This window comes from Peromyscus eremicus, chromosome 6 (genome assembly GCF_949786415.1).
Source record: "Peromyscus eremicus chromosome 6, PerEre_H2_v1, whole genome shotgun sequence".
Taxonomy (NCBI): domain Eukaryota; kingdom Metazoa; phylum Chordata; class Mammalia; order Rodentia; family Cricetidae; genus Peromyscus; species Peromyscus eremicus.
Window position 1 is genome coordinate 84,911,905 of NC_081421.1, and position 72,089 is coordinate 84,983,993.

Consider the following 72,089-nt stretch of genomic DNA (forward strand, 5'->3'; position numbering starts at 1 on the left):
GGTAAAGACACAAAAACATCTGAAGAAAAGCAAATAATGCAGTGTGTTTTGTTTAGACTTCTGACACAGAGAAACTGTAAAATGATAAGGACATGATTTCCTTTGTGGCCCTTTTGTTGTGCTGATGATCAGATATGAATCTCTGTACAATAAAAGCAAGAACTGCTGTGTGATCAGCGTTTCAGGGGTCATATCATGAAACAAAAATCTGACACTACTTCTCTAGAAGCTATCAAATGCTAATAGGTACTCACTACTGGTGGATTACATGCCCCTTTTTCTCATTGTATGCTGGGATTCTATTCAATTGGAACTTTCACAAGTTTTGTGCATGATGCCCCCATCCCGTTGTGTTAATATATGCGTCTGCTGTATTGTGTCTGCAAAACACAGTTCCTTGAAGTTATCTACCACCATTGGCTCTTACAATATTTCTGTCTGGCTTCAGCAAAGCTCTTGAAGCTTTGGGTTGAGATGTCACTGTCTAATAGTTTATTTTCTTCTTTATACATTTATTACATGTGTATGACTGTTTTACCTGCATGTATATCTATCTGTCCACCACATTATTGCAGACCCCACAGAGATCATAAGAGCCTTCCAGATTTCCTGTGACTGATGTTACAGATCATTATTAGCTGTAGATGAGCATTCTCAGGTGTAAATATACAGGAGCAGGAAGCTGTAATTGATAGTCTTTGTACGCACTGATCAAGAATCCATAAATACTTAAACTCAGAATCCCAAGAAACAATTTTGCATCTCTCTTGAGCCTGAGCCATGTGGTTAATGGTTTTGCTCCTGGGCCAGTTGATCTCTGAGTCTTCATGAAGTTGTGACTATGTCAAAAACCCATTCACTCAGGACTTCACTCACTCACTGCTTTCTCCACTCCCTACAAACCACTGTAAGGAAAGAGAGTTCAAGATGCTTCCTAAAGCTTAGCTTGCTTTATTCATGTTTTTATAGTCTAGGATCTTCTGCCAAGGGAATAGTTATACGGACAGTCAAGATGCATCTTCTACATAAATTAATAAGTAAATGATAATTCCCTATGCCAAGAGGCCCAACTTCCAAGTGTTAGATTCTTTCAAGTGGATAATTGACTATAACTGTTTTCTTTAAAATATTAAGGCAAAGTTTTCATTCACATCTTTTATGTGTGCGCATATTTTGACACTTGTCATTTCTAAAAAATAATAATCTTTATGTATTTTATTATTGTAATGAAACATTGTGTCATTTACTTCAGTCCAGTAAAAAATACATTATACAGTTTTATCTACAAGTTTATTAGCTTCACTAGTTATCAGTAACAGTTGCAAAATAAGAAATAATGACATGGAAATGTTTATATGAAATATAAGGACAATTCTGAGAACTAAGAAGAGGAAATGTAACTCAAAGACTAAATTATTTTAATATAATAGCCCTGTCTAAACACATAGTTTAACCATATATATTACTGAATGTGATTCTCAATCATTCAGACTCTGAAATGGTTTCTAGTAATATTAGCTTTATAAAAAGTAAAGAAGTTAGAAATTGAGTTATGCTAAAAATAAATCCCAAATGTCTCTAGATAACAGGTTTATACCCTTACAAAAATATGACATATTTTTCAATATTATTTCTGGTAATGGCTGGGGAATTGTTAGTTATTCTCTTTATAATAAATAATGTCATCTGAAGCTAATTTTCCTGTAGGAGTTAAATGGAATAACATTTGCATAAGGTATATTTTAATACCTACTATTACTTATATTTTAAGGAATAACACATTTGAAGAAAGAAATCCAAAATGTGTTTTCTCCTTAAGTTGGCTATGATGTTGCTTTTATTTTTTTATAAAGTGAAATTAGATTAAGAGACCTTTTATATTTCCATTAAAATGGTGAATGTGAAGATAGACTTGAAGTGTCTGGTTCATATTTTAATTTGTTTTACTTACTTCACTCTAACTGTAATTATGCTCTTAATAATGATGGTGAATCAAGTCCCTTATTTTTATTCATTGCCAATAAAGTTTTTACTTTAGAATTAAAGTGACTCTAAAACCTATTCCAGTCTTTTCCTCAGTGTTATTTCCTATCATTTGCATAATCCTGTAAGTTTCTACCCAGGAATCATCCTTTTGGACAAAGTTTACCATCATTATAATCTTGATTTCCATTACTAATTTAGCCCATGACACCTACAGGTTTCCAGTTGGTGTTATAAATAGGCTCATGTGGAGACTCTAAGCATGTGGTTAGGGATGCATTCTGACCAGGGCCAACTGATATATTCAAGTTTAAAGAAGAAAAGAATCAATTGTTCTCTGTTGATAAAGTTGAAAAAAAATATAAGCCTGAGGAAATCAATGTTCATGACTCCAGTTTACTTCAAAGTGAGGACACAAATAACACTATGTTTGAAAAGCATATAGGGAAATATGTTATTTTTTAAACTCATTTAAAATTGCTTATATAATACATTATATAGGTTCAAATGGAACTATGTGGCCCCAAGCACCATAGAATATCTAACTACAACCCGAGTGTCACATATGAGAAACCTTCCTTCAAATTTCTGATTAGGGGGTTTCAAGAGACTCCACAAACAATATAAGCTGTTGCAATCACCCTTGATTTTCTTTTGGAACTTGAAGATAAGATTCTATTGCTGAAGGTACTACATACTGCAGACATAGGACTTGGGGGGATACATCTGGAACTGACTAGGAAGCCTCTTCCCTGAGAATTAATTCTCTGGTACTGAAAAATATTATGAAAGCTTCCAAGAGAAAAAAATTAACCAACAGTCCTACCCAGATAGAATGTTTGGGAATCAAAACAATGGCCTGACTAAAAGATGCCCTGATGTTCCAGCAGCTGCACTTTAATTTAGAGTTAACCAACCATTGTCTAATTGGATTAAGATTTCTCAATAGAGGTTTTTGAAGTATGACCTGATGATTCTCTGGATTTCCTCAATGTCTGTTGTTATGTCCCCCTAGATGCCCTTCAACTGAAGAATGGATAAACAAAATGTGGTACATATACACAATGGAATACTACTCAGCAGAGAAAAACAATGACATCATGAGGTTTGCAGACAAATGGATGGATCTAGAAAAAATCATCCTGAGTGAGGTATCCCAGACTCAGAAAGACAAACATGGTATGTACTCACTCATAACAGGATACTAGATGTGGAACAAGGATGACTGGACTGCTACTCACATCACCAGGCAGGCTACCTGGAAAACAGGACCCCAAGAAAGACACAGGGATCGCCCAACGACAGAGAAATGGAATGAGATCTACATGAACAGCCTGGACAGGAGTGGGGGTAGTGAAGGGCGAGGGTCGAGGGAAAGAGAGCTTGGGTGAGTGGGAGATCCCAGCTGGATCAAAAACAGAGAGGGAGAACAAGGAATAGGAGACCATGGTAAATGAAGACCACATGAGAATAGGAAGAAACAAAGTGCTAGAGAGGCCCACAGAAATCCACAAAGATACCCCCACAACAGACTGCTGGCAATGGTCGAGAGACAATCCGAACTGACCTACTCTGGTGATGGGATGGCCAAACACCCTAATTGTCGTGCTAGAAACCTCATCCAACTACTGATGGATCTGGAGGCAGAGATCCATGACTAGGCCCCAGGTGGATCTCTGGGAGTCCAATTAGCGAGAATGAGGAGGGTTTATATGAGAGAGAATTGTTGAGACCAAGGTCGGATAAAGCACAGAGACAAATAGCCAAACAAACGGAAACACATGAAATATGAACCAATGGCTGAGGGGTCACCAACTGGATCAGGCCCTCTGAGTGGGTGAGACAGTTGATTGGCCTGATCTGTTTGGGAGGCATCCAGGCAGTGGGACCGGGTCCTGTGCTCATTGCATGAGTTGGCTGTTTGAAACCTGGGGCCTATGCAGGGTCCCTTGGCTCAGCATGGGAGGAGGGGACTGGACCTACCTGGACTGAGTCCACCAGGTTGATCTCAGTCTGTGGGGAAGGCTTTGCCCTGGAGGAGATTGGAATGGGGGGCGGGCTGGGGGGAAGGTGAGGGGGGCGGGAGGGGGGAGAACAAGGGAAGCTGTGGCTGATATGTAGAACTGAATTGTATTGCAAAATAAAAATTTAAAAAAAAAATAAAATAAAATAAATTTTAGGAAATAAAAAGAATGAAAAGAAAAAAAAAAAAAAGATTTCTCAATAAAAGGGAATTCATGCCTTGTTCTGTAAACCTAGCCAACTACCTGTAATTGGAGGTGAGATCACAGATTCTAGAGGAAAACCTAATATGGCCATGTTTCAAAACCAACATAATACCTACCTGTATTCAAAATACATTGCAATTACAGGAATGTGTGGTTTTTACAGCTCATCAAAGAATCTTTTAACCATAGTGTAGATATAACCAACCTTCTTATTAAATAAGAAACACAGAACCAATGCAAAGAAGAAAGCCAAGAGGTCATAGCTAAGAGCTAAAACCTTACCCTTCCTCCTGCAGTGGTCCTACCTCTCCGAACTAGCTACCCCTGTGTTAAAGTCTTTATATAGTGTTCCTGTTCTGCCTTCTCATTGGTTGTAAACCCAACCACATGACCGCCTCATCACAGCCTGTCTGTATAGGCCTCCAGGTTTTCCTTGCTTGGTATTGAGATTAAAGGCATGTGTGTCCAATAATGGCTGTATCCCTGAACACACAGAGACTTACCCAGCTCTGCCTACCAAGTGCTGGGATTACAAGTGTACACCACCACTGCCCTGCTTTCCTATGGCTTGCTAATAGCTCTGACCCCCAGGCAACTTTATTTATTAACATACAAATAACATTTTAATACAAATAAAATATCACCATACCATAGGGAAAAAATGACGGAAAATCCACAATTGACCAAAAAAAAAAAAAAAAAATACAAATACATTACTGTGGGGTGCCCATGCCAAGTTAATACATCTGCAGTGCAACTCCTACATTGAAGGTTCAGGGAAATTTTGGAAGTAGTACAAGAGTAAATATTGTAAGAGCCAGAGGATCTGAATACCTGCTGTGAGATAGTGTCTTCTAGATGCAACAGGGAATCCATGAAACCAATAATACGGTTGCCTAAACAAGACTCACTTAATGATAACTCTAGTTGTCATGTAGATGAGTGGAATCTCACAAGATCCTACTCCTAGGTGACAGAAGCAGGCCATCAATGGCTACTAAGAGAGGAATAAACAGTTTTCTTGAGGAATGTGCTCACTCATATGTTATCTAATCCCATGTATCCAGGCTTAAAGACATGTACATATGAGGAACAAAAAACTGCTCAGTAGGATATATATATATATATATATATATATATATATATATATTTACACATCTCTGTATATATGTAATGATAATAATTATATAATAAGGGATCATAAATTTGAGAGAGAGTGGGAAAATCTGGCAAGGTTTGGAGACTAGAGAGAAGATACAAATGCTATAAATATGGTGCTTACATATGAAATTATAAAATAAATGTATTTTAAAAAAGAAGTCAGCATGATTTAAGTTCAATTGTGAAAGAAAAAAATTAAATATAAATAAGAAAAAAAAAACAGAAATGATACCACCCTAACCTAATTGATTCACTTGAGTTATATATCCTTTCCCATGGATTCTTAAGTACTTAATTTACTCCATGATTTTTTTTTGTATTATTTTCTTTTGTTTGCATTTGTTTTAACAGGCTTAGCATCTAGGTTTTCTTGTTGGAGGTTCTGACTTCCAAATGCATACCACTTGTCTCCTAAGGTAAAGATTGGTCTCTTTTCTTTACTTGTAAATTAATCAAGTACATTGCATTGTAGGGTCCTTAAGATATAAAATGTCTAAAATAAAAGGACAATTCTGAGAACTAAGAAGAGGAAATGTAACTCAAAGACTAAATTATATTAAGATTTAACACAAATTGAATAAACAATTTGAAATCTTATTGGGTCACTAAAAATTCCAAATGTGTAGTGGCTTGGATAATAGTATACAGTGTGATAAATATAAAGCTGAGAAGATGCAGAAGGAAAGAATGCAACAATTTCATACTTTTGTGCTAAAATTGTTTATGTTGACTATAAGTCAATTGAGTTTGTATATTACATATTTTTAATCTTGCATTTCATTTTGGTGGAACTAATTCATGGCAAATATCTGTATACGTATACCAAATATTTATATATACTATATATATAATTACATATATATGTGTGTATCCTTTGACTTTGATATCAAAAAGGCACTTAAGAAACTAGAGCTAAATACATGTATGCTTAAGTCACTATTCAAATTGGGGAAATAATCTTGTTGAAAATATTAAATGTGTAATCATTATGTTCTTAATCATCAGATATATATATATATATATATATATATATATATATATATATAACTTTTACATACCAACTTGACATACAGACCATCCCACAGCAAACACCTTTTTGAATGATCTCTGTAACGTGCCGTTTACCTATGCTCCAGACTTCTCTGGATTTTAGTATTTTAGTATGTGTCTCTTGTTTGATGCTGTTCTTGTTGGTTGTAGTTCCATGTTGTCTAGGTCATCATCCCTTATTCCTCCTGGACAATATTTGATGATCATTCCTATTGTGTATAGTTTTGTATTAGGTTAGAACTTCCTTATTAAGACAAAAGGGGGAGATGTAGTAGGTAGCTGTTCTAGCTTTGACCTGGAAGTACTGCCCCTAGTGAGGCTTCTGGTAACTGCTGGGCCTACCTATGATGTGTCCCTGGGGCGGGGCCAAGACAGGAGCCCTTAAGCTCCAAGATCCAGATGTGTGATACTTCTTGTTTCCTGGTGATTCTGGATGCTGGATGGTTGACAAAGCAGAGTTTTCCAGATAACCCATCTGGACTGCACCTCACCTCTCCAGGATCATGTAAGCAATCTGTTTATGGGCTGTAAGTTACCTCAACATAAGCCTCCTTTTTAAATATGTGGAGTTGCCTTAATAAATTCCCCCAATACAGGGTAAGACCTTGTCCCATTGCCAGGGGACCTACAAACGCACCAAGACACATAACTTTCACCCACATTTAGAGGGCCTAGTTCTGTTCCATGCAGCTTCCCCAGCTGTCAGTCCAGATTTGCTCAACCATGTTCATAGCACCATTATTTGTAATAGCCAGAACCTGGAAACAACCTAGATGCCTTTCAACAGAAGAATAGATAAACAAAATGTGGTACATTTACAAAATGGATTATTATGCAGTGGTTAAAAAAATATCATCATGAAATTTTTAGGAAAATGGATTGAACCAAAAAAAAAAAATCATCTTGTTTGAGGTAACCCAGACTCAGAAAGACAAACACAGTATGTATTCACTCATAAGTAAATATTAGATGCAAAACAAAGGATAACTGGGCTACAATCCACAACCCCAGAGAAGCTAGGTAAAGAGGAGGATACTAAGGGAGACACACATGGATCATTCCAGGAAGGGGAGAGGGTTGAGATCTCCTGGGCAAACTGAAAGTGGGTAATAGGGGGGAAGGGATAGGAGCTTGGAACATAGGGAAGAGACAGGGAGGAAGAATAATGAAAGAGTTGTCTTGACAGAGTATACCATTAAGGGGATGGGGAGAAATCTGCAGCTGGGAAAACCCCAGGAACTCGCAACTTTATCGTGTTTTTACTTTACAAATGTATGGAAAATTAACTGAGAAGAGAGGCACCAATATTCTTAAAACGCTGATGAAGTTATCCTTTCTAAATTTGTCTGAAGGTTGAAAATTAATTAGAAAAATACTAGCTGATAATAATGTGCATAATGGCAGCCTTAAACAAATGAGGACAAAATGGGGGGGGATATACTATTATGTAATCCTACAAAATGGAGTATTATGATGGAAGTATTATGACTTACTCATAGATATTAAATGAGGTTAAAAAATGCAAGACATACTTACAAGAAAGAAAATATAAGTCAGCTTATATGGATACTACCTAGTACTGTCTGAAAGGGTGTTAAGTATGGAGGACCAGGAATAAGACAGTGATCATCATATTCAAAACTTCTAAACTTTTGCTCAATTTTTGAACTGAAATTCCTTTCAGAGTCATGATCCATTAACAAAGGTGTTGAGACCCTTTGAAAGGACTCTGGAATATGATTAAAAATATATCATGAATGATCATACAGCTCTTACAAAGAAATATCTGTTGCAATTACTCTAGTAACTGAAAAGGGAAGTACATTTGAACAAGATAGCTAGACCATTGATAAGACTTGTTATTGTTATGACAATTTTATCCCCAAAGTATAATTTACTGTAGATACACTAGGCCATAAAATCCACCTCATTTTTCTTATTCCTAACCATATAATTGCAATTGACTTTGTGAATGTTTGGCATAACTCCCATATTGATTGCTTTAACATAACTCCTACCTTTTGTCCTTTCTCATCATTCCCACATTGATTCCTTGAGATGAAGGATAAGGTTTCTCATAATGCAGAAAGAAATGTGGAAACACTAAAATCATCACATTATAAAGGCAATAAGTAGAAGACAATGCGTCCTAGGACATATGATATCAATTAGTAAGTACTTGCATAAGGCAGAGATGGTGGTCCCTACTGTATCTTAATATAATTTTCAAGTTAAACCCCTGAAGGAAATAAATGAATCATGAGGAATGAACAGAACTTTTACTAGTTAAAACATGAGGTAGCCCCAAGTATAGAAATAGATCTGTACTTTTTGCCAGAAGAGATTACACCCTCTTGAACGTGAGGCACAGATTCATTAAACACATTCTATGTGCCTTAAGAAACGGTTCCTATTTGCAAGGAACAGGTATCTATTATTTCTTATGTCTTTCATCATTTTATAACACTAAAATCTCTAGAATATTTTTGTATCCTATACAATGTCATATTGATCCACTACTAATAACAGACATACTATAGACACCAGTAGGACAAATGCACTGCAGGTGTTAGAAGATCAACCATATTAGAATAAGACCTGGTACACTGTAATTAGCAGAAAACATATCTATTCACAAACTTCATTATCACAATGATGAGGAAATCAGCATTCATTGATCTGAGTGTATGAAACGTAGAACGAAAAATTGGCTTCAAAAGTGAAATTTTATAAAGAAGCCAAATTAAATAACTTGAAATCACATTTGTATAACTTGTTGTTCCAAACAGAAATGTTGAGATTTCATCTCTTTGCTTTCTAAATTAGCTGCTATTAAATTAGACATTTTGATGATTTGAATCAGGTTCCTCCAGCGGTTGATTTTGATTGTTTATGATATAAATCAATGGGTACAAGCAGCTCCAAGTTGTATGTAAATTAGAACAGCTTGATGAAATTACATTGTTAGAATTTAAGATTTGCCAGCAGAAAATAAACTGTTAAAATCTTTGGGAAATTAGAATAGTGAATTATTCTAACATTGCTTGTGTTAAATAATTTGAAGGGAGCATTTATACACCACCGAAGAGACAAACTAGTATGTGCAGAATATCTACTTTTAAAATCTATAGTACTGACTAATCAGTTAGACTAATCTCCTCCTGATAAAAATAATGTCCACATTTTAAAGTGGAAACAATGATAAATAATTAATATTTCCAACATAATAACTTTAACCAACAACTCTAACTTGACAATTGTATTTTTCTACTCTTAAGGAAAATGTAACAAAAATTTACAAATGAGTTCAACATTATGTGTTCTTCCACATCTTTAATTAGAAATATCAAGTGCCAATTATGATACTATTGCTTACCTGTAAAAATGTTACATAATCCACATTTTAGCATATTTAGTAATATAAAACTGCCTAATACACTAAGACTTTCATAAGGACCTGATGATGTTTATGGGAGAATGTTCTATTTTCCTTTCCTAAACTATTTTTAAAGTTCATATTTTATGTAAAAATCAGGCAAAAATGTAATAGTAAATTGTTGAGATTAAATAACACACACAAATTAACTACACCACACTTGAGTTAATTTATTTAAACTGAATGCTGAGGGAAGCCTTAATATGTTAATGAAGTTTTGAGAAGATATTTATTCCAATATCTTACATAATTTAAAAATAATCACAAGTTTCTAAAGAACATGATTATCACTTATAATATTAATTGTTAATAATTGTAATTGTTCATTCTAATCAATATTATAATTTTTCTAAAATAGTCATTCCTCAGGCTGAAGTTGTTACAATTGTCAATGGTGAGTCATCCTTTATCTGTGATCTTTAAGTTCTAAGACATTTGTTTGGAATGAGAAGGAACAGACATAAATATAATAAATTGCTCTGGAAACACAGAACGATCTCTTTAAGAAGGTTATAACTATGTTAAACAATTTAGTTATAATAAGATATAATTTCTAACAACAATAAAGCCAAGTTCCATACTGAATAGTCATATATTTCCTTTCTTCCTTTTCCTTATTGTAGAGGGATAAAAAGTAATGAATCACATATTATTTTGAAGTCTGCAGTCAAAAATGTCCTAACTTTGTGAAATGTTATGTATCTCTCCATATATCAAATTATGTTTAATAGTTCTAAATGGATTGCTTCTGAACTTAAAGTCATTTTTGGAATATTTAGGCTTTATTGTATAGTTGTATATTATTTATAAATTTATTTATAAGATTAATAATTTATAAACATTATTTTACTTCCAATTATTGTCCTCTGACACTTTTAAGAAAAAAAAAACCCAGGAAGTTTTATCAGTGCTATGTTTTCTGTAGTATTTAATCAGAGTCTAAAGACTCTGCTACACATAGAGCAAGACTTTAAAGAAGTCAGGGTGTTGCAGCAATATAAATAATTGTTGAGTATTTCCAAATTGAATAATTCTTGTAAGCTGCCATGATTATAGGAAACACACACACACACACGCACACACACACACACACACACACACACACACACACATATATATATATCACATTAATATCAATACACTAACAATCAAGTTTTATAATCTAAGAGTTTGGAGAAAAACTGAAGAAGAAATACCTTCAGGATTTTTCTTGTAATATTTTACTATTTCTTTTTTTCTTTTTAATAAGCCCTGATAGAACAGTTGCCATTATGGAAAAGAAAAAGAATGATTTGAACAACTATCCACTAAAGGACTCAAAATCTTTTATCTACTCGAGCTTCCTACTGAGTAACATATTTCTAAGCAACCAGAAAAAGAGGAAAAAAACCCTGTAGTTATATTTACTTAATCAAATTTAAGTATAGGTATGGTAGATTGACTTTCTGGAATAAAATGTTTTCTAAAGGCAAATGTGATTATTTTTCTTAATAACACTGTTTATTCTTTTATTTTATATTCTTGAGCGAAGTATCTTAATTAATTTAATAGATTAGTTCATTTACATATCTAAAATAATTTTGAGCAAATTATATACACAGATTCTAAGATATATATTATTAAATTATATTCTTTTTAAAAGATATTTGTAAAATAGAAACATGTTTAACATATATTATTTTTCATACATTCGCTGCGTATTTGGAATGTATAGTTAAACCCTAATAGTCAATATAAGGTACATATAAATATTTAGGAATTAAACTAATAAAGTATACTGCAGTAGTAAACTAGCCTTTACTTTTCCAAAACAGACTCCAAATGAATGACTATAGAGATTCTGAGGATTTGGTTCACTGGTTGATTTTTTTCGTATAAAATTTGAAAACAGCTTGAAGTCAAATAAATAGGTCACTTGCTGTGTTACTTAGCTTCTGGCCCTTGGCTAGTAGGTCTTGCAGCAGCAGCATTCTGTCAAATGTTGCCTTTCTATTGACAAGTGCATTGATTTTCTGATTAATGTACAACTACTTTATTGGCATTTGCTACAGCAGACATCATTTTAATGTTTATATGATCAATAGTTCCGTCAAAACTAAGAAACCCTACTGATGGTCTGAATGGTTTTAACTGTAGGGAATTTTATATTTCTTGATAAGTTCATGAAAGATGTTGTAAATATTATCAAAGCAAAGAAAATGAATGTTCTATATTGTGTTCAATTATATTTTGCTCTTTAGTAAGAGAAAAATGTAAACACATCAAAACAAAAAATCTTGCAAGCAATTCCTTATAGTGGAAACAACTGAGTAAGGGCTATTTGAGATTGAGGGGAAGTGCAAACATCTTTGCTAAACCAAGGACAGATTTCTCATCCAAATATTATGTATAAAAATATGTGTGTGCTCACATATTTATACACATAATAACAGAATATAAAAACATCATATTCTTCAAAAATATTACCATTTCATTAGTTAACATTGCAAAATACCATAGCATATACATACCATCTAGCTATTATATAACATCGATTTCTTCATTACAATAATAACATCTTTCTCATAATTATCTTTATAGACAAAAACTAAAAATCTTCAGTGTAATTATACTCTAATGTATAGTTATTTTATCTTACTATTTTTTTTCATACATGGGTTAGTTAATAAGACTCAGGAAATTGAGAATGTACCAAGATCTTAAATGCTGTAAACAGTAAGCAGTAAACAGTTGCTGGCTAGTAGGGTAAGAAATTACTCTTATTTAGAACTGCCTGAAAATTGAGTAGGAAGTGCCAGGAATGCAATGTATCTGAGCTGTACCTCATGCAAGGATGGGCTTTTCAGAGATGCAGCTGCTTTTGAGGCAACTTAATAGGCACCCTGCCTAACAACATCTCACCCATGCTTCTACCAGTAGCCTTAATAACCTCATTGTTTCCCTCAAGGTGAACTTACACAGAATCTTTCCTTAAATCTCTCATCAGATCCCTACCCTCTATGAGTACACATCTGTTCACATCTTCCAGGAAAAGCCATGTCATACAATGACACTTGTAATGATTACCATTAATATGCAAGTGGACAAAATATAAAATCACTTGGGAGATGAATTTCTGTGAGAGTCTCTGAGACTTCTTTTGATTAGATTAACTGAGGTGGAAAGAATCATCAACTATAGGTGAAACCATTATCTAGGGAGGGGATCCTGGAATGTATGAATGATGGAGAAGGAACCAAGCACAAGCAGGCATGCATGCTTTAATTGCTCTCTTGCTGTGAGTATAAGTAGGATGTGACAATCTGCTTCAAGCCTCTGAATACCTGACTTCCTGACCCTAATGGACTATTACCTGGAACTGAATCAGAATGAATTCTTTACCACCTGAATTGCTTTTCTAGAAATAGCTATTATAGTGAAAAGAAAATGAAAACATAGTGTTGAACTCACAGGGACCATTGCTGTGGCTTGAGTTTTTGACCATGTGGTCCTTAGGTCTTTTGGAGCTGTTTTGTGGAGGTAGTTTTTAATAATTTGGAACTTTGATCTGGAAATGAAGTTGACTGCAATAAGCAGAGCCTGATGGGCTACTATGGTGGAGGTTAAGAATACAACAATTCTTGGTCAATGTGAACAGTAGAGACTCTACTCAAGAGGTCTCAGGGGAAAGAAAGGTCTCTGTCTAGAGCTGGGATGGTGGTCATTTAAGTGATATTTTATCCAAAACTGCTTTGTTCTGCCCATGTCCTGAGAGTCTGAATGAGGCTAAATTTACAGATCATTGACTAATTTGGTTGACAGAAAATAAAAATCTCCTAATCTTTATTTGGACAGCAGAGATAATATTTTTTTTTTTAGGATAAACACCTACCCATTAAAGGCCTCTGCTGGGGATGCCGTGAATGTATTGCTCTGATTGATTGATAAATAAAACACTGAATGGCCAGTAGTCAGGCAGTAAGTATAGTGTAGGCAGGATAAGGATAGAGGAGAATTCTGGGAAGTGGAAGACTGAGGGAGGAGATGTGCTAGCCCCCGCCATGAGGAACAGGATGTAAGGTACCAGTAAGCTACAAGCCATGTGGCAAAGTATAGATTTATAGAAATGAGTTAATTTAAGATATAAGAACTAGATAGCAAGAAGCCTGAGCCACACAGCCATACAGTTTATAAATAAGCATCTGTGTGTTTATTTAGGTCTGAGCAGCTGTGTGATTGGTGAGTGAGAGAGATTTGTCCTGACCATGGGCCAGGCAGGACCAGGAGATAACCCCAGCTACAGGCCTCATCTTATGAAGATTCAGCTTCACTTAGGAGAGAGTCTGCACTGAAACGGTTCACTGTTACTCAACTGCTAGGAAAAGTTTCCCCAAGTTCAGCACACAGATATTGGCAGAAAGTTTTGATTCAATGGGGCCAGGCGATGTCTCAGGTTAACAGTAGAAAGTGGCAAAATTGACCAAGTTGTACTGTTTTTACAGCCATGAAAAACTTAGAATTGAATAAGTCATGGAGAGAAATTGAACCTCTAGAGTGCATGTGTAGTGGGTAGGCTCTACCATTAGAAAGACCCTGAGAGGCTACTGAATGCCGTGAAGACGTGACCTCAGTTGCATTAGAAACTCTAAGGAACTCGAAATGCCAGGACCATAGAATGTCTACTGAGGGGAGCTGAAGGTATGAAGTTTAGCAGACATACAGAAAGAAGCAATGCACACTTCAGTTCGCAGAGCTGGAGAGGTGGAATTGCCCATGCCATTTGAAGCCGGAAAATTACATTAAATGTCCCAGAATTAAGACACAGAGCTGCAAGATTTGGAATTTACCCTGCTGGCTTTTGCTTCAGTTTCTTTCTAACACCCTGAATCATCCCTTTTGAAATAAAATAATTTAATTTGTATCATCATATGTTGAACATATCTAATTTATGTTTCATTTTATAGAAATTCAAGGAAAGATACTTTGGACTCATATACTATTGAAGTTGTTAAAGACCATGGAGACTTTTAAAATCTAAGTGAATATAATTTATATTACATCATGAACCTAAACCTGTGGCTCCAAGAGGTGAAATTTGATGCAACTGAGGGTTCAAGTTCACACAGAGTGAAAGTTGTATAATATTGAACTTAAAATCTAGAGTGACCTATGGAATGGGCCTCTGGACACTGTGGGGCTATCATTTTTGTTGTTGTTGTTTTAGATAGTGTCTGAGTATGTAGCCCAGGCTGGACTGTGTAGCAGGAATCTTAAATGGTCTTATTAATAAAAATAAACCTGAGGCCAGGTATTGGGGTGAATGCTGGAAGATCAGAGAAGTGGAACAAGCCACAGCTACCTCACCTTGCCAGTTCTTCAGCTGGTCCTGTTTCCTCAGACTGGAAGCCTCTGAGTCCTCATTCAGAATGGATCTCAGCTGAACTGCTGTTCAAAAGCCTAAAAGCTTAACCAGCCAAATGCTGCTAGTTTCTGGTCTTCACGCCTTATATATCTTTCTCTTTCTGCCATCACTCCCTGGGATTAAAGGCTCACTTTCTGGGATTAAAGGCATGAGTCACCATCCCTGGCTGTTTCCAATGTGGCCTTGAACTCACAGAGATCCAGAGGGATTTCTGCCTCTGGAATGCTAGGATTAAAGGCGTGAGTGCCACCATTTTCTAGCCTCTGTATCTAGTGGCTGTTCCGTTCTCTGACCCCAGATAAGTTTATTAGGGTGCACAATTATTTTGGGGAACACAATACCACCACAGGACTGTAAATAGCTTTGTTGATAGTGCTGCCTTGAACCCATGGATCTACTTACTTCTGCCTCTTGAGTGCTAGAATAGCAGGCACTCACACAACACCAGGTTTGGATTTCCTTCATATAATCAATGTGAGAAGAACAATATCAATTGTGTGTCAGACCTTTTCCTATGCAGAAATCTCGAAGGATATAAGAGTGGAGAAAGTGAATTGTGCAATAGCATGCATGAATTCTTTGCTCTCTTCTATTGACTGCAGATATAAAGCAATTAGCTGCCTCAAGTTCTTACTTGGCTTTCCCTCAGTGGTGGAAACTAAAACCCATAGGGTCTGGTAGAGTCACACGTGTATTGAGAGCCAGTGATAAAAGAAGTCCATGGGAATATATAGCAGTGACAGCTAGTGTTCAGAAGGTCAACCTATCAGAATCAAGGTTCTTCTAGTTGAAATCACCATGCAAGTCATTATGGAATTACTGCCTTTTGAATGAATTGGCTGTATCTTGTAAACTTTCTTGTGCAATAACAGCTATGATTTGCCCCATTTATTGTGCATTTCCATGTTATGTGCACATGTAATCTCATGATTGCATCTCAATCTTATGGTCACACATAATGTGGATAGTCTAGAAGATGGTTTCTTATTTAACTGTATATTTTTTATGCATAGAAACATACTAAAATAGGCTTCATACTAGATCTATTGTTCCATGTGGACTGTAGACACTTAGAGGTCTTGTTCTCCATCCTTAGTCACTGACAATGTAAATATTGACCAGACAAAGTATCCTCATAGAACTTTCACAGAGCAGAATTGCAGAAGCCTGACCTTGTGAGATCAAAACCCTTCAGAAGAATTATAGCAAATTAGAAGGGATAGTGCAGGTGTCTGGCCTTGGTATATCTTAGTCCTTCAAGAGATCAACAGCACCTGTGTTGTCCTAAGCTTCCTCCACCAACACCTCCCCATTCTGATTCAAATAACAATTAACACTTTGTATTTATTTCTATATCAGTTTTTAATGCAAGATTTCAGACTCGGTAGACTAATTATGTATAGGTCATGAGATTTAGGTGACTAACAGAAAAAGGCTGTTAACTAACTAACCATGTCTAGATATTATTAATCACATAAAGTAGTACACATATTCTTTGCCTCTTCCTTAAATCTCTCATTGGTTTAATTTCTTTCCTTGTAACCCTTGCAGCTATCCCTTGGGGAAAAGGTGAGGGGGGCGGGAGGGGGGAGAACAAGGGAATCTGTGGCTGATATGTAGAACTGAATTGTATTGCAAAATAAAAATTTTAAAAAAAAAGAGATAGCCAGAACTTTTTACAACCTACAGCTGTTGTCAGTCACCAATTAAGCTGAACAAGCCAACTGTGACTCTTATCAGAACACTTATCCCTGAGAGTTTACTTTGTAGTTTTTACTAACAAGTTGTTCATGTGTGTGTGTGTGTGTATATATATATATATATATATATATATATATATATATATATATATATATATATATATATATATATACGAGGGGGGGACAAAGAAGAGAGGAAGATGGAAAGAACTAGATAGACATAAGTGAACAGCAGAAGGGACTGACAGCAGAAGGAACAGCAGCAGGACTGAGAGGAGCTAAGTAGGAGAACAGAAAAAAACTGTGTAGACATAATTTTACTTAGAACAATAAAGGAATGGACTAAAGAACTTAGTGTGCTTCGATTCATTTGATATTCCACAGATTAGAATCCTCAGCTGGTTGTTAGACTCTTCCATGGACCCTGGGAGAAAACAATAAAGGCTGGACCTTTCACTGTTTTTTTTTTTTTTTTTTTTTTTTTTTTTTGTACAAGTGGGATGGGGAGACGATGATCCTTCCATCATCCCTGCTATCTGCAACAAAATATGTAGCTAAGACTAATATGTCTGAGTGTTGAGATTCCCCAGGGATAATACTGATGTAGATAACTTTACAGGAAGAATAAAGGAAAGTGTGCCTCTTTGTTACAGTTCCAGCTTTGTGTTTTCCAATGTGTGTGATAACAAGTGGGGCAGATACTGAGCAGCTTGGAGTGAGAACAACTATGGGGATGGGAGAGGTCAAGAATTGCTGTGGTCCTCCACATGGGATAGGTGACATACATCCTTGATGAGTGGGTTCTGCTATATGAGTAGGAGAATGTTCCTTAATTGAGTTAAGAACTGCAAAATATATACAATCCCTTAAAGTAGAACATATTGAATAAGGTCATAGGCAGGCTACAGTATCACTTGTCCAACCTTTGATGTGGATAATAAAACATGCAGCTGAGGTTCAAAGGTCTGCTAAGAAAGAATCTCCCCATATCAAGGACATATTATAATGGGAAAAAGAAACATCCATTGCATCTTCTGAACTAGCATTTGAATTGGCAAGAAAAGTGAAAATACCATTAAGAGGTAGAGGATGAAATAGAGATGTTGATTGACATTATTACAATGGATGGACATAACAAATGAGAATACAAATTAGTCCTTTGATAGAGAGCCATTCTTACAATCTATAAAGAAACTGGCACCCAATGGGAAGCATCAGTGAAATGGGATATAGTGAGGTAAAATTATAAAAAGGTACTATTCAGATTCAACCTAGAAAATGAAAATCTATGATTTAGCAAGCAAATGGAGGCTGTAATAAAAGCTCAGAATAGGAAATAATGATATTTGAGGAATATTCTACATATGATTTTCTTGAATTTAGAAATCAACTTTTAAATAAGAAATGAAAGTCATATAAAGACTGTCTCATAAGGCTGTAAGACATGAGGCAAATATGCAAAACTAGTCCCTCCCTTATTATCACAGTGGTGTTTCTTTCTTATTATTAGAATATAATTTTATGACAACACTGGCTGTCATTTACATCATTAATATATAACAAATACCTGGATTGCTGTGATGAGGGAAATCAGTACTTAATGGATTATCATATAGTTATATCTATATTTGATTACAGTGTATATTTAGTAATCATAAGTTAAATAAATACATTGGTATGAATTATTTTGTTATTTTTTGTATATAGAAAAATCTCCCAAAGTTGTAGTAACACACATTAAGTCATTCCTTTCCTAAATATTCCCATAACATATTCTACATTTTTTAAAGTTTTAGATCAAATTTAAACACAAAGAAGATAAATTCTTTACTTCAGATGAATTTAAATTTCTTTCATCACTGTTCACACTAATCGGAAAGAGAAACTTACTTTTTCATCTTCTTTCTTTTTTCTTTCTCTTTTATTTGATTTGAGTGAGGGAAAGATTTATTACATCTTACAAATCCCAGGTCTCAATCGTCATTAAAGAAAATCAGAGCAGGAAGTGTAAGTGGAGCCTGAAGGAAGAAACTGAAGCAGAGGGTACGGAGAAACACTATTTACTAGCTTGATCTCCATGACCTGCTTAGCCTGTTTTCTGTTTAAGAAATAGAATTGTTTTAACTGAGATAGAATTACACAACTTTCCTCCATCCAGTCCCTACAAGTTGCCTTCCCTTAAACACCTTCCATTGTCCTCCACCATCTCAAGTTACTAGCCTCTTTCCTTTGATTATTTTTGCTACTTTATATATACATATATATATATATGTATATATGTGTGTGTGTGTGTGTGTGTGTGTGTGTGCATCCTCAGCAGTCCTCATGCAACACACACACACACACACACACACACACACACACACACACACATAAACATATATATTTGGCTCAGTTCATTTTTTTTTTTTAATTTTTATTTTGCAATACAATTCAGTTCTACATATCAGCCACAGCTTCCCTTGTTCTCCCCCCTCCCGCCCCCCTCACCTTCCCCCCAGCCCGCCCCCCATTCCAATCTCCTCCAGGGCAAAGCCTTCCCCACAGACTGAGATCAACCTGGTGGACTCAGTCCAGGTAGGTCCAGTCCCCTCCTCCCATGCTGAGCCAAGGGACCCTGCATAGGCCCCAGGTTTCAAACAGCCAACTCATGCAATGAGCACAGGACCCGGTCCCACTGCCTGGATGCCTCCCAAACAGATCAGGCCAATCAACTGTCTCACCCACTCAGAGGGCCTGATCCAGTTGGTGACCCCTCAGTCATTGGTTCATATTTCATGTGTTTCCGTTTGTTTGGCTATTTCTTAGAAAATTGGGAATCCATCTCCCCCAAGATCCAGCTATACCACTCTTGGGCATATACCCAAGGAATGCTCAACCACACCACAAGAGCACTTGTTCAGCTATGTTCATATCAGCGTTGTTTGTAATAGCCAGAACATGGAAACAACCTAGATGCCCTTCAACTGAAGAATGGATAAACAAAATGTGGTACATATACACAATGGAATACTACTCAGCAGAGAAAAACAATGACATCATGAGGTTTGCAGACAAATGGATGGATCTAGAAAAAATCATCCTGAGTGAGGTATCCCAGACTCAGAAAGACAAACATGGTATGTACTCACTCATAACAGGATACTAGATGTGGAACAAGGATGACTGGACTGCTACTCACATCACCAGGCAGGCTACCTGGAAAACAGGACCCCAAGAAAGACACAGGGATCGCCCAACGACAGAGAAATGGAATGAGATCTACATGAACAGCCTGGACAGGAGTGGGGGTAGTGAAGGGCGAGGGTCGAGGGAAAGAGAGCTTGGGTGAGTGGGAGATCCCAGCTGGATCAAAAACAGAGAGGGAGAACAAGGAATAGGAGACCATGGTAAATGAAGACCACATGAGAATAGGAAGAAACAAAGTGCTAGAGAGGCCCACAGAAATCCACAAAGATACCCCCACAACAGGCTCAGTTCATTTTTGCTGTCTGTGTGTATTTGGATTAACAATAAAGGGGTCCATCCCTGGAACTATTTACTTCTCCCATAAGTAAATAGTTCCCTAATTACAAGAAGTACCACTGTGGAATCTCTCCCCTTTCATGTTAACATGCCCATTGACATTGATACTGCTGCTATTTTGTTATTCCAGCCATGTCAAGAAAGACTGTTTAATAGCAGACTTCTTGGTGTTTTGGCTCTTTAAAATCTTTCAGCCCCATCTTCTACAATGCTCCCTGAGCCACAGAGGCAGGATCTGTTATGTAGATTTGTGTGCTGGGTCGTGGCTAACCATGATAGCTTGATCTTTATATTATGTTTAGGTTTATCTTTTGTGATTATCTAAATTTGCTGTAAAGAGAGGTTACTTGGAGATAAGTGGTATGTATAATTATCTGTGGGTATAAGGATAAAATTTAGAATGTAGCAAAGAATTGTTCTGGTCTAGCAAAGTGTTCTATATCTCACTAACACTGGGAAGTTGGCTAGGATTTGACCAGAGACGTTTCCCCTCCTGTTGAGTGTGTGTTTGGTCCAACTGAATAGCTGATGGTTGCCAGGGACGTGTGAGTGTCTCTTGAGCATCTATGCACATCTTGAAGTGCTGGTAATTGTATGTATATAAGTATTGAAGCTTGGTAGAACTATTTAATTATTTCCCTCCATTGTTAGCTTGTGTAGTTTTTGTTTGTTTGCTTTTTTTTATTATTGCTTAATTTTCTGGAAACTTAGATGGCTGTAAAAAGTTTTCAGGTCAGACACTGAGTCCCCTGTAGGGTTGACTCTTAACAGTAGAAGGTGGGCCCCTAAGGACATTTTGCATTTCTCAGTGCTTGAACATACTAGATATTCAAGTATTTAAACCACAAGGTTCATACTTGAGTAATAGGAGAACTTAGAGGTAATTCCTTAGGCATTTAAAAATGTTAAAAATATTTCCTTAACAAACCAATAGCCAGGACATAGCCAGAGACCACAAGGGTATTAGCAGCAAAGTAATTGAGATTAATAAAAATTTGAATTGAATAGTTTGGTAAATAATCAATTGGATAATTCACAAACATATAATTACAAATTGATTGCATTGATATTTCTTGTAATTATTTTCAGTGAAGAATAAAGTGACCTATAAATCAGTTCTTGTTCTCTATATGCTGGAATAGAAACATGGCGGGTATGTTTCAAATATTTCAACATTCTGTTTTAAAATACAGTAATAAGGTTTGATGGGGTCTTCAAGGAAAGTAGCTTTAAGTTGTCACAATATATTAGAAGAAAAACTAGTATCTATATATTTGCTGTACATTTTATAAATTTTGACATTTTTCCTCTTTGTCATATAGAAAAAATACACTAAAATACTGTTTCTTAAAAAAACAGTTTTTATGTATGATAGAATTGTGCTATAAAAATACCACAACCATAACTTCTACTATTTCTCTGATAATTGTTGGAGACTATTCTAGATAAATTTGTTGAGGCTGTCCTTTTTATTATTTTTAAAATCAAATGAGATGTTATCATTATCATTTAGTCATATGTTACTGTTATTTTAATATTGGTAATAACTTATGTGTAACAAAATATGAGATTAAATATCTAAGTCTAGAGGCAAAAGGAATATTAAGAACTCTTTACTGTCAGAATTATATGACTACACTATTTCAGTGGGACTCTGGCTGATCTAAAGTTGAAGGTCACTGAGTTGTATTGGGTTTATACTTCTACAGAGAATATTGGACGAGCCACAAGACATCAATCTTACAGTCATTAAAGAATTCATCATTAAAGAGAATAGTAATGAGGCTTTAGAGAAGAAAAATACATTGCAAATTAAAATATTAGTTTCTCTCTATAAAAAAGAGAAAAAGAAGAACAAGACAAAGAAAACAAAAGACTGAAATTTTCAAGTATGACCTTAACCTAGAGTTTGCATTAAGCTTTAAAAAAAATCAAGCATGATTTGAGAGGATCTATAAAAATGTTGGGAGATGGGGAAAGTCAGGATGGTTCAAGTTGGGGCAAGTGGCAGGGGGTTGCTACTGGCAAAAATAATATTTCAGCCTCAGGCATTTTGAACTGAGATTTGGGTTAGAAAAGAAAATCTCAGGTCACTTGAGTATAAAGTTTTGAAAAGGAGCCAATAAAAGTTCTTGATTACTTGGAGGTCAGAAAACTTGGACTGAGCACTTTGTACTATAAAAATTGATGGATAACATAAAGAAAGATTTTACCTCAATCTATAATTACACAGAGACTGTGACTATTAGGAGTGAGCAGAAAGTACAATGACAATTTTTTTAATGAAATCTCATGCACATCAAGTTAAACAAAAACTTACTATGTAGCCAAGGATAACCTTATGTGTATGTGTAATCCTGCCTGGTTCAATAAGAAACCACCATTACATGTATAAGTGAATTACATAAACTGTATCTCTAGCAAAATACTACTTATCATCATTTTGTATTATTTTAAGATTATCTGGTAGCTTTCTTAGGAGAGATTTGTAGATAAGCTATTTTGTGGTATTTTCTTCAGCTAGTCAATTTTAATGCTTCCCAAAAATGTTAACTCTCTTTTCAAAAGTTCACATTAATTCTGCAAAAGTAACAAAGACAACCATTTAGTAGCGAGCACTTAAATAATACATGGAATTGAAATCCAAGTAATTTTAGAACAGTCTTTCTATGCAAAGCAATGGTAGTTTGAAAAATGCAACTTTTCAAATACAAAATACTTTGATAAAAGTTGATTAGTCAAGTGGTTAAGAGCACTTGCTCTTCTTCCAGAGAGTCTGAATTTGAATTGTTGAATCCACATTATGTGGCTCACAACTACTTATAAAACTAGCTCCAAGAGATTTGGCCTTATCTTCTGACCCCTGCAGGTTCCTTTGCACATATCACATCCACTCAAGCAAACACAGAACACGTACACATACTCAAAAATAAGAATAAATCTCTAAAAAGAAAAAGATGCTAATTTCCCATTACTAACATTGATGAAATAAACTAAACAAATCCATATTTCCACTTTATGTCATATTTGAATGACTTGCCTTATTTCATAAGACTTACCAACAGGTGACACTACCCAGCGAATCTACTTAGTGTTCATCACTGTCCTCAGCTTACTGAAATGTAAAGCATGCTTTCTACATGAGTAACTTAGGGGTATGAATAGTGGCAGAATATATTACCAGAAACAATTTATAGGAAATACAGCTTATTTTGGCTTACAGTTCAAGGGGACACAGTAGTACATAACAGCAGAGAAGATACAAATACATGAATGAGCAGTAGGAAGCAGAGACTGATGAATCCTTGCAATCAGTTGTTTTCCCTGAAAATAGATTCTTCTCTCATACAGTACATCCTAACAACAGTTTCCCCTCCCTCCAATCCTCCCAGCTACCTTTCATCTCCCCCTCCATTTCCCTTCAGGACAGAGCAGGCTTCCGAGAGACAACAACCAAACATGGCAAAACAAGGTACAATAAGACAAGGCAATCCATATCCAATAAGACAAGGCAATATATATGTGGATGGGTTTCAACTTAATATAACTAATCCTCCTGGAGACATGTACATAGGACTCCCTATCTAGTGATCCTAGATCCTGTCAAGATAATAATCAGTATTTTCCAATGGAAGTCCTCTCCTGAGGCTTATGACAGCACAGGATGTAAAATGCATCCAGCACAATTTCAAATCCTCACAGACTTTCCACACTATTAAAAAGTTGAGTGTCATCTGAGATTAAAGGCAAGAGCTAAACTGAGTACATCTATAAAATTAAAGACATAATATATAATTATCAGATATATTTAGTGCAACAACCATGGACTAGCATGAAATATGTCAAGCTTTTCAATGGTAAAGCATGGCTTTGGGAGGACAAAACTGAATTTTTTAAATTAAGATTAATTTCTAAAATGAAGAATGAGTATGTGTTATCCAATAGAATTTCCAATATACTATTGTTTTTTATTTTTAATTATTTTTTATTATTTATTATTATTATTATATTGGATTATGGGGGTCATATGTAAAGGCAATCAAGGACAAATAATAAATATTTTTGCATTAATTCTCTCTCTCCAATTTATGTGTTTCTAAACATTGAACAGAGCTCATTAGATTTAGATGGGAAGTGATTTCACATGCTAAACCATATCACTGTAACACTTTTAATTAAATTATTTTGTTGTCTTAGTAACTACTTTTCAAGGCACATAAAGTTGCATTTCATTCTATGCTACTGGTAACACTCCACATTTTGAGAAAATCTTAGGATTTTAATGAAGAACATTAATTTATGAACTACAACCCATGTGACTTGATTTTGAAATAGAATATAAAATGTTCAGGTACGTCAAAAACACTTAATGTTTCCTCTACATAGCTGGTTTCTGTTGCTGTGGTGAAACATTGACCAGGACTAATTTGGGGAGAAATAGGTTTATGACAGCTCACCAGTTAGAGCCCATCATCTAAGGGAGCCAAGGAAAGAGCTCAAAGCAAGTACTTTGGAGGGAAACAGAAGCAGACCTAGAGAGGAACACTGCTTATGGGCTTGCTTTCAGTATTATCTTCCAAGTTCCCACATAAGTCCATTAAGCTCTTAGCATTCAGTGGCGGTTGAAGCCCAAAGCTCCAAATCCTTCACTTTCCTCCCACAAAACATTACAAGGCATAAATTTCATATGATCAGGTCCATCACAGAAAGTTCCCACTGCTGGTACAATTTCCTTTTTAAATTTTCTCTTCATTGCTGTGGTAAAACAATGATTAAAAGCAAGTTGGAGAGGAAAGGCTTTGTTTCGTCCTACATTTCAGAGGCCATCAACAAAGGAGGTTGAGGCATGAACTCAAGGTAAAAACCTACAGGTAAGAACTGAAGCAGAAACCATGGAGAAATGTTGCTTACTGTCTTGCTCCCAGGCTAAATTCATCCACCTTTATTATATAGCCCAGACTTACTGCCCAGAGATGGTACCACGACAGTGGACTGGACCTTCCTGCATCTATTATTTAAAAAAAAAATGCCCACAGACAGTTTCACAGACAGTTTCTCAACTGAGGTTTCCTTAGCTGTGGTTTCAGTGTCAACTTGGCAAACAAGAATAGCCTTCACAACAATCAGTGCTAAAGATAAGAGAGATTTGTGTATGAGATGTGTAAACCATCACACCTCATAACTTTTGTTTGGTAACAGTAGACAATGGGAAATTTCAACAGTGTGAAATAAAGAATGATTGGTTGGAACTTTTAATACACATTATAAAATTTATAGATACCATAATTTAAAAGATTCAGTCCTGAAATTACACTCTTTTGAAATACTTAAAGTATATTTGTTTATTTTATTTTATTTTAATTTTTTTAGGAACCATCTTTAGCTTCCTTTATTATGTCTCTCCATTTAACTTTTTTTTCTTTATTAAGAAATTTTCTACTCACTCTACATACCACCCAAAGATTCCAACTCCTTCCTCCTCCCATCTCCCAGCCCTCCCTCCCAAGCCACCCCACATCCCCACATCCTCACATCCCACAAATCAAGGTCTCCCATGGGGAGTCAGCAGAGCCCAGCATGGTACACTGAGCCTCGGCAGGTCCAAGCCTTTTCTCACTGTACTAAGGCTGCACAAGGCACCACACCACAGGCACCAGATTCCCAAAAGCCTGCCCATGCAGCAGGGATGGATCCTGGTCTCTCTGCCAGGGTGCCTCCCAAACAGTTCGAGCCAAACAACCATATTCCATATCCAGAGGGCCTAGTCTAGTCCCCTGGGGCTTTCACAGCCACTAGTCTACAGTTCATGGGCCTCCAATAGTGGAGCTGGTCATCTCTGCACTTCTTCCTGTCATAATGTAGATGTCCCTCACCTGCAGAATCCCTCCTCTCTCTCATTGATTGGATTCCCAGAACTCAGCCTGGCACCTGGCCATGGATCTCTGCATCTACCTCCATCAGTCACTGGACAAAGGCTCTATGATGATAGTTAGAGTATTCGCTAGACTGCTCATCAGAGTAGACCAGTCCAGGCACTCTCTGGACCACTGCCAATAGTCCAAGGTGGTATCATCCTTGTGAATTCCCGAGAGACTCCCCAGCACCCTGCCTCTTCATTTTCCCATGATGTCCTCATCTGTCATGGTATCTCCCTCCCTTCCCTCCCACTCTGTCCCTGTTCCAGCTCGACTCTCCCATTTCCCTATGTTCTCATTCCCTTCTACCACGCCCCGACACCCAGTCTGCTCAAGGAGATCTCATCCACTTCTTTGCTGGGTCATCATGTGTCCCTCCTAGGGTCTTTCCCTGTTAGCTAGCCTCTCTGGAGCTGTGGGTTGCAGTCTGGCCATCCCTTCCCTCACATCTAGTATCCACTTGTGAGTGAGTACATTCTATGTTTGTCCTTCTGAGTCTGGGTTACCTCAATCAGGATGATATTTTCTAGTTCCAGCCATTTGACTGCAAATTTCTTATATATATATATATATATATATATATATATATATATATATATATATATATATATACACTGAGTAGTATTCCATTATGTATATGTGCCACATTTTCTTTATTCATTCTTCAGTTGAGGGGCATCTAGGTTGTTTCCAGGTTCTTGCTATTACAAATAGTGCTGATATGAACATAGTTGAGCATGCTAAATATAATTAATATCAGTAGCACAGACACTGAGAGCAACATTTAATAAATGGGACCTCCTGAAACTGAGAAGCTTTTGTAGAGCAAAGGACACAGTCAATAAGACAAAATGGCAGTCTATAGAATGGGAAAAGATCTTCACCAACCCCACATCTGACAGAGGGCTGATATCCAAAATATATAAAGAATTTAAAAAGCTAGACTTCAAAATACTGAACAATCCAATTAAAAAATGGGCTACAGAGCTTAACAGAGAATTCTCAACATAAAAAGCTCAAATGTCTGAAAAACATTTAAGGAATTGCTCAACATCCTTAGTCATCAGGGAAATGCAAATCAAAACACCTCTGAGACACCATCTTACACCTGTCAGAATGGCTAAGATCAAAAACACTGAAGACAGCTTATGTTGGAGAGGATATGGAGCAAGGGAGACACTCCTCCATTGTGGGTGGGAATGCAAACTTGTACAGCCACTCTGGAAATCAATATGCCAGTTTCTCAGAAAATTGGGAATAAGCCTTCCTTAAGACTCAGCTATACCACTCATGGGCATATACCCAAGGAATGCTCAATCTTACCCACAAAGTATATTTATTTTAACTTAAAATTCTACATGTCTCAGAAATGGGTGTCATCATATCTAAGCAAACCTTAATATAGTTTCAGCAAACTAACCAGACCCTATATTAAGCATTTCCAGGAAAATTGTCATTTTAATTGAAAAAGATGATATCAAGATTACCATATTTTTAACTGGCTATTAAGTGTTAGAGAGATAGTTCACAAAAGCAGAGCTGTTAAATACTTAAACGGATGACGTTATTCACTGGAGTTAAAAGATTATTGTGATAATAATTACTATTTTTGAAACAGATTCTCACTAGACCAAACTGGCTGTGTAATCAACATATTGTTGAGGATAACCATAAACATGTGGTCCTCCTGCCTAATCCCCTTGAGTGCAGTGATCAAAGGTAAGAAAAACAATACACATTACTGCATTTAGGGACTTGGGACTCAAATTCAGTTCCTGCATCCAAGGAAAGCACTCTGATGGTTGACCTCCATTTCTTCTCTGAAAGACAATTATTTTAATGAAAATAAAATTAATATATTGATATTGTTATGTGCTTGTTAGGCATAGCTTGCATCCAGTGACATATTCATTATGAAAAACCAACACAATTTTAAAACATTTTACTTTTGATTCCAAAGTTTAACCCAGGAAATAAATTTAAGTTCAAGGCCTGCTGTCAGCAGTAACATGAATACACTAAGAGGGAGTTAAAGCTCTCTTCCAGACACACCAGCCGTGAGGTCCTGCTTTGTTTTCAATGCTTGGCATTTCTCTAAAGAAATTGATGCTGTCTATAACATTTCACTCGGTTGCAATATTGAACAAAAAGACCAAGTAGAATCTAATATCCAGATCTTTGGAGCTGTGTAAACCCAATGAAAAATTGCTGTTAGCTTTGCTGAATTCTGCTAGGAAATAAATGTGTTTCAACTGAAAGGAAAATAGACAGAAGAAGTTAATATTTCATTTTTTTGGAAAATTGATTCAAGATACATATTTTGACACTTGTCATTGATTTGTTAAGTTTTTTTCTATGTTAAAAGAGAGAGAAAACAGCCTAAGAGACAAAAATCTTACAAAACTATCATTTGGAAAGTTAAATGACTGATGGATTAGATAAGTGTATTGATTACATGTAATTCAAGATCCAGTACTCTTCAGTGCATAGGAGGCTGTTCCCACATAAGACATCTAGAATTGTCATTGTTTATGCTTGTACTACCACAAAAGGTATTACAAGAAAAGACTATTTGTTAAAATACTTGATGGAGTAGTGTGTGTGTGTGTGTGTGTGTGTGTGTGTGTGTGTGTGTGTTTCAAAATACGGTATATAATGCATCTACTCAGCAAGAATAATTCACATGTGAACTTTGTTTTCTTTTTAATTTGTCCAACAATCTCATTTTGTTTGGTGACACTAACAAGTTAATGTGGAGAGTCCCTAGCACTTTGTTCTCTAAGGAAGGAGACCCATCTAACTTTAAAGGACAATGTATTTATTCATTGAGAATTCAGCTCATTTATTATTTAAATACTCTGTAGAGCCATTTATATGTCTGTTTATTTGACAAAATATCAGGTTAATAATAGCTGGGGCATCATATCTTACTTCAGCTTGAATGATTGCATGGCTGTCATTGAAATGAGACCTCTGAATTACTGTCCTCTAGAGACGTGCACGGGGAATTTAAATTACAAAATGATCAAGAACCCAAACATTGTCAACTAAGCAAAATCCTCACTGTTCACTTGATCGCCCATTGAGCATGCTCCTGTAATGGGTCTCATGCTTCAATGAGAATCTTCAGATCCTAAAGTATACTCTTCATTTCCTCATACTGGCTTCGTTTTACTAGATTATTCATATAATTAAAGAGTAATGAAGTACGCTATGTGAAGCAAAAAGTATGCCAATTTTAAAAAGGGAAAGTCTAACAACATAAAAATACATGTGCAGGCAATGAGTTAAGCATCTTAAGGCAGCAAATTAGGAAAAGATTTAAAGATCCATTTACATATTTTATTTTAATGGAATAACATAACAAAAGCATAAAACATTGGGACTGGCCGGGCGGTGGTGGCACATGCCTTTAATCCCAGCACTCGGGAGGCAGGGCCAGGCGGATCTCTGTGAGTTCAAGGCCAGCCTGGGCTACCAAGTGAGTTCCAGGAAAGGCGCAAAGCTACACAGAGAAAACCTGTCTCGAAAAACCAAAAAAAAAACCCAAAAACAAAAACAACAACAACAAAAAAACAAAGACATTGGGACTGGAAATGTAGCTCTATGATAGATGGTATAAACACAAAAACACAACTATAATTTGTTTGTTTGTTTGTTTGTTTGTTTGTTTGTTTGAGATAAGGTTTCTCTGTGTAGTCCTGCCTGTCCTTGAATTCCACTCTGTACACCAGCTGGTCTCAAATTCAGAGATCTACCTGCCTCTGCTTCCCAAGTGCTGGGATTAAAAGTTTGTGCCACCACTCCTGGCTCAAAAACACAACCCTTACCTCAAGACAATGAGATATAATTTATTATAAAACTAAATGTGAGTGACTACAGCCCAAGAATACAAAATTAGTTTACCCCAAATTTCATGTTCCAACATGGAGGGAATTTCCTGAAGTTTTTATAGTAACTGAATAAAGAAAGACACGAATCAAAAATATTTTCGACATATTGGTGAAAACCTTTAGTAGGCTGGTTAAAGAAGAGTATATATACTATGGAAGAGGGTCTCTGCTATCAGACTCCAATGCCATCTCAGCTATTTTATTTGTGGAAAAGTAGTGTTTTTTCTAAGTTAATTAATTTCAATTGTCTTTATATGTTAGTCACAGAATGTTAGATATGAATTAGAGGTGTCTGCTTGCGCTGCTGAAGATAGCAGAAGATAATTTGTAATTAGGCTCTGGACTTACAACATCCCAACTTCTCCATAACCTTTAAATTCTAGTAGTTAATGAGCCTTGCAGAAAGTTCCATCAAAGAAGTAACTTCTTTCTAGGAACATTTGCTTACCAGGACTGACAGAGCTTGTGCATGGTTCTGAGTCATACATTTCATCATTACTATTTGGATACCTGATTTTGTTCTAGTCCAAGTTTATAAAGATCACTGAGATCTTTTGTCATATTCTAAAGGTGGCTGACAAATCATTTACAAACTGCTAGATAACTAAAGAATAACAGATAAATGAGGTGTTTTCATCTTGCATTATCTACTTATGTATACAATTGAAGCTTTTTCTTCAGCTGAAGGGGGGGTGCGCGCACATGTGCATGTGTATGAGTGTGTGCATGTGTGTGATGTGTATGGTTTGTTTGCTATAATATTGATTGTTCATCACATTTCCTCTAGGTGTGAAGCCTTGTAATAGGAATCTTAAAAGGTCTTATTAATAAAACAAACAAACAAACAAACAAAAAACTCAGGAGCCAAATATTGGGGTGAATCCTGAAAGATCAGAGAAACAGAACATGCCACAGCCAACCTCACCTCGCCAACTCCTCAGTTGATTCTGTTTCTATGAATTCTCAGACTGAAAACCTCTGAGTCCTCACTGGAATGGATCTCAGCTGAACTGCTGCTCAAAAGCTTCTAGTTCCTGGTCCTCATGCCTTATATACCTTTCTGCTTCCTGCCATCACTTCCTGGGATTAAATGCATGTGTCCTTCCCAAGCAAAAGCATGAGATCTCAAGTGCTGGGATTAAAGGTGTGTGCCTCCATGCCTGGCTCTCTGCTCCTAGTGTAGCCTTGAACTCACAGAGCTCTCTGCCTCCCAAATGCTAGGATTAAAGGTGTGTGCTACCACTGCCTAACCTCTATGTTTAAAATAGTGACTGTTCTGTTTTCTGACCCCCAGATAAGTTTATTGGGGTGCACAATATATCAACCACAACTTTTAAATTTTCTTCCATTGATGTTTGCATATTTGTTTTAGGATTAATATTTCTTGGATGAAACATCACTATCAAAGCAACTCAGGGAAGAAAGGGTTTATTAGGCTCTCACCTCCACTTCACTGCTCATCATTGAAGGATGTCAGGGCAAGAACTCAGTTAAACAGGAGAGGAAACAGGAGGCAGGAGCTCTTCAGAGACCAAGGAGGAGTGCTGCTTCCCGGCATGCTCACCATGGCTTGCTCAGTCTGCTTTCTTATAGAACCAAGGTCCACCTTCCCAACGGTGACTCCACCCAAAATAGGTTGGGCACTCTTTCACTAATAACTAATTAAGAAAACAACCTACAGACCTGCCTATAGCCTGATCTTGCTGAGGCATTTTCTTCTCAATTATGTCTTCCTCCTCTCCAGTAACTCTAACTTGAGTTAAGTTGACAAAAAACTAGCCAGCAAATATATTATCTGATATTTCCCTTATTTAATTCTTGTTTAGGAAACCACATTGTTGAGATTGCACAAGTACATTTTCCATTGCTATACATGTTCCTTTTTGTGCCTCTTTTGCATCTATTCAGATAGCCATGTGCTTTTCCGTCTTTAATCCCATTTATAAGATTTGTTACATTTATTTATTTAGGTTTGTTGAGCCATTCCTTCATCTCTGAGAAAAGACAATTTTATCTTGGTAAATTATCTTTTTGGTAAATGTTTCTATTTTACATGTAAGTGCATCTCTTGAGACTATTTTCTCCTTATTGGGTTGCCTTCTATAGCCTCCTTAGGAGGGCTGTTGCTTTGTCTTATTATATCGTGTTTTGTCCTGCTTGACTGTTGTCTTTTGGAAGCCTGCACTTTTCTAAAGAGAAAACTGAGGGGGAGTGGATCTTGAGGAGAGGGTAGGTGGGGGTGGGGCTTGGAGGAGTAGAAAGAGGGGAGCCTTGTTTGGGATGTAGTGTATGGAAGAAAAGTCTATTTTCAATTTTTAAAAGATTCAAAATATAGTAAGAGAAAAAGATTATGCCTTTGAAAAAGAAAAAAGAGTGGGCATATGGGAGGGTTTAGATGGAGAATGGGAATGAGAAATGATGTAATTATTTGATAATTTCAAAAATAACAGAAATACTTAAATTAAAAATAATACAACTCTACAACAAATCTCATATAATTCTTGCTGAATCTTTTAATGTTTTAGAATATATTTAATAAGAAAAACCCTCCCCTCTTGCATCCAAATTTAAAAGCAACCAATCTCAGGAATTACAATAAGACTTTTTAAATTACATTCACACACACACACACACACACACACACACACACACACATTTAGTTTCAAAAATGGGATTTCAATTAAATGCATTATTTTTGATTTTTTTCATTTTGAGAACTATCCTGATTGAATTCAGATTCAGCTTACATATTGTCACTACCAAAGAATATTTCTATAATTGGGCACCCAGGGTCCAGAGGGATGGTTCAGTATTTAAAGCTTTGCAGAGTATTTGGGTTCAGTTTCAAGGAGTAATCTGGAAGCTGATAGCCTCCTTTAACTCTCATTCCAGAGGACTCCAAACCCTAATCTGATCTTAGTTGGGAACAGGAACCAAGTATGTATGTGATGAATATACACATATCCTGGCAAAACACTCAAACACATAAAATAAAAATAGATATTTATAAATTAATAGTCTTAATATACTTAGAAAGTGGAATACCAGTTGATTACTGGCTATGAAATTGAAAACAAATAAGCAAGCAAAAGAGAGAAAGCTTTAATAAAAACAGTAATAAATCTTCCTATGTGTTTTTTGAATTAATATTTTAAAGTTCTCAGTTTACATTTATAATTAGAATCAATGTATTTGTGTTCATCCAAAATAATAGCCTACGGTGATTTTAGGAAATTTTCTCCTACAATGTTTAAATGTTCCTGTTGTTATCTGCCTCCTAGCTGAATTATTTTTTTCTCTATTTGTTTTGAATCCTGTGTAGGCCAGCATATTTGTTACTTCTTATTTCAGTGATAAACTCCATGGCCAAGACAATTTATAGAAGGGAAGGATGTTGGGTTTTAGGAATAAGAATCCATGATGGCAAAGCAGAGGTATAGTTACTGGAAGGTAAGGGCTTACGTGTTGAATCTGAAAGACAAGAAGAGAGCAAACTGGGAATGCTATGTGGCTTTGGAACTGAAAGCCAGGCTCCTGTGATACACTTCCTCCAAGAAGGTTAAACCTATCCAGCGAGCACTACCAACTGTGGACCAGGTACTTAGACATCTGAGCCTAGGAGGCAAATTCCCATTCAAACCACTACAACCAGAAAGAAGCTTCCCATTGCTGGTAATCTCTTGTGAGCACCTGTAGCCCAGTAGCTAGACAAGGCAACCCAGAGGCTCACAGATCTAACCCCTAATGGAGACCTAAATGTTGGATTTTAGGTACAAAGATTGCATGTTTATTTTTCGGGGATTTAATCACAAGTGGCTTATCACTTAACAGCTGCTAAAAACTTTGTTTCTGGCAGCAGTGACACTGGACAGCAGCCAGAGAAGAGTCGGTGACACATTCTGTTACATGTCTGTAATTTGTCTCCAGTGCTGGGACCTTAACAAATCTTACATCTCTCAGGTCTAGGGTGTCAGGATCCGCAGCCTTGGACAGCAGCTGGTGTCATAGTCCTCTGTTTCTAAAATATGATAACTGAATCTAAATTCTGGATAGATCTCAGCAAACAGTATTGCAAGAAAAATAAATTGTAATAAAACTCATTTTGAAAATTTCAAAAATCACATACATTTATATAGAATAAACTGTCAATCATGTATGCAAGGTATTTTAAATGTCATCATATGTTCCAATTAATAATAATGGTTTTCTTTAAATATAGATGCTAGGGAAAAAAGATATGGCAAGCAAGGGATAAGGAGGAAAAACTGTGTTTCTATTAAATATTATGTAAAACATTCATAATTCTATCTGGATGATGAAAGATTTCACAACTCTTGGTATTTAAAGCTTAGGTGTTTTCTGGGACACTTCTAGTGACAGTGACCAGGTCCCAGAGGCTCTCCTACACTCCTTTTTTTCTTTCTTTTTAATTGTTTGTGTGTGTGTTTGTACCATGTGAGTGGATGTGCCCATGAAGGTTAGAAGAAAATATAAGTCAAAATCCTTGGGAATAGAGTCATATGCAGTTGTGATCTACCAGATAAGGAATCTGAAAGCTGACCCAGGTCCTCTGTAACATCTGCAACCACACTTAGCTGCTGAGAGTCTCCTCAGATTCTACATTAGCTGTTTTCAGCCTTTTAATTTTGTTTAGTTTCAACCCTCCGTTCTTTTTTTACCTTGTCAACTCACCTCCAACTCTTGCTGCCTCTCCTGGTTGTTTCTGTCCAGCTGCTCTCTAGAATTTCACCAGCCTGTCACTGAGGTTCTCCAGCTCTTATTCTTTTCTGTTACTAGCTCAATCCATCTAATGATGAAGATTAAAATTAGGCAAGAAGAGACTTGCAAAGAGAAGTCTTTTATTTATGTTGAAACATGAGGGGAGCCACACAGAAAAATGTCACCTGAGTCAAACAACCTGCTTGAAATTCAGAAAGGGTGTGTGACAATGGTGTTAGAAGACTTCATGAAAATGAAAAGCTACATGTACACCAGTCTCAAAACAGAATAGAAATCAGGAATGCATTTGTAACTCCTTAGAGTAGCCCTTTGTAATAAGGAAATGATAGACTTGGGCCTTATGCTGGCCTATCAGAGCTATAAATTCTGCTGGGAATTCTTATTGTATTCCCTAAATTATTTATCTATAGCTCTTATTCTTTTTTTTTTTTGTTGTTGTTGTTTTTGTTTGTTTGTTTTGTTTTTCGAGACAGGGTTTCTTTGTGTAGCTTTGTGCCTTTTCTGGAACTCACTTGGTAGTCCAGGCTGGCTTTAAACTCACAGAGATCCGCCTGGCTCTGCCTCCCGAGTGCTGGGATTAAAGGCGTGCACCACCACCGCCCGGAAGCTCTTATTCTTGATTTAATCCATTTTAATAAATTTATTATGACTTAAAACATTCTATTTGAGTAAATCTGTATACAATTATAATTTTTATGTTTCTGTTGTTTCATGTGTACTTCAAACATTTTGATGCAGATTCTTATTAAGCTGTAGTATTTAGATTTCTTTTTCAACAATTGCATTCTTATCATATCATATTATTTATCATCTAGACAGTCTTCCCTATTTTGTGATCTATTTCGTGGCTTGGTTTTTATCATGGTTAAACATGTAGTGTTTGGGGGATCAAGTGTTCTAAATTTATTTTAGATTCATTGGAGACATTGAATTGTTTAAGCCTTGAGAATCCTTTGGGAAGCTCTGACAGTTTTATCTCAAGTCATTGATTGAGATTTTGAGAATCTTTGCAGTTCCTTTAGTTTGTGGAATGTGGTTTGTGCATCACAATTCTTTGTTTTAATTGAAGGTGCGTTTATAACATCCATATCCTTTTTTATTGGCTGTCTATTTTGTGGCAATCCTATTCATCCTATTAATTCTTTTCCACTTAAGTGTTAAGAGATTATGTTTATAGGATTGTCAGGACAAGTTTCATTGATCCTAGTTTGTTCTTGCCATTTAGTTTACTAAATGGCCAATTTGTACTAATTTGCTAAATGGTTCATTAGTTCAATGACTGTTTCTCTAACCTTTCTTATTTCATGCAGCGATTGGGTTATTGTTGTATAATTTTCATTCATGTTTTATGATGTAATATAAGGGATTTCTCAATTTCCTATCTCAGAATGATACTGCTGCTAATGTTGTAGATTAGGAGCACAGAAAAGAGATGAATAAGAATCATATAATGTTGATGGAGAAGTGATACTAGAAAAAATTATTTTAAATTATTTTGAAAATATTATATTAACTGTACTTTTGAAGCAAATACAATATGATCAAGCAGAGCATGGTGATGCATGCCTGAAATCTTTCCAGGATCTTCTTCAGACTAAAAATATTCTAAAATGTTTCCTGTGGACAAACATTAATTTAAAATAATAAATAATAAATATATAACTATGTGAAACTAAACATACAGATGATCTTAACTAAAGCAAGGGTATTTTATATAAGATATATTTATATACATAAATAGTACTATATATTTGTTATATATACATTTCATAATATATATACTTTTGAAATTGATTATATATTTTATTCTTAGATATTTACATATATTGTATTAAATATATAAATAACAAACATGTTATATCTCAATAGTTATTTATTTATGAAACTTAAGTATATATATATATATGCATGTATATATGTAATATACAACTACACATACAAATTTAAAATATAAGTATTTTAGAAACATTAAACTGAACATTTTACTTCTGTATATATATATATACATATGCATTTAAATACTTGTGTATTTTATAGATTTCTTATATAATACATATATTTTAAGATGATTATATAATAATAAATTTTATATATATATATATATATATATATATATATATATATATTTGTATATTGCCAAAATGTACAAACACTCATAATATTGACAAAAAAAGACTTAGGAGAAATTTAACTACTCTTTGCTGATGGTTGTCTTCTATGTTATTACAATTGTACAGCATCCTTGAAAACTAACACTTCTGAGGGCAGGAAAGTCATTTTTCTTTTAGTTGTGCCTACTGATAATTTAATCATGTTCTAATGGATAGCTGAATGCCCAGGCCCCTTACCAATAGCATTAATTGGAATCAGTGTATTATTGTATCCAAAAGATGACATGAAGTTGGGCAGGTGACATATTTGCAGGGACCAGGAAGAGTTGGGAGGAAGATTTGGGATGGGTGTGATCTAAATAAAGTTCATACATGTATGAAATTTTCAAAGAAGGAATAGCAGTTACTATGTCTTAAAAATGTAATTTCTGGGATGAAAGATGTGTGCTACCACTTGGGAGTCAGAGACAGGTGGATCTCAGTGAGTTCAAGGCCACATCTATCTGAAAAGTGAGTTCCAGAACAGTCAGACCTGTTATGTAGAGAAATCTTGTCTCAAAAAACAAAAACAACAAGTAAAAAATGTGATTTCTCTAAATTTCAATTTTGTAGTTATTTAGGCTCCTTTTATTTCTATATGGAAATGACCACTTTTTTCATTGTAATCTTCACAAAAATTACATGGAATTTTTAAACAGTTTTAATCAATTAAATCCTTTTTATCCCATAATACTTGCAAGTGTAAGATTATATGTGACTTGCATATGTGTAAGTTGTGTGTGTGTGTGTGTGTGTGTGTGTGTGTGTGTGTGTGTGCATGTCTCTATGATCTAATCCATCATGTTCGGAAACAGGAAAATCTAGAAAGGTGTTACCTAACATACTACTCCCAAAACTAATATAGAAAAATGTCATCAGAGAAAAAAAGAAAGAAAAAACTAAAAGGATCAAATACATATATCTTAAATTATCCAGACAGATTTAAAATAATATGCAATTAATAATACCCATGGCTCCCCAGCAAGGTCACATGTGGGAGTTCATTACAGCCTTTCTTTCTAGTCAGTATGCTACTTACTAGTTAAGGGACTGTGAATGTTCACATATTTTTGCCTGAATGTGAGTGTCAGCACTACTGCCCCACAATGCTCAGAGCAGTCAGAACAATTTTGAAGGATAAAATTTGGAACTCTGAGTATTTGCAGCCTAAGGCTATGGCACAGAGCAGCCACAACACCACCTTGCCTAGAAACCACAAAACAGTTTAAAGCCTCATTGGGGGAATAGGGAAAAAAAGCACTCAAACGCGTTTGATTTTTAGTATCTCTGAGTACACAAAAGATAAAAAATATTGAAATGCAACATTACCATATCTGAACCAATTTGGTGTCTGTATTTCAAAGCCCTCTTTCCTTTTATAACGGAAACTGTAGTGGAAATATCAAGGGACATGAACATCACTCTTCTTTATACATCAGAACACTCTTAGACTCTACAACTGATCATGTTTCTTCATTTAATTTAGAGACCTACAGATATAGAGATGAAGACAATGGAATGGCTTGCTTTTAAATTTAATGACATAGTTAATCAAACCCTTTCCAGTAAACTGTCCATGAAGCTTGTTTCTCTGGATGGCACTTAGGTTTCCTATTATTCCATGGGGTTCAGATGCACTTCTTATTTATACTTTCAGTTTTTCATATAATTTCTCGAACAATAAATTCTGTCAACCAAGATTTTGGAAAATGAATCCTGTTTAATAGTTCTCAAACTGGAGTTTTTTAATGCTAAGTATTGAAATTGATTGTAGTATCTGTCACCCCCCTAACAAAAACAGTTCTTTTTATTATCATTTCATCCTCATTTTTGATTTCTGAGGGAGCCTGTGCTTACAATAATGTACTCATGAGGTGCTGGAAGAACCTTGAACAACCAAAAATGCTCAAACCATAGCAATGTCTAAGGTAGACAGAGACAGTAAAGTGCCGAATGTATTCATAGTAAAAACAATAATAAATAAATGCTTTGACAGTAAAAGCTCCTTAAGAAATTGGGGAAGCATTAACTTCAGTGAAATTGGATTGGACACAATCCCAACACAGCTTAGAATAATGATACTTTCTTTTCAGTAGAGAAAAATATAGGAAACAGAATGTTAAGATCAGGGTCTCAGGTATCATCAATATTTCTCCAGAAGTCAAAGACTGTTCATGGTACTACACACTTTGTGGTGATAAGTAGACTCACTTCTAAAACACTCTAACAGGAGGGAGGATGCTCATTGTTCTAGTATAGTAGGTCAGTGTTAAAGTGAGGTAAGATCATTCTTATTTACATAAATAATGTACTTATTACTGTTATTATTATCGGGAGAGAGATCTCAATTGTAAGGTTCTACAGAAGCCTTAAATCTAAAATGAGTTAAATTTTTAATGATTTGCTGTAATGATGTAAAAAAAAAAAAGAATTTACAAATGATAAAAATGCCATGTCCACTGTCCCATTTTACCTGTGAATTTACATGTGAGGACAGAGCTAGGGGGATCCTTTTCAATGTTGCAGACTCAATTTGTTGACTTTTTATGAAGACTAATAAACCCTAGTGAATTTGGCATCCTAAAGTGAGGAGAATGTAGGAAGTTAGAAAACCCATTATGACTGTACTGAATAGTGGAGGGAAGTACAGTAATGATCTCTCTTTGCTCCCTCCCAAGCAATGCTGACATTACCTGAAGTGGAATTTGACCAGTTTTCAGATCAGGAAGACAGAGAATAAGCAGAAACGTAAACATGTGAAAAGTTCTGATTCCTTGAAATAACTCCTTTCAGAAATCAGAGTGCTTTGGCTAATCACCTTATGGTGAGTGATGTGCAAGACAGGATTCATGACTCTGTAGCTGTACTGATTCACCACCCGACTTCCACTGGTGCAGAAGCCATGGAGGGAAAATGGAATTGACTTAAGGTGTGGGGAGAAATCTCTGTACTTGCTTCTTGCTTATAGCATCCCATAAGAAATTAGGCACTTGAAAACTTTACTTCTGGCAGATCTACGTAATTTTCTTCAAAATTATCATCTTCCTTTTATTGACATCTATGGGGAACACACTGTATCCTGAACCATGAAAGGTTCCAAGTGTTGGTTTATAAATAGAAGTCACTGACATACTGACATGCTTATTCTTAGGGAACTACAAAGAAGTGGGGATAAGACATCTCAAATGGAAAGATGCTTACAAACTCTAGTGAATTTTCAGGAAAAGATAACAATTAAATTCAGAAACAATGCAGTGCTATTACATAAGATTGGGATTATTGACATAGAGACTATATAAAATACATTTTTTATAAAATACATTGCATGCCCAAGTAGAATGTGCAATGCAACCTCAATATACTTCCCATAGAAGGACAATCCCAGCATCTTTATAGAACCAGAAACTTATGGCTGAAATGCTCTAGAAAGATGCTAATCTCTTGGTCTGGAGAGACAGGTCAGCTATTAAGAGTACTTGCTGTTCAGAAGACTGGAGTCCAGTTTCTAGCACCCATGTGTAACAGCTTACAAACAGCTACAGCTCTAGATCAGGGAATCCAATAACCCTAACTGGCTTCTGTAAGTACTCCCATACACATGCACAAACAACACACAGACAAACACACATATACATAAACAGAAAATAAAATGAAGCCTTAAGTGGATGCTATCCCTTCCATCATTCTTTATGATTATTTCTGTGAAGTTGAACGCATTAATGTGTGTGTGTGTCAGACACGCATTTTATTCAATGAAGTATTTTTAAATCAAATTGGGTGTAGGAGAATGTATATAGGAATCTGCATTCTAGCATAAAGAAGATTGTAGATGTAACCGTCTTGTTAAATAAGAAACACAGAGCCAAATACAGAGTTAAAAGCCAAGAGGTGAGAGTAATAGCTAAGAGCTGAGACTAAAAACCTTAGCCTTCACTGCCGCTGCTGTCCTACCTCTCCGCAAGAGAGCTACTTCCTGTGTGTTTGTCCTTTTTATTGACTTTCTGTTCTGCCTTCTCATTGGTTGTAAACCCAACCACATGACCTCCTCATCACTGCCCATCTATACAGACCTCCAGGTCTTCTATGGTTGGTATTGAGATTAAAGGCATGTGTCTCCATGCTGGTGGTATCCTTGAACATACAGAGGTCTGCCTGCCATGTGATAGGATTAAGGGCGTGTGCTACCACTGCCAGACTTCTGCTATGGCTTGCTATTAGCTCTGACCCCCAGGCAACTTTATTTATTAACATACAAATAAAATCACATTTCAGTACAAACAAAATATCACCATAAGAAGATGGTATGTGGAAGTAAGGTGAGCTGATTACAGAAGGCTGACTTGAATGGAACAGTCTGGAAAGAAATTGGTGAAATGAACAGTTTCGTACTCCAGGAACCTGAAGGATACTCAGGTAGAAACAGGAAAAGCAAGCATATCCTACAGGAAGAAGAGAAAGAAACTAATGGATGGTCATGAACTACAATTTCATATTATTTATATAAAATAAAACAAAAAATGTTAGTTATTATGGAAATGAAATCTAAAAAATTATAGTATTCTCACAGGTAGTCAATACTTAATGAACACTCTGTTCTAATGATTACCTATATTCATATATTACAAATAAATATTAAATAATTATATGTATGTACATATAGAAATGTGTACAAATATATATTTATAATTAATTGATTATGGATCACAAGCTATAGGATTTACAAGGAGATCTACTCAAAATAGCAATATTGTACTGGTGCCTTAATCATCTTACATATAAGGCAAAAATCTCTAAATAATGAGTCATACTTAGTGACATTCTCAGGCTTTTGTCATCAAGGAAATTTTCTGGAATTCTGTTTTTGGGTGCTTATAGCCCAGACATTCGCATTTCCAGTGACAGCTTCTTTGTCCCTAACTTTTCAGCCACAGTGTCAAAATAATGAGACACAAAATTTATAAAACAGACATCTCAATGTTTGTACCAAATCCAGCACCTCAGCTTTGCATGTGTTACAGGGAGGAAATGTCTGTGGAAGGATTTTGATTTGACAGGAACGTTCTCACTGCTTATCCATTCCAAGTCCAAAACAATCTAAGGGCATTCTACTGAATGGATATAATTTGAGTTTATTCTAATATTAACTCTACAGAAATGTTCATTAATTTAATAGTCAATGCAGCTTTAATTAATAGTGAGACTTTCACGAAACTTCAAAACATACTTTGGCTGGTAATACAGATCATAAGGGCAAATTATTTTAGTGTTTTGGATTCTTACTATCAAGAAATACATTTTCAAATGAATTCTATATAAAATATTTAAGTTGACTCAGATGTGGTTAACAGTATAGAACATTTCCTTCAATTAAACATCTAAACGTTCAGTGGTTTATTTGGTTTCTATTTCAAGGAAGTGCAATGGGCCCTGTAATCTTTTCCATTGCCTTTGTTATGTAGGAGAAAATCTGTAAGTTCACCTTCTGTATGTAGTCACTGTGTTCATGTTCTAAACTCTACTTTTTACCTTTCATTGTTTCCTTCCAACAAACTGTTATACCCTCTTAAACATTTATGGGAGAGAGAAAAACATAAAAGCACAAAATCTTCCTCAGGGCTACTTTCAAATGGGTTTAGATCTTCCCAAATTGATTAAGCAGAGAAGCTATGCACTTAGCTTACATTTCTTCCTAGTACTCTTTCAGGATTTGCCTTTTAAAATCTGGATTTCATTACTAGTCCTATAATTTCTTTCTTGGCATTTACCTTGCTGTGTCTCACATTAAAATATGAAACTTCACATTTGATAGCTTTTCTAGTGTTTTAACACTGCAGCGAACACTATTTCGATTTTTTCCCTCCTCTATACCACAATTCACTGCATCTTTAATTAATTAGGAGAGAAACCTCCAGTCATAACTTTGAGAGATTTTTCTGATTAGGTAAATTGACATGGAAAAACTGCCCTCAGTAACATCTAGTCACTATTCTTCAGGAGTCCATCAGACCTTAGAGTAGGATTAGGATGCTTAAGCATCACTGTCACAGATTGAACAGTCAATGAATCTCAGCTTCTCCATTGTGAAGATAACTATGGGTGGACCACTAAATCGTATGCAATGAGCCAACATCTTCCTTTTAATATGAATATATTCTATTAGTTCTGTTCCTATAGAGAACCCTGAGTAAGACAAAATACTTTTTTGTAACAGAAGTGTTTTTATAGAAACAGAATTGTTAGGGTAAATATATGCAGGAGACCTGCTAGTATCTGTTTCTAGTTCTTCAACTTCATGAAATCTAGAGTTTCTAAAGACTTCCCTGTGAGGGTGAAAAGCACTGAAAACCTATGACTGGAACTATTTAAAGAACCAGAGAAGACAGATTTGTTTGATAGTTCTGATGTCTCTTGTGAGGAACAAGACATTCAATGACTATGTAAAGTTTTTGAGCATTTATGGAAAAGTAAGAAATAACATGTTGCTGTTTTTTTCCTTTCAACATCTGAGGCTAAAGTAACATCAAATGAGATTGGAGATAAAATTTCTAAGCTCTCATGCACATTGACAATCAAAAGTTTTCTAAAAGTGACTTAGAATAGATTTTTTCTTTCCAATATCCAGAAGGCTCAAGTTATCAAAAGTTAAACTGGAACTCTCATCATGACTGTCTGACTAAAATTAATTTCAGGCCTCTAGAGTTAAGTCATTCATAGTGTTTCTTAGTCTCTCCTTTGGTGAATGAGTGTTTGAAGCTCTCTTTCATACTACCCTAATTTTCCAGATGATTGAACAGCTGTATTTGTCAAGTGATTGACCTGTTTAGGGTCCAGTCTTTGATTAATTCACTGTTTATATACAAATGTGCTATCAGTTGTAGTCCAAGTGCAAATGAAGATAAATGATCAGGAAGAAATCTACTGTATATTTGAAGATTCTCAGAGCCAATCTTCAGGAGTCTTGAGCTGGTAGCTAGAGTGTTTTCTCAGGCAACAGGTATTGATGGACTTGGTAATGTGAATTGTAACCACACTTTAATGTTATGCATAGAGAAAGGGCCACGTATGTATCACAAGGATGGGTGGAGCAGCAAGGGGGAGATTAGTTGGTTGTGGGAATCAAGGTTCTCTAACTAACCATAGGGTCCAATGGCTCTCAATGGAGGTGCATGGAAATAGCAGCATTAGTTGCTCCTGGCAACCTTAAAAGAGGGCTCTGAGCAGGGCTCAGCAAGGCAGGTATTGAACATATATTCCTCAGGTAGATCGAGGGAGTAAGTGAAGTTATGGTTGTAAGTGTAGTTTCCCTTCCTAAAAAGGGGTAGTCTTCAGGTAGCAGGGATGGGTGCAATTGGGACCACCAGTCTAGTGTCTTCCTTGAAAAGTTGACTATACATTTATTTTTAACATTTAAAAACTTATTTTATATGCTGATAGTAACTAATTTTATAAGAAAACTAGTATAAAGTTATTCAAAATAATTATCATTGACCTTTGGAGGAAAATTATTTTGAAAAAAAAAATACAGTGTTTTCTCATGAAACTGTACCTAACAACACAGGAAGAAATTTATCCCTGCTGAATATTACCCAGAAAGCCCAGGTAAGAAGACTGCTTCCCTGCAGTGTGGATGGGATAGCATTACATGGAGGTAGGCCCAGAAATGCCTTACGTTCATTATTGGAATACATCGAGCAGCCATATATCCGAACATTACACATATCATATTTTTAATAGTTTACTTTAGCATCATTGTTTAACATAAATGGAAAGTAATGGCATATGCAGTCAGTATAACATTTTCTCAAGTAGTTGTTGAAAAATTTAAAAAAAAATTTTTGAAAGGAGGAACAGGGAACTGTTTGGAGTATATCCTTTTCTTTAATGACAGAATGAAAAGCAAATATGGAAAGCTTGGTCAGAATAAATTTGCAAACTGGTTTAATTTATTTCCCACAAAACAAAACCCTTACAGTATATCTGATGACTTTATAATTATTTATTTCTCTCTAAACTGGCCATATGCATTGTCTGGATTTTTTCTAAATATTCCACCCAGAAGTTTAAAACTTGATAGAACAAGTTTTGTAGCAGCTATATGTAAGCCAAAAGGGGTGAGGGCAAGAACAACAGAGAGGTAATAGCAGGATACAAGTGAAACGAATCAGGGCATGAAAAAGAGTAGATGTCCTAATGATGGAGGTGAGAGGAAGATAAAAGTACAAGAGTGAGAAAGAGGGTAAAATAACAGTTTGGGTATCTAAAAAATTCACAAAGAATCATACTGTTAACTATCTACCCAAAAATCTATGAATATCTAAGTCTGCTACAAATATACACATGTAGTTCAATGACATTTTCCTACCTGAGCTGACACTGTTCCCTCCAAAGGCCAAAGAGTATCTACCAAAATCTCCAACACCAGGCATGGGAAGCCCTCATTTGGGTTACTGGCCGATGTTGTCCAAGAGTCTCCCCAAACACTAAGGACTATTGCTATTGCTCTTGGTTGCCCACCAGAGGTGGAATGTAAATTGTTATTGTTCAGAAACCACTCTGTTGAGCTGGAACTGAATTGAACGTTTCCTCCATAAGGATTAGCTTTCCTGGTTCCAGAAGGTGCCATGCAAGTTCCAAATGCAGAGAAGCAACCATCTAGGTCACCTATGTTAGCATGCAGACTCATTTCTTGGAATCCTGGCCAAAAAAAAAAAAAAAAAAAAAAAAACAAATAATGCCCTGGCCTGCCCAGCATCCTGTTGTCATCTTACATAAAGCCAACTTAAGAGAAAGGTCCTCCTCCCCCTTCTCTCTTTCTCTCTATTCCCACAAGGTGTGCACCTCCTCTTCTTTCTGTCTCTCTCTCCTCTCTCTTTTTTCTGTCTCTCTCTTCTCTCTCTTTCTCTCTGTCTCTGTCTGTCTGTCTCTCTCCCTCCCCTTTCTCCTTCTTTCCATTCCCTTCTCCCTTCCCCAATAAACTTTCTACATGGACACATATCTTCATGGTGTGAGTAACTTGACACTGAGCCACGCAGCAACCTGCTGTCATATCTACATGATGATGTGTCTCCCTCACCCACCTGGGCACCTTGGCCCAACCAGCCAAGGCCTCCGCTCACTCTTTTATAACAACCTATGGACCACAACAGCCAGCACAGAAGAATGACTTGAAAGTTATATTAATGGAATCCACATGTGTAGTCCTCACCCCTCATCAAATTAGCTATTCTCTGCAAAAGATGGAGATCATTACAGAAAATCACCACCAAGAAAACTGCATAATTATAGTTGTGGAGCCCAGTCCCAAAGGCTACATCTACCAAACATTCCTGTACCTAGGATTCAGGGGACACAGACAAAGGAGGTCTGAGACAGAGAGCTGAGGAGTTTTCTCTGCAAATGTTTTTCTTAGTAACACCGGAAGCTACACTCATAGAGTCTTACCAAAATGAATGTGTAAACATGACCTGAGCAAGAACAACAATAATAGAGGTGCCAAAGTGGACAGGGGAAAGCTCATGAGGCCCCAATCTCTCTCTCTCTCACACACACACACACACACACACACACACACACACACACACACACACACACACTACACAAAAATAAAGAATGGTGAGAGTAGGAAAAACAATCTTCTCTAAGAACACTTAGATTGTAGTGCATGTCATTAAGGTTTGATGCAGCCTTGGACATGTTAGTGAAACAATGTGGAGACCAGCAAAGTACCTTGGCTCCTTATCCATGAGAACACAATAAGAACACCCATAATATGGTGGCTATAACTTTGATAATGATGCCAATAACATTCTTTCTAGAAAGAGTTAGGATTACCAGACCCTCAACTGAGACTGCAGCCATTCACTCACTGTTGTCCATCACTTGCCATGTTCTGGGTTGGGAGTAACTCTTTTTATAGGAAGTCCAAGTTAAGTGAAGGCATTTATGTTTCTTGTGTGACATTACTGTTCATACTAATGCAGTCCTTCCTGGACAAGCAGATACTTTTTGAGTAACTTGTAATCCTGTAAATAAACCATTGGCTCATCATGCTGGAACCAGATAGAATTTTACTTTGTTTGGTGGCAAATTATAAAGGTCTGAATGTTCATTTGCAGCAGGAAAATCCATGCACCTCCTTAAAGTGGTTGTTTTATGTATGATTTTATAGAGTTTATCTTCTTGTCTTATCAGTGATAAAATGATATAAATGACGCAAAAATAACTTGGAAAATGCATAGCCTTTTAAAGGACATAAATTCTTCTTCCATAAATATCTTTTTTCTTCTTGGAGTCATATATCTCTTTTTTGACATTGTGACTTGATTGTGAGGAAACTGAGGATTGACAATGAATTAAACAGGGGACTTGGTTTCTCAGGGACACTTGGAAAAATCAGAAAGTACTTTACTCCCCAACTCAAGTAGTAACACAAAAACACAGCAGCTTGGCAGCCAAGTTTACTGGGTAAAATGATCATTTTTATTGCTTTATATTGCTGACATTTCTTCTTAAAAGCATAATGCCATAATATTCTTTGCATACTCAATAAAATGAATATATTGAGAATCCTTAATGATAATATTAACAGTACTAAAGCACTGAATTAATCTTAAGAGCTTATAGAGTTCGTGTACCAATTACAAATTTTGAACAATTTTCTAGCATTTCAGCGTTTCACAAAATTAAGTTAGAAATATATGGTAGAAAATGAAACACTAAAGCATTTATTTAGTTAGGTAAAAGAAAACAAAACCACGGAGAATGCAAAGTTTTTATATATATATATATATATATATATGACACAGTACACTGCCTTTCATGATCCACAGGCATTAAGATTGTTTTAGTGTACCTCCTCTTCCTGGCCACCAGACAGTACTGAATGCATTTTGAATGGTGTAGACAGGGGACAAAACAACTGAAATGATCAGCAATAAAGGAATCAAAATCATTTCTTAATATGGTAGAAGCCAATTAAGAAGGCACAACAACCAAACAAACACCTCATTGAGAAAAATCTTCACCTAAAACAGTTGATTTTTAGCTTTTCTTAACTGCAGTCCTGGTGGTTCACGGATGCAAGAATGTGAGGAGAGCCAATTCCTAGCTCCTCTAACAGTGCAAACGACTCCTTACCTTATTCTCACCTAGTTTTTAACTTCTCAAATGACCACTGGTTATCTTGACTGCCTCAGAAACTGGTGGGGAGTGACAGGAACCCTAATGAAGATAGAATAACAAGTTGAAAATAACTTAAATGACTTTGGGCTCTGCAGTATGTGAGAGAGGAAGAAAATTGACAGGAGACCTCTAACAAGAAGTATCATGCTGATTGCACCCCTGCCCTTTACCAGGAGATACCTTTGGTAACTTTCTTGCTGTAATTTTCTGGTTTCTGTGTGAAGATTAAAGTGAATGTGAATACAAATAAAAAGAAAGAAAAAAGAAGAAATACAAAAGTATTGAGAAGAAACAGAAGTGAGTATCTCGGTGACATGAAGAAAAATAAAAACATCAGGTGAGGATAGAAGGGACACAAAGATGTACTGATTTCATGTCTGCAGGAATGCTGGGAGCATCCAAGATTCTGTTTGGTCATCTGGTTAACAAAGATCTTCTTCTACACAGAAACTATTTGAAAGAGCTAGAGATTTGTCCATTTTCTAAAGCTCAATAAAAGCACATGGAATAAAATAAAATATAGGACAGTGACCCAATAAAAAAAAGTAGAAAATCACAAGAGACCAATCTTAAATAAACCTATGTTCCAACATTACCAAAGCCTCTACAGCAACTGTCTCTAATTTGTTTACTAAGTAAAATACAAAAAGAATAACCACAAAAAAGAATGAAAGAAAAGAAAAAGATTCAGGTAGATGGTTCATGGACAAAAGAATGTCAGTGAAAACAGAGCTATTATAAAAAATAATCAAAGATACATTCTAAAGCTGAAAATTACACAAACGGAATTTTAAAAAAATCAATATGATTTTGAACAAAAAATAAATCTGCAGATTTTAAGGTAGGTCATTTGAAATTATATCAGTTAAGATAAAAGAATCAAGAAACCTGAATAATGTTTCTATAACATATTATTGTCAGGTAGATGAATGTATATACACTATTGATATCTTGCAAAAGAGATTTTAAAGACAACATGTCAGCAGCATTTTTAAAGAAACAATAACAGAATATGCTCTGTATTAAAGAAAATAATTGTGCATGTAAAAAAACAAAAAAAAGACAAGAAACCTAATAAACACTAAGATGACAAACTCTGAATATTACAAACTGAGATACACTTTAATCAAACTGTCAACATTGAAGAACAGCTAGGGAATATTGAAGTGAGTAAGATGGAAGCAATTCAATACATATTAAATGTGTCTTATACATTTACAAGAATATAAAAAAAAATCTAGTAGAAATTGCTGAGAGAACATAAGAAAGTGCTTCATTTACAGTGATAAAAATGGCAAAAAGAGACCTGTCATCAATAGTACTGTTTTCTCATAATGTAGTCACTAAGCCAAACAGAAACGGAGAATTTTTCAGTTGATCAAAACTTGATTTTTGGTTTTAATTATGCAAGGAAACAGGACAATGGTGTTTGCACATATTTTGGGGACAAGCAACCACAGGAAGTATTCAAGCAATCTCTGAGTCTTTAAGTCAGGCTGTACTGTGATGGTGTTCTACACAAAACCATTCTATGAATCCGTCTGAGAGGGGATTCCTTCCACAGACTCATCCCCGTACACATAGAGGGATGGAGAGAGAAAACAAGAGAAAGGATGAGGACTACTAGGAACAGAAAGAGGAAGAGGAAGAGAAAATGGAGAAGGATGAAGATGGGGAAGAAGACATGCAAGAGGAGAAGAAGTAGGGCAGAAGAAAGGGGAGCAAGGAGACAAGACAGAGAAATCAACTATACTCAGCTCTGCACACACACACACACACACACACACACACACACACACACAATGATAAAAGGAGTTTGTTTATCAGTTGAAACATGATCTATAGAAAATAACTTGAAGAGCATGAAATGATAAAATCCTCCAGTACATCTAAATGTATTTTAAGATTACAACCTGTTTTAGTTTAGCTCATAGCTCATGTTATTTTTCTTAAATTTAAAACTTAAGGCATAACAATGTACACTCTAAATTACCAAGCAGTAGGGTATACATAGGGTTTTGTTTACAATTCAGGAAAATAAGAGGAGTGCAGTGCTGTGAAAAGAGTTGTGGTGTGCCATCAAAGGACAGCTGTTATCAGGTTAAAGTAAGTTATCATAACATTAATATATTTATATAATATACATCCAAGGAAAAGAGAGGACCCAAAACATTTTGCTATAAAAATCAACTGCAAAGAAAGACTTGCAGAAAAGAAATGTTACAAAAATATTGTAACATTCAGGAATTAATTAATAATCTGGCAAAAGTAGATTCTCCTTATGTATATTTACTTTCACTATAAATTTATTAAATTCTGTTATTGTCTGAATTTCCTCCATAAAATTCTTTGCTGTAATCTAATTACAGTATGGTGGGTTTGGAGGAGGGGACTTTGGAAGTCATTAGATAGTGTAGGCAGAGTTCTTGGCAATGGAATTAGTGGCCTTGGGAACACATAATCCTGCAGTTACCTGTTCTTGAACCAGGCTGTATCTCTTAGCAAGACAGTGAATCCTAACCAGGAACTAAGGTGGCTTGTTGCCAGATCTCAGATTCACAGAACAGGAAAACATTTTGTGTTGAATCAGAATTTGTAGATTTTTCAATAACTGTACTGTGTCTTTAAAAACATTGTGCATGTATATGGCAAAGGATGGCAGAGCACTATTGTTGTTTACCTCACAGCAAAATCAACTTCAAAAGTATCAAAGGCTTAAGCAAATACCTCTGGTTATAAAACTCAAAGCGGAAAGCAGAGAGGGGTTTCATAAAAATGATTATGGTAGACAAGTGTTCCCTTAGCATAGCAACTGCTCCAATTCACTTCCTTGTTTTTGTGACAAAATACTGATCAAAAACTACTTGGAGAGGAAATGTTGTATTTGAGCTTAATATTTACAGATCACAGCATATCATTAAATGTAGTCAGGGAAAGAACCTAAGAATAAACTGAAGCAGAGATCCTGGAAGAATTCTTCTTACTGTCTTTCCCTGTGGTTCATGCTTGGACAGTTTTCTCACATAGATATTCCAAGGAATGGTACCACCTTCAATGTGAAGGACCCTTTCGCATCAATATCAGTTAAGACAATTCCAAACAAATGTGACCACAAACATACATTATCAAGTGAATTCTTCAATTGAAGTTCCTTCTTTTCCAGGTGTCTCTACATTGTGTCAAGTTTACAATAAAAATCAGTCAGCATGGCAGCATTGCCATCTTAGTCACAGCAGCTATGACTGCCTAGCTAAGACACTAAATAGTAGGTCTTTTGATGTTGCATAAAAGGTTGAGGGTATTGAAGGTCAGTAGACCCTCACTGGAGACCCTAGTCACTCATTTCCTCAAATTCTACATCTTATCTATATGCAAATCTGCCTGAACTCCACAAAGTTTCAGAGATGCTATAGTGTATTGTAGATAAAAGCTTTTCTGAAAGAGGACTCCATCTATGTCATCCTGAGAAGTCATTCATATTGAATTGAGACTGGTAATGTAGCTGTTTTGATGACACCAACATACCATGTCATCTATATGGTAATTCTTCACCAATTTACTTACAACACAGTAAATTCATTGATTCACCAACTTAGATCTGAGTGGAGTAACTCCTTTGGTCTGATTTAGTAATCTGTCTGGGGTAGGTAGACATTTGTTTCATGTCTCCTTAGGAATATATCATGCATGCCAGGTGGTGGTGGCACATGCCTTTAATCCCAGAACTAAGGAGGCAGAGGAAGGGAGATCTCTGAGTTGAAGGCCAGCCTGGTCTACAGAGTGAGTTTCAGTATAACCAGGGCCACATAGGGAAACCCTGTCTCAAAAGACCACATATACACACTCACAAAGGAACAGGTCATGCAATGATGGCATACATACACCAAGATTTAAAAAATTGATATGTATTTTTTGTATATTGATACAAATTTAAGACTATATTTATTAGAACATACTGTACTGCTTTCTAATCTTGTTCAAGGTATTCAACCTATATACCTATTAAACAATGTAATGCAAATTTCTCTTCCTTGAAAGTTATTATTACCAACTCTTTGGGATAATAAGGAAATGCTGGTTAGCAATTAGTCACCAATTACAATTGAACTTGTAGTCATATTACATATGTTATCAAGGTCAAACAGAGATATAGTTTAGATAGACAGGTCATCTTCAAACATTTCAGAGATCTACAGAGTATGGCATTTAAGGTGTTTTAACAACATAGATTCTTTCGTGACAATGAGACATGTCTGCTCCTGGCAGCACCAATCTACTTTAGAGAAGATGATGGACATCGAAAAAACTCCATATGGAGTTTACTTTCTTTGTGGCAAAAGTTAGCCACTCGGCAAGAAAGTGCCCTTGTCTCGACTGCTGACAGTATACTGTCCAAATTGGACAAGCGGGACACGAAAGAAAGGACTGCCAAACTTTGCCAAGACAAGGTAGGATAGCCCTTCAGAATATCCTGCTTCACAGAAAAGTCTGTTAGATATGTTATGTTTGTAGGGCAAAGATGGATCCCGAAATGTTGCAGAGGAACCTTGGGTGACTATATAGATAGCTAGATGTTTCTGTTATTTCTCACATTTTTTTGGGGGGGGGGGAGGAAGTCACTTGCTTGTACTTCCTGCTTACTCAGGGAATATTATTTCCTTCTCAGGTCTCTGATGGGGTTGAATAAATTATAGTTGTAGTTATAGTTTTCCTTGTTACCAAATTCAGAAAAGAAAGTCAATAAAGAGGTGTAAAGTGCATAGAGTGGAGAGACATTAAAAGATAGTTTTGGTAATGCAAGTTAGAATAGAAAGTAAATTAGGTACAACATTTTGGACTCACCAAAATAGAAGAGACAATGGAGTATTTTCTCTGAATTTGTCAAATGTTTATGAACTAGACATTGTTGATATATTTATTGTCTGTATATATTGTATATAGTTAATATACTTATTGAATATAGTTTTTCTTATATTAGTTATGACCTTTTTCTATTTAGAAAAAAAAAAAAGGAAATGTGATATTTTGTTTATGCTCTAACAAATAAAGCTTGCCTGGAGATCAGAGAGCAGAGCTAGCCACTAGTTAACCTTAGAAGCCCGGCAGTGGTGGCACATACTTTTAATCCCAGCACTTAGGAGGAGACCGCAGGAAGATCAAGAGTACCAGGCCACCCTGGGCTACAAGAGATTGATCCAGTTTAAAAGAGAAACAGAGCCAGGACATAGAAGCTCATGCCTTCAAGCCTTTAATCCTAGAACTTGGGAGGATCATGCCTTTGATCCCAGCACTAGAGAGATGAAGAAAGTAATATAATGCAAGAGGACATAGGAGCTCACCCCATTTTGCTCTGAGGATTCCATAGAGCAATTAAGAGTTCTAAGTAAGACCAACTAGAATTCGAGCTACATCTACTACATCTATCATAGTTATTGTTCTGTTGCTGTGAAGAGACTTCATGACCATAAAAACTTATAGAAGAAAGCCTTTAATTGGGGGCTTCTGAAACTTTAAAGCCCACTCCCAGTAACATACCTCCTATAATAAGAACATACCTCCTAATGTAACCCAACGGGTTTCAAAACCTAGAGACTAAGCATTCAAACATATGAACCATGAGACTGGGGACCATTATCATTCAAACTACTACAATCTCAAAGAAAAAAGCTCTAAATAACTAAACAAATATTTATTAAATAAAAGCTCAATAGATGGAATGAAAGAAGTTCTTTGCAAGGCCACTATCTAATAAGTGGTTACTAAAAGCACCATTACAGTTTTATGAATAATATAAAGAAAATATAATACAAAGCAGTATGTTAATTTCAAAGAAAGCACATGATGGAAGAGCACTTATTATTCAGGAAATATAGCCAGCTATGACAGAAAAATATTAAAATTCCTACTACATGATGACAAAAACTTAAGAATCTCAGTTATTTATGAAAGAAGTTTTATAGTAAGCAACAAAGGGAAAAATAAAGTTATCAATAACACACTAAAGATTGTTATTGAATCTTGGGAAGAAGGAATACAGTGTGAATAATGTGCAATTCTCATGGATACTAATTCATGGCTGATATATGACAAGTTGCAGATAAAGTTGTGATCCTGATTTCTCTTATATGATAGAGACAAAAGCTCCCAACTGAAATCTGATTCTGATTATCATTAGAAAAGACACCTTGTTAGGTTATGAAGGCCAAAAGAATTGTGACTGAATAAAATCTGTTAAAAGACTTCTTATCTTTCTTTAGCAATTGTACATAATTTAGCTAAATTTGCATAGTTTATCTTTCTGTTCAAACTAAAAGCATTTGCATTAATTCATATGCTTTTCTCCTGTTAATATATTTTAATGAATCTATTCTTTAAACATTGTATGTATATGTGTGTGTCTGTGTTTGGGTATGTGCACCTAAGTAAGTATAGTTACTCACAGAAGACAAAAGATAGTACCCAATATAGCTAGAGTTACAGTGGCTGTAAGCTGCCCAATATGGGTGCTGCAAAGTACAATCAGACTATCTTTCTAGCTCCTTTTCTGTTCATCATTCAGTAGAATTATTTTGACATAGTGTATTTTTCATTGAAAATAGATTTTTTCTCTCATACAATACATCCCAACCACAATTTGCTCTCTCTCTCTACTCCACATAGCTCTCTCTCACTTCCTCTCTCCCCTAGATCCACTCTTCCTCCATTTTCTCTTCAGAGAAGAGCAGTCCTCCAAAAGATGACAGCCAAAGACAAAACAGGACACAATAAGACAAGGCAAAAAGTCCTCCTATCGAGGCTGAACAAGGCCATCCAATAAGAGAAAAAGAGTCTTAAGAGCAGGCAAAAGAATTAGAGACCCACTGCCTCCCATTGTTAAGAGTCCCACAAAAACACCAAGCTAATAGTTATAGCATATATGCACAGGACCCAGTGCAGACCCATGTATTTTTAATCATGTTATATTGATTTTTGTCTAGTGTGATGAACTGGTTTCATTATGACATTATTATATAAGTTTACCATGAATGTAGACGATAATCACCCCCACCTCTCACCGCTACCTTGTAGGAGAAGAGCTCCGACCTTTCAAAGAGTTCTTGGGGTTAGGAGACAGGAGTGAGGGAGTGTTACATAGGAATATAGATGAAGATGAGGAGAAAGACAAAGACATGAGATAGCTTCCTGGGAGGCCCTGGGTCAATAACCAGTTGCCTCAAGTTTATTCATGATAGGCTTTTTATACATCAGCAAGGGGAGGAGCAAAAGACCTCTCCTTTTGAATGTCAAGGTATAAAGTACCAACAAATGTAAACCCTTCAAAACACCTCTTAATTCTGCCCTTAGCCAAATCATTCAGTTATGCGGCCCTGCTGGGTAAAGCAAGCTCATACTTTCTGACCTTGATTAAGGCCTTACTAGAGAGCCTCTGTGGGCTCCACAGTACCTTCATCAAACAGACCCCTTTTCACTTTTATGAACATGTACACAGGTACACACACACACACACATACACACACACACACATGATCTAGATGCAACATTTAAAAGAAAGCTTGGAATATCTGTCACTTTGAGTATTTAAAATATCAACAATTCCACCTATTTTCCTGTATATGATACCATTTCTTTCTTTATGGCTGGATAAAATTCTGTAACTAGAGTTTTCCTGGTCCTGCCTGGCCCACAGTCAGGACAAATCTCTCTCACCCTCCAGTCCCACAGCTGCTCAAACCCAACCAAGTAAACACACAGAGACTTAAATTGCTTACAAACTGTATGGCCGTGGCAGGCTTCTTGTTATCTAGATCTTCTATCTTAAATTAACCCATTTCTATTAATCTATAAGTTGCCACATGGCTTGTGGCTTACCTGTATCTTCACATGTTGCTCGTCATGGTGACAGCTGGCAGTGTCTCCTTGCCTCAGCCTTCCACTTCCCAGATTTCTCTTCTCTGATTGTCCCACCTATACTTCCTGCCTGGCTACTGGCCAATCAGCATTTTATTTATACAGAGCAATAACCACAGCAAAATTCTATTGTGTAAATACACTGTTTTCTTTCTCCATCCATCTGTTGATTGATATTTAGGCTGTAAGACCCTGGGACTTAAAAAAAGATTTATTTATTTTTATTTATGTTTACAGGTGCATTGCCTCATGCATGTCTTCACACCACATGTGTGCATTGCTTGTAGAGCTCAGGAGAGGGCATCAGATGCCCTGAAACTGGAGTTACAGACAGTAGTGAGATGCCAAGTAGGTGCGAATCATCTGAAAAATGGATCTTCTCAAAGAGCAACCAGTGCTTTTAACTACTGAGCAATCTCTACAGCCCAGACACTTAGAATTTCAATAAATCTTATGCCAATTTAAATATATGGTGCAGTTTAGGAAACATAAGATTGTACACTTTCATTTTAGCTCTCCTACAATGCCAGTGTACTTTGGGATTTCTTTTTATCTGAATACAAAATACACTGGCGATTGTTTTGTGATTAATTGTTCAAGTGTGTGGACATTTCCATTCCGCACTGCTCTCTGCATGTTTTGTCTTCGGTGGTCTGTTATCAGTTTACCAACAACTTAGTCCCTCCTAAATTTTGCCATTGACATTTGAATATGTCAGATGGCTTTATTACAAATATGAATTCCATAGTTGGCTTCCTGCTCAGATGTGTGTCCCCACAGAAATCCATTGATAATTTAGAGCTCCCTGGAAATTACACAGTTTTTCAACTTTGAAAGCCATCTTGCCTCTGAGTGCGTGCTGAAGGTTTGTCATACCTCTGACCACTAATCCTGTGGTGGCCACAAGGAGTAGGAAAATTTTAATTAACATTTAATATATGCATATTAAATGAGTTCACTATCTTGAAGAAACTATCTCTTTGTATCACTTTATGATCTATCTACATATGCCATATACCTCAACTTGCATGCAGATATTATATAGCGTTTTTGTACTTTCCTCCTTCATGTTGCTTCTTTCTCTTAATTATGCAAGCTGAAGTTGATGGCTACTTTAAGAGGTGAGTAAGTAATGCATGTGGATTTGTGCTGTTACATAGAGGCTAAAGAGAGCTGACTAGCCCTTTCTTCCATAAGATAAAGCATTTACCATTTCTAAAATGCAAAGTTGTTGTCACAAGGCACCATCTATGAATAGAGTATATACCCTCACCAGGTACCTAACCTCTAGCACCTTGCTCTTTGCTCTTGGAGGCAGAACCTCCATATTAGAGGCAATTTTGTTTTCAATTTATAAATTACTCAGTTATTTTTTGGTGGATGTTTTGGTTTGGTGTTTGTTAGTGTTGTAGCATGAGAACTTAGTCAAGATAATTTAGAATAGGCAGTTTTATTTCATGCCAAAATATGGCATAATTTATCTAGCATAGAGTGCATTTGGACTGAACAAGGGAAAATCCTAAGTATGTGATCCCCTGCCACAGAGAGTCTTGAAGAATAGTAACTATTGTCTTACATATGTACAAAGAAAACATGCATATTTCCCCAATTGCTAAACTTCATCTGAAGGTTAGTGATAATCATTGGTTTAAAATTCGTCTTTGGTTTGATGAAAACTATAAGAACAACAAAAAATGACTCTTGTAACTCAGATCAGGAAAAGTTAGAGCACAAGTTCCTGGGATTCTTCTAAGGGAGATGTTTGCCACTGCCATGCAGTCAAGGTCACTTGCCGTGGCAAGCACAGCCACAGACATCACAGGGACCTGTAGGGTAGAGTGTTGATAACCAGTGACACAAAACTCTCGGCCACTTCAATAATGAACAATTTTATTTTTCCCACTGCTGTTTATATATTGGTGAAATAGTTACTAGCGATGGCACTACCAATAGAGCTTAAACAAACAGCATCTTTGACCCCTTATCTGAGTTCTTATGCAGAATTTTTTTCCTTGAAGGACATTCCTCCTTGTCCTTATCTCTTGCCAGCAATGTTTCACAGTCATAAGCCACATCTTAGAAACTGTAGACCACCTGGGCCCCAACTCTCTGGGTGCAAAAGAGACCACTTTATTTTTTTTTTCAATTTATAAAAGATGTTTATTTGGGGCTTACAATTTCAGAGGGTGAATCCATGACCATCATGATGGGGAGCATGGCAGCAGGCAGTTAGGGAGGCATGGTACTGCAGCAGAAGCTGAGAGTTTATATCTTGATGCACAACCGTGAGGCAGAGAGACCTGGCAGAGAATCTTGTGGGCTCTTGAAACCTCAACGCCTATGCCCCTAGTGGCACACCTCCTCCAACAAAGCCATACTTCCTAACCATTCCCAAACAGTTCCACCAATTGACTCCTGAGACACAGTTCAGAAGGCACAGGATTGAAAATAATCACAGCACAACATGAGTGCAAGGGAAACGGTAGGCATGCAGCTCTTTGCAGAGACAACAGATAGAAGCTCAGGGATTAGAGACAGATGTACTACTGTGCAGACGTGGCATCCAGTAAATAAGCATCAAGGGTGTACACTCCAACTGCTTCATTTTGAATAACAAGAACTTCAAAATACTCAAATTTAAAACAGTGAGAGTGAATAATTGTAAAAAATTAATGGTTCTGTATAAAATGTTTGACCATTGATTTCAGAATAGGAGTGTGACTAAATAAAAAGAATACTACATGAGAAATCGAACATTTCATTAAAAAAGTTGAAATGAATCTGAACACATTTTCCAGAAAAGAGAAATGGAATATAAAAACTAGCAACAATTTTACTTTTGGTAACACTTATTAACTTTTTAATTAATTATCTTGCAGATGAATTAGAACACATGTAAATTCATGTATAGAATATATACCAATAGAGTGCAATAATTTTGAAGTTTGTCTGAAGGCTTTTGATATGGCTATAATGTTATTGCCCTATTGTTTCCAACATCAGAGAAATTAATATTTCTTACCCAAATATTCTCTTGGAAAATGTGCCCCAAAGTTCAGCTTTTTGAAAAAAAATAGAACAAAACTAGTCATTGTGTAAAATGCTCCAGCTATAATTATTCTCTACAGTTTTTTTTCTCCACTCTTAAAACCACATATCCTTGCATCTGTAGAAAAGCCCATTTCAAAAGCAGCTTTGTTACTTAGGAGAACAATACTATAGTCCATTACTACCCATTAACACACTTTTGCAGATTCAATGTTTGTTGTTGTCCAGGTGAATGAGCATTACTTAGAGACAAAGACCCTGTGGAAATAGATGCCAGAACAGGCATGCATTCATTCAGATGTTCCAAAGATGTTCCAAATAAGGACAGTATTTCATGTCACCTACCAACCAGGGTAGTGCTCAAAAAACAATGTAGAGTATGATTCATAACAATTGTAAAATGTATATGAAGGAAGAGAGAAAGTTTTTTTAAAAAGAAAAAATATGAAAAGGAATAATGATGTATGATGCTTTTATTTATTTGCAAGGCAGTTTAAAATATTAAAGTTAAAAGTTAAAAATAAAATAATAAATATTTGAATTAAAAAATAATGAACATTTTATTTAACATTCATTTTTTGTGAAACTTATTTTACTTATCATCACTTAGGTGTTTCATTACGTGGGCATTAGTATATAGATTTATAAGAAAGGTTATAAATTAGTATGTGTTTAAATTATTTTAATTTGACAATGGTGGTGGGTGATCTACCTACTTCCAAGGTTTTTTTTAATTAAAGTTTTTGAATAGTGTTAATGTCAAATAATGTTTGGATGGGAATACAGCAAATTCTCAGATTCTCCTTTCTCCCCCATCATCTTTAACAACGTCAGTACATGCCTGTGATTGGGATGTTTTGTTAGCTTGTATTCCCTTGTACTGATGCACACTATTTCTAAAAGCCTACTCTGTCTGTTTAAATAAAAGTTTCCTTGATGAGGGGTAAGAACCACACTTATCTGTGAGTATAAGAACAAATATTTAGAATGTAGTTAGGCATTCTGTTGATATAGTAAAATGGTAATTACAGGTTCTCCTCCAAGAACCATGACATCATGGGCCTTGGGTAGTTGTCTAAGTTTAAAATACCAGGCATGGTTTCCCTTTTATTGAGCAGATCTTAAGTACAAATACAGAGATGTAATAATGCTCAGGAATCATTGTGGAAGAGCAACAGGCAGAAAGACTGAAGAAGTCAGAGAAAGAAAGCTGTTACACTGTGTGTTCTAGGAATTTAAGAAGCTACACAAATGGAGTCTCCCCAACATAGTTGCTTAAATGTAAGATGAACAGGGAGGACACCTTAAGAAATGCTAATGAACAAGGGAGAATGTTCATGAGGCCACAAACCTAGAGAGAGAAAAAGAGGCAGTTAATGGATGATGAGGACAGGAGAAAGAATCTTCCATAGGAAAAGCAGACAAATTGCTTAATTGCTTATACAATACAAATTGATCATCCCTGGAGTATAAGAGTATATGTATGAAGCATTATATGGATTGCACAGGTTGTACTTGTACACATACACACACAAAACACACACACACACACACACACACACACACACACACATATATATATATATATATATATATATATATATATATATATATATCACAACATTTTAAAAGAGGCCATGAATTTGTAAAGTAGCAAGGGCTGATATGGTACATAGAAGAGATTAGAGGGAGAAAAGGGAAGGGGAAAATTATATAATTATCATATCAAAAATATTTTAAGACGTCTACAGCTACATTAGACTTTGTTCTTGTACAACCATTTTTCAGTATAAATATTTTGCTTACTTGATAATCTGATTAACTATACAAACTGTTTTTTGGTTTTTTGAGACAGAGTTTCAAAAACTCTGTGTAGATTTGGAGCCTTTCACTCTGTGGCCCAGGCTGGCCTCAAACTCACAAAGATCTGCCTGCCTCTGCCTCCTGAGTGCTTGGATTAAAGGCGTGTGCCACCACTGCCTGGTGCAAATATACAGCCTTTAAAGTTGCTTCAAAATTGCCGTGGTATGACTTTGTCTTTCTGAATTGCCTAAAGCTTAGACAATGAATTAGAATCTATGACATCACTCTAAATGTACATTGTTTCAATGTCTTACATACTGGTAAGCCATTACTAAATGTGAGCCAACAGTTAATAATTTGGAAATTTTCTATTTTAGATACTGGTACATAAACACAGCTTTTCTAAGAGGATAAAAAAGATGGTGAAGGAATATAAGTATTCAAGGGATACCCTTCCCGTGAGTGAGGAGTGAAGAGAAGGGATAACAGTTCATAGCTGAGATAATTCCTAAATTGTTTAGCTCACTCTCGTTGCCACAATTTACTATTTTTGAGATGTGTCCTCTCCCTCTCTCTCTCCCTCTCTCTCTCTCCTCTCTCTATCTCCTTTCTCTCTCTCTCCCTCTCTCTTTGTCATGTACATAATGTATATATGTATGAAATATAAACTATATAGAAATACAAATTTCTATCAAAAGTATTAAGGTCACTACCATCATTTTTACTACAAATGTGAATCACATTATTCCATTTGATCACTTTTCTACACCTTGTTGCCTTTATCAGATACAGCAATTTCCAAAATTATTAACTAATTTTTATTATTTTAATCTTTTATTATTTTTTATTATTTTAATCTTTTTTCTTTTATTGAAAATGGATTTTTTCATACATTTTCTTATTATTGTTTCCCCAAAGCTTCTAATTTAAACAGAAAATGGGATGTATGAGAGAAGCCGACAAGAAAGATCAAGCACTGTTTTCTTTCTGTTGTGACACTATGAAGCTTGAGATATTGACTCTGGAAGTCATTGTTATATTAGCAGTGGCAAGGACAAGTTTTGTAAGGTAGAGAATTGCAGCCACAAAAAATCATCTTTTCCCAGGAGGTTGAACAGAAGTCAAGAGCCTGTTGCAAGGTTACAGCAGACTTCGTCCTGGCTTTTGAGAACTATTTCAAAGGTTCTTTCTTTCTCTTAAGGTGAGGACTGAGAATTTGCTGCCCTGGTGCTTTGGATATCAAACTAAGACAAGAGTATAAAAATTTAACACATCGTATTGTATTCAGTTGTATCTTCCACCAACAGTCAGACGGTTTATATAGACATTAAGTAGATATTTTCTATGAATGTATAAAAGGTGACAGTTGAACATAAGTTATTTCTTTTAGTAATGCTATCATTTCAAATTAGAATTAATTGATAAGAAATATTAAGGATATAAATAATTAAAAAGTCAAATGTCTTCGAATTAGGTCTTTTAATCAATGAACACAATGTGTATCAAAAAATCAAGTCCTAAAGTTACATGTGAGTTAATACTTTTAGTCTTACAAATGGTTCAGAATTTATCAATGTCTCTCTCTGCCCCAATTTCTTGTTTACATAGCCCTGACTAACCTGAAAATTTCTATGCAACCAGTCTCTTCTTTTACTCAATACTCCAAAGCATCAGATGTCTGATTTCTAGAATCACAAGATGGATCAGCATCCCCAAACTTGTTTTTAACATTGCAGAAATAAGTTATTTTATTTTAACCCCAGAAATAAATGCTGTAACGCTTCCATGGATTCCTAAATGAAAGCTGATTTAATCAGAAATGTAGCTGTTTTTAGATAATACATATACATGTGCATATTATATATATATATGTATGTGTATATAGTGATTTAGTATAATAATGAACACTAAATTACTAAATAATGACTAATGTCTATAGGATACAAATACATAATAATATACATTTACAAATACTGGCACATCATTAACAAATAAATAGTAAAAGTAATCCTGAGACTATAATTCATCACATGATTGGCTATAGCTTACAACGGTGCAGAAAAGTTTCCAACACATTCAAGAAGAATCTTCCTTCAAATCTGAAGTTTTATCTTTTCCTAGATAAGCAATATATTCAAAAACTGTTTCTCTTGATGTCCAGTGATTGCAGATAGGCCCAACTCCTATTTAGCTGGGCAATCATGAGGACAATAGCTGGTTCTTTGCATAGTTTTCTGATGCCAGTATTTCTCTTGAAAATTGATATGCAATAAATCACACTCAATATTTAATAATAAGCTGTAAAATTATCTTTGTATAAAAATAATTTTCCCATGAGGAAGTAATATTCTGAGCACATTTAAGAAATGCATGGCTAAGACTTTCTGGATGTTAGTATTGAAGAAGTGATAAGTTACATTGTTTCAAACTGACAAAGAGTTTATCAAGATAAATCTTTTCATAAGGTAGAAATACACACGTGTACATGTGAGTGTGTATGTATATGTATTATGTATATGTGTATCTGTATAAACATAAGTAGATATGAAGACATATTTGTATGTATACATATGACTGCAGAAAAGTTTATTTTTTCCAAGTGAAAGAATATAGAAATAAAAATAAGATGATACTTTTGAATGTCTGAAATTTTTTGTAGAAATTATGTTTTTCAAAGATCTGCTTATATTATATAGACATTTGATCTAGGACCATGCATGATGTACTCACAAACTCTCATCCCATCTAGTCTTGATTAGGAAGCTTGTGAATTATGTTCAAATCTACTTCCTAGTCTTGGTGGAGACTGCCTCTACCCAACTTTCTCTCATCAGGAAACCAGAGAAAACATCAAAAGCCCATGCTATTTACTTATATTTCAGTTGGATAACTTAAATGGTTTTTAAATTTCTTTTGAAATGTATTTTTTATAACTTTTACGAAGTCTTGTGCAATGGTTATTATGTGAACTATTTTTTCTCATCTTTTGCTATTGGTGTTTACAAAAAAAACTTCCAAGGCAAAGATAATTTAAAAGATTCTCTCAAAACCTCAGTATATTTAAATAGCCCTAGTTCTCGTAAGGCTACAAACCTGAGGCCTGTAGTCACAGTCTTCTGTTCTCATGAATGTCCTCAACCAGGAGAACCTAAATGCATAGCTTCCAACTGTGGTTTACAAATTCATTCTGAATTAGTTTATAAGGTCCTTTTATTGTATTACTGTATCTGCCAACTGTTAGAGATTTTGTAGATAAGAGAAACTTTGACTTACGTTTTAATTCAGAGACATGTGTTCCATCATCAAAGTGCTCACAAGAAACTTGCTATGTTCAAATGGTGAAGCAGTGATTAATATATTGTGATATTGTTCCACATCTTTACTCACAATTTAAAGCAGTTTATCATCTGGAAAATTAGTTACCAAACATGTTCAAAAGAGTCACCTAAACACAACTCGTATGTTAATGCATTTAAAGTGTTGATGGCATAAAACTGGGCATAGAAATTATTAGTAATGAAAGTGCAGGCCTTAGTAGAGAGAGGACTGCCACACGGGTCTGTGGTATGAGATTTCTCTTTCTCCTGGCTACTTAAGCCAGGTTCTTTCTTGCTCATCACCCAAGCTGTTTTCCCACTTCTCACTGTTTCTGAAAGTCACACCTGAACTGTGAAAGCACAGTCAAAAGAGAAACTTCCTATCAGGACTACATCAAGTGGTTCATTCTCTTTTCCAGGCAATTCCTTGAAGCGGCACATCTAAGTTAACGCAAGTAGAATGCTTGAGAAAACACACAAACACTTTCAAAGAAACATATTCACTTTCAGTTTGGGGGTAAGTGTAGTGTTTAAACTTTTATAATTCCATTCAGATGTGAATTAATGAATCTTTCTGGATACATGCTATGGTCTCATTACTTTTCATATCAGTGGAATCAGAGTCCCTGAAAGCTAGTCTTCTTATACTTCCTGTGGCATTTTCTGTTTTCTGAGTTTGTTTCTACAGCAACAGGTTGTAACATAAAGAGTTCAGCCAATATAACAACAGTCTGGATGTTCTTCAATCAGTAAGACAAAGAAATGCCATACAGTTCTATTATTATATGGTTAGATTTGTAAAGAAAACAAAATCAAAACCTGGCAACAAGTGATAGAATGAACAGGCAGTCAACAGACAGGAAAAATACCAGGAAGACAGTGCATGCTTGCTGTAAGTAGAAATTCCTAAAGATACTTTGTATTTCTTAGAAGAGCTGTGAGAAGAGTAACAATATACTTTCTGAGTATGCAGTCATAGAAATATTAATATTAATGTCAAAAGTAATGTTTATCCTTTCAGTTATTTAAAAGCCTCTATGACAGAGCAGTTTTTAATATTAACAGTGTTATTTTCTTCTGTGAATCAAGATTTTAGTATTTAGTACTAAAATATGTTCTCAACTCACAATCACCTCGATTTTTCCTCTTTTATTATCTTGTAGTATTTTTAGAGATTTGCAATTCAGAGATTGAGTAGTTAGGTCAATGATGCATTTTGAGTGGATTCCTGTGGAGAAAAGTCTAACTCTGGTGATTTTTTATGAATGCAAATAAATGTCCAGGTGTTCCAGCAACTGTTACTAAAGGATTCTCCTTTTGCCGTGCAGTGGTGACACACGCCTATAATCCCAGCACTGGGGAGGCAGAGCCAGACAGATCTCTGTGAGTTCGAGGCCAGCCTGGTCTACAGAGTGAGTCCCAGGGAAGGTGCAAAGCTACACAAAGAAACCCTGTCTCGAAAAACCAAAAAAAAAAAAAAAAGTATTCTCCTTTCTATATACAATTACTTTTTTTCATCTAATAACAATGGATCTATTTCTGATAAATGCATAATATTTTATTGATGTATCTCCTGTTTTGTAGTGGCTTATATTACGTTCATGAAGGATGGGAACATTTATCTTCTGTGGAGTAAACAGATATCTTCAATCCTTAGATTAATGCTGACCTTAAAGCATTAGTCAGAAAATATCCTTGTGCTTTTTATTGTTCTCTGAAAGATATGAAAGAGAATTTATCTTTCTATAATTCAGATGCTGATGGGATCCACCAATGAAAGGCCTATTTTTTGTTCGTGTGGTTGGATTTTCTTTTTATTTGGGAAGAGTTGTGCTTGATAATATTTAATAGATAAAAATATATTAAGATTATTTTTTCTTTATGTGAGTTTTGATTGATTGATTTTTTAAAATTAATCTACCTCATGCAGTTCATCAAATTCTTGATAATAGAATTAGTCCCCATGGTTCTATGGCCTTTTGGTTCCATTTTTCTTAGTTAACTTCAATACTACATAGACCACCTTATATTTTTCTGTAGATTTCATCATTCTTAACAACACTAATCTACTTTTCAAGGTTTATTTTTATTTATGTGTTCATGTGTGTAATTGTGTGACACTATGTCACATGTCTATGTGTATTCATGAAAGCCAGAAAAGGATGTCAGCTTTCCTGGAGATGGAGTTACAGACAGTTGTGAGCTATCAAGCACAAATGCTGAGAACTGAACTCAGGCCTCTATAAGAGCTGTGTGTGCACACATTTCCTATTGCTTTTCGTTGACTTTTGATAAGGTTGTTATTTTAGATAATTTGCTTCCTTATTTGATTAATGACTTAGCTGGGATATTGAATGATGTGTGTTTCCCACAGTCAATCTTGTATTGCAACCCATCAGCGATTAGAATTATATGTGCATGAGTTACCAGAGAATGCTTGTGCCTCTACAGAAATCTTTTACCTGTTTTCTGATCTCTCTGCTAAGCTATTTGTTCCTGTTTTATTACCTCTATTAGTTATACTCCACTCAATTAATTCTTCATTATTTTGTTTTTATCACATCATAAGATATTGGCTATATTTCTTTTCATTTCCACAGATATTTCATGTCATATTTAATATTCCTCTGGCCTTTTTTGGAAAATTGAGTGTATTTTCCTTTATTTCATTGCTCTGTAGAAAATACTAGCTCTTTCTTAGTGGCCTCCATTACCAGCTCTCCTGCTTCTTCAATAACATTAGTAGGTATCATCTCACCTAAATCATGTTCTAAGAGACAATTCTTTTGAAAAAGTATTAATTTGAAAATGCTGAAATGAGACTAATTTAACTGAAATCAATAACTATTGATTTTATTGATAATAAGACTTGCCTTTTATTAATTATAAAATATATGTTTTCCACATTTTATATTTCCCCACATTTTGATGCAAAGTAAAAGCCTATGATAATTTATTCATATACTTAAAATATTTTCCTCATTAAGTGATCTATATCTATCTATATATATATGTATATTTGTATAAATACATACACATATATATATATATATATTTATATTTATACTTATTATTTTAATGGATATTGTAGAGTCCATGAAACACTGCATGATGTTTCTTATATAGTTTTAACTGTCACCATTGTGGATTACCTCTATTTATTCAGATTACATCTTATTGTGTAGAAATTTCTTCTCAGATAAACCTTCATCTTGGAGGGTAACTCCTTAAATCATAGAATATTCTAGAGGGAGGTGAAGCATTCCATCCAAAGGCAACTTCACTGAACTCAAAAAGTAAACAATGCAAAGGCTTCAGGAAGTCACTGACAAGACAAGATGTCGCAGGTTCCTTTCTACCTAAATATAAATGAGCAGTAAAGACTTCTGAGAAACACTCTTAGGCAGAATGGCTTCCTTGAATTGTCTAAGACAAGATAAGGCATTTAGAATATGCAGAGACCAGTCCAGTTGTCGCCTGTAAGAACCTTTGATTTCCAACATGTTGTATTGTTGCAGGCTGAGCAGTGCACAGCAGATTTAGAGCTTTCATAAACTGTCACCCAGGCTGAGTGGGTATTTGGTTGGTGCAGTTGTCTGTGATTAATTTCTACTCTTGTAAATAATCACCCACAATTACTGTTAATGTAATCTCAATATATTTCATTGGTTTATTAAGTGGGAATTTGGAGGTATCTTTACTTTGGGCTGTTATTAGATCCCTGTCTTGGGTAAGTAGAGTAGATCACATATCACCAGGAATACTATTATACAACACATTTATATTCTGATTTAGTATCTGTGGTCAGATACAGCTTGAGTTTCAACAGATCAAGTTCCAAGAATGTGGATGTCTATGTATATGAATTGGGCCAAAGAACCTTTAAAAGGTGGTTCTATTGGAAAATAATTAATTGTTAAGAGGTCATACTTGATAAAATTAGCTCCTCTAAGATTGGTTATGATGAGCATGACCTCTTTCCTGAATAACTCTTCCTGATAATGCTCCCGCAAAACACCATCTATCAAGTGGTTTCCATCGAACCCACAGGCTAGTGAAATGCCCTTGAGCTGCAGACTACAGCCCAAGTCAACCTCTTTTCTTTATGATATACTTAGTTATGGATATTTTTATGGCAACACAAAACAAATTAAGATATTTTCCTAGTTTTTGTTAATGTCATTTAACTCTTTTTTTAGGGAAGGGATGTATGCTTTCAACAGAGATACATCAAATCATAAATATACCTATCTGCTCATTGTATAATATTTTCTTTGTAAATAAACATTTCTCAGTGAGGATTATTGTCATTGGCCAAAATGGAATACTTTAAAATCTTGATCACAAAGTCATGTGCCATATGTTTTAATTCCTGTTGCTGCGATACAAAACAAAAGAATACAAAGCCTGTAACAGTAAGTTTCTCTGGTCCTGCCCAGCCCACTGTCTGGATGAATCTCCCACCTATGTCCTGCAGCGGCTTGGTACCAAGTAAACATACAGAGCTTATATTATTTACAAACTGTATGGTCTAGGGCAGGCTTCTTGCTAGCTAGTTCTTATAACTTAACCCATTTCTATTGATCTGTGTTTTGCTATATGTTCTGTGGCTTATCTGTCTGCTGGCATGTTGTTCCTTGGGTGGCAGGCTGATGTCTTTCTCCAAACTCAGCCTTTCTCTTTCCTCTCTCTCTCCTTGGATTTTCCTGCCTGCCTCTAAGCTGCCTTGCCATAGGCCAAAGTAGCTTATTTATTACCAATGCGAACAACATATATTCACAGCACAGAGAAAGACATCCCCCAGCAAAAGTCCTCACTAAAAGCAACTTAGGTAGAGGAGAAAGGGTTCACTCTTGCTCACAATTTGAGGTTAAAGTCTTTTATGGTAGGAAATTCACAGTAATAACTACTTGAAGCAGGTGACCATATTTTATTTAGAGTCAAAAAACAGAGAGTGGTGAATACGTGCTTCTTAAGGTTTAGTTTTCCACTTTATACAGGGAGTAGTGCTTCCCACAATTCAGATGAATCTTCATACATTGGTCATTATAGTTAAGAAAATCCCCCTAGGTAAGCCAAGACGCCTTTCTCCCAGGTGACTCTAGATCATACCAAATTGACAATTAACAATAACCATCACACACAGCCTTCATATAACTGTAATGTATACTGAATTGAATTTCATGTTTATTTGTAAATTTATCATTTTTGCACTTTTCCTTGTTGAAAATATTTTTTCTCATAGAATGTATCCTGATTATGAATTTATTAATTTATGAATAAATTTGTTTAACTTTTAATGACTTGTTATCAGACACAGGCCTGTGATACAAAATAATAAATAATTTTGTAGTTCTTCACAGTTGTTTGTATGATGTGTAAAATGACAGCTGTGTTACATGCAAAGGCAGCATTTAATGTGACCATTCCATATGCCCTCTGTGTGACAAGCAGATTGTGACTATGAGATCCCTTTATGAAAATATTAATTTGACTTACAGTATTTATAAATAGAGCAACTTTACACAATAGGAAAGGAAGCTACCCTGTTTTGACCACCTGCTTTTTTTATTTTCAAATCTGGGATGTGCACACACTTTTCTTAAGAAATAGGTCTCTGGGAAAATATGAATAGATGTGGAATTACAACTGTCCCTATGCTCATTACCATTAACATTCATTCACAAATGTACATATGAGACTCTCTCATTCTTGCAGGTGAACAGTCTGTGGAGACTGATGTATGTAAAGGTTAGGTCATGTCTGATCATTGCCTTCCACTCTGGGATACTTTGTCCTTAGTTTAGTGAAACACAATGAGGCCAAGGGCTGTGCAATTTCTGATTCATTTTGATTGTTGTTCTCAGAGCATATCTCTATGGGTGACTGATGTTCTGCTATACTCAGTTTTCTTTGAGGCTGGAAATTTTAATTAGTCCTCTGTGTTTTAGGTAGTCGTCTTCTGGAAACTCAATGCACATGCCTCTTCTCACCCATTTTGGCACAAACTTACTATGCTTTCATATTCCTGTTCCTAATTAGTACACTTATACAAACTATATAGAGTTAGACTCCTCCTAATATGAAGTTCAAATTATAAAGCACATTTGGAGCATCTTATTTTTTTTTGTAACAGCTTGCTTAGAAAATATGCCTACTGTATTCCCAAGGTATCATACTTCATTATTATTTTACTAAATATTCATTCCTGTAACACTTGTATCTATATTTTCTTTTTAAGATAGTTGAAGCTACATATTAACCTAGATTCTCTCACATAAAGAAAGCACTTTATTTTTATGCTTTATTCAATATTTTGTGTATGTATATGTGCATGGGCACATGTGTGGCACATCCTAAGATTGGAGGTCAAAAGACAACTATCAGGAGTCAGTTTTGCATCTCCTCCATGTTGAACTGGGAGGAGAACTCACACCCTCAGGCCTGGAAGCAAATGCCTTCCTCTGCTTAGCCATCAGACTAAGAAAGAACTTTCAAAGTATTTTACAAGCAGTATTTTTACTAATAGCTAACTGTTGGAAGAAATATTATATTAAAACGTTAAAAGCCAAGTCTGAAGTACTAAGTTTTTGATAGAGAATTTTTGGTTCCTAAGAATGTTCATGATTAAAGAGGCTAAGTGTTAAGCTGTAGCCTGAAGGTTTTCTAGAAAAAGTGATTTAGTTAGTTTCCAAAGTAGTATAGTAAAGTAAATTGATGCATGCAACCCCCTGTCTCTCTCATGAGTGTGTGTGTGTGTGTGTGTGTGTGTGTGTGTGTGTGTGTGTATGTGTGTGTGTGTAACAATAAAGACTGTAGAAGAAAATACCTTGAATTGGAGTGAGGCAGATCTAGGGGAAACTGGAGGATTAGAAGAGGAAGAGAGGTGAAATGATGAAGAGTGCTCATATAGAAATTCTGTAATTATAATCTCAAAACTAAAATAATAATACCCCAAAGAATGACCAAAATATTTTTTTAATTTTAACTTAAATAAAATTGACTTTACACTCTTGTGTCTTTATCTTTAAAGGAGAATAAATGTATATGTTATGTATGCAATTAAAATAATTTCCATCTCCTCTCAGATCCTTCTCACCATCATTACCCATTCTACCACATGCCTTCATTCTCCATCTTTTTTGAAAACAAAGCAAGCAAGCAAGCAAACATACCAGAATAAAACAAAACAAACAAACATAAAAATGCATAGTAAACACAATACATGCACACAAACATACACCACACAAAATCACAAAATCTGAAAACATAATGACTGATATTTCTTTCTTGAACAGCTGTCAATAGGAGCTATCTTCTGAGTTGGTAATGGGGGGGCTAATAATCAATTTCTCTCTCAATCCTGGGGCCCCATCTGGCTTAGACCTATGTAAGTCTGGTGTGCACTGCCACAGTCCCTTTGAGTTCATATGTGCATCAGTCCTGGTGTGTGTGGAAGATATTGTTTCCTTGGTGTCATTACTATCTTTCCTCCTCCTTTTCAAAATTAAAAACAAAACAAAACCAACAACAGTCAATAAAAGAAATTGATTGTAAAAAAAAAGAAAAGAAATATAGTGTATATTCAGTCAACTTCTGTATGAAAACTTAATGCAAGCCACATGCTGTTCAAGAGGTAACCCACACCTT